Source organism: Puma concolor, unplaced genomic scaffold (genome assembly GCF_028749965.1).
Source record: "Puma concolor isolate L17-30 unplaced genomic scaffold, mPumCon1.1.hap2 unalloc_scaffold_86, whole genome shotgun sequence".
NCBI classification, from domain to species: domain Eukaryota; kingdom Metazoa; phylum Chordata; class Mammalia; order Carnivora; family Felidae; genus Puma; species Puma concolor.
Genome location: NW_028240298.1, coordinates 66,905 through 124,245, shown reverse-complemented (window position 1 = coordinate 124,245; position 57,341 = coordinate 66,905). Strand labels below are relative to the sequence as shown.

At 48.5% G+C, this 57,341-nt stretch overlaps 1 protein-coding gene across 1 annotated transcript; it reads left to right on the top strand.

The window, feature by feature from the left end:
- Positions 1-16,761: 16,761 nt before the first annotated feature.
- On the top strand, positions 16,762-56,981 carry LOC147570827 (complement C3-like). Its single transcript, XM_086696756.1, has 41 exons — positions 16,762-16,912; positions 17,304-17,496; positions 17,899-18,061; positions 18,158-18,228; positions 19,998-20,092; positions 20,173-20,255; positions 20,337-20,427; positions 20,703-20,805; positions 20,897-21,023; positions 22,061-22,176; positions 22,282-22,428; positions 22,828-23,037; positions 23,153-23,359; positions 23,690-23,848; positions 24,136-24,265; positions 24,542-24,613; positions 24,776-24,973; positions 34,581-34,689; positions 34,971-35,056; positions 39,917-40,059; positions 40,164-40,376; positions 42,433-42,499; positions 42,609-42,695; positions 43,453-43,656; positions 44,092-44,167; positions 44,455-44,614; positions 45,527-45,625; positions 47,780-47,936; positions 49,611-49,774; positions 50,854-51,012; positions 51,156-51,215; positions 51,332-51,422; positions 51,540-51,591; positions 52,897-52,984; positions 53,066-53,155; positions 55,181-55,286; positions 55,485-55,574; positions 55,751-55,834; positions 56,392-56,475; positions 56,567-56,702; positions 56,799-56,981. The coding sequence occupies exons 1-41, from the start codon at positions 16,836-16,838 to the stop codon at positions 56,938-56,940; spliced, it is 4,989 nt and encodes a 1,662-aa protein (XP_086552882.1). The 5' UTR covers positions 16,762-16,835; the 3' UTR covers positions 56,941-56,981.
- Positions 56,982-57,341: the final 360 nt, after the last annotated feature.

Sequence of the window (57,341 nt, the reverse complement as noted above, 5' to 3'; positions counted from 1 at the left end):
AGGTTACTAGCCAAAATTCAGTTGGGCAAACACATTCTGCAAGGGACCTTCAGTTCTAGAGCCTGGTTTAGGCCCATGAAAGCCTGGAAAAGCCCGGACACAGGGTACCTCAGTCCATTTGCCCTGTTTCTTACAGAAGAGTTCTGTATTAAACTTTAGTGTCCCATTAATGAGCCATTTTCCTCATCTCCTAAGGAGTATTGAGCCCAGTATTACAAAACAGATCAGGTTTTGTTTTGTTTTTAGATCTTGCAATCTGACTTGATTCCAGTGGTTAAAAGGCATCCCAAGGGGGAGTCCTTGGCGACTGAAGAAGATCTCATGTTTCCTCAGTCTTAAAGAGTATAATCCCTTTCCTCCAGTGCACTAGAACTTTTGTCATCCACATAAAAAATTAGGGCCTGATAGACTCAGTCTTCCTCTTAGACAGAAAACAGATGGCCTTCTAATTGAGTCCTTAGTACAAACAAAACAACAGAATTTGATAATTTTATGTTTGTCCTTATTCCTTGTGCAAGGAGCATCCTCCCAGTACCCTAACATTTGCCCCAACGGACTATCTGGGGGAATCTGTAGAGACCCCACCTCTTTCTAGGTGTCTCTTCCCTTACCCCTAGGGCTAGAATTTTTGTTTCCCATCCTTGACCAGGCTACTTTCTGCTCCTGAGTTTCCCTGGGGTGCTCAACCTCCCTTAATGGAGGTTTCTTGCACTCTCCAGAACCCACTTCATCTGTCTCTAGCTATTTCCTTGCAGGAGAACAGGACAACGGATCAAGTCTCCCCATTCGCTTCATGTCTAGGATACGTCTTAGTCACACATACTCAGGTTCTGAGGATTTCCCAATCCCCAAGGCAGTACTTAGAGTCCAATTTTCCTACCTTGGTCCTTGCACAAAGTTATCAGGTCTCCATGGTGCCTCTCTTTTACTCTTTCCCCAGCGTCACTTCTTCTGTCTCCAAAGGAAAAAGTCTGAAACTCAACAGATCCTGCAGGGGCCCTCCCATGGAAAGGCCACACAAACTGGAGTGGGATGTGTCTCCCATCTCATAGGACCTGGACCCCACAGGTCAAGATCAATCCCGGACGAGCCCCCAAATGTGAGCAATAAGTTCACTGATCCAATCGAGGAGGGACACAGAGACTTGGAGCACAGTGAAGCGAGGTTCTAATCAACGTTCTTGCAAGAGCAGGTGTCTGATAGGCACACTCGGGGCAGTTACAGCAGGCAATTTATCTCCTAGCATGCAAGTCCCTCCCCTGGTTCCTCACTGGCTAAGTACTACAGATGTTACAGTCTTATCCAGATGTCGCCTATGCCCATGTAAGGCAAAAGGTAGTCTGACTGGAACAAATAAACATTCTTTGAGGTGCCACAGAAACATCAGTTCTTTGGTGCATGCTCATTGCAACGCCCACCAAAATAAGCCCACAAAATGGAGAGGGAGAGAAGAACCAGGAAGTGAAGCGTCTAAGGGTTTGGGACTCCATTGTGTGTGTGGTGGGGGGAGGGGTGCGAACATATTTCCAATATGTTGTAAAGCTATTGTTAACGACACAGCACAGCTTTTATTTGGTACTTTTGAAAATGAATCATCTCCCTTGCTTCTCACACTCAAGAGGGTGTGTGGTGGGAGAGGGGGTGCCTCGGTTCCCCCCACCCAGAAATCATCCCCACTTCCTTCCCCTTCTCATCTTTCCCTCCAGCCAGGGTAACCAGACAAAACACCGGACACCCAGTTCAATTTGAATTGCAGATAAATGGCAAATATTTTGTTAGTGTTAAGTGCGGGAGGTCTGGAGGTAGGGTGGGCAGGACCAGGGCTCTGGGGCGGGGTCAGGCAGTTCTAGGGATGTATTTGATAGGCACCAGGGGGGCCGGAGCCTAGTCCCCCTCAACTCCTGAGTCAGCTCCTTGTTATCTGCCTCTAGAATGACCAATTCTGGGTTCCCAAAAGGCCTGTCCAAAATCAACAAAACAGCCAGTGGGTGGGAACTATTGTGATCATCCCAGCATCTGGGATGTCCTCCATTCCCGCCTGCTCCCACCCCCTCCACACACACATTCTTCACTCTGGCAGGCTCCCAAAGCACCAGTAGGGGGAGGAGGAGGGTGCCTGGGGTGCGTACCACACCCAGCTCCCTGAGCCTTTGAGCCCCCCTCTTCCCCCCAAGTATTGGGCAATCCTGTCCCCACCCTGGAGCCATTTCCCACTTGCAGCTGCACAATAATGACCGATCTGTTTTGCTAGCCTGGTTTCTTGCCTTTCTGGGTGTTGAGATCTAACACAGAGGTTGTGCTTACAGTTGATAAACCTGTATTCATGGGGGGTGGGGGAAGTTTCAGTCTCCATTGCCCCCCACATTCAGTAAATGTCATTCGAGCAACTGCTACATGTCAGGCCTTGAACCCGGTGCTGAGGACAGAACAGTGACCAAGAACTACCCAGGCTCAACCCTCAAGGGGATCAGTTGGGTGTGGAGGGCAGGCAGGGACAAGGATGAGTCACAAGACACTTCCATCACAGGGCCCTGACCCAGCCTGGGAAGCTGGGGGAAGGTGATCAGAGAAGCAGGGGAAGGACGGCAGGCCCAGGGGAGGGACAGCGTGTACAGAGGCTGGAGGTGAGGAAAACTTGCTGGTTGGTAGGCCCACAAGTAGTGGGCACTGAAGTGTCTAACTGTGGCTAACGCTGAACGCCACACCCTCTTCGAAGGCTTCCATTGACCCTGACTCCTATTAAGAAGCCTGTGAGACACAGAGAGGCTAAGTAACTTGCCCAATGTTACACAGCTGATGGGAGACTCAGGACTCAAAATGCCAGGAGTCTGGTTTCAGAGCTGCACTTTACCACTGAGTTTGATGATGTTGTGGATTGGTGGTGGGGGTTTGGAACTGATGGCCAAGAAAGTATTCTTGAAGACGTCTTTGGTACAAAAGAGATGATTATATTAAAGCATGGAGTCAGAAACCATGGGTAGAAAGGGCTGCACTGAGGTTGTGAATTGTGACTGATTATATACCTTCAGGTTGGAAAGGGGTTAGGGACAGTGTAAGTCTCTAAGGAATTTTGGATGCAAGGTTTCCAGGACCTTGAAGTGCTAGCTGCTGTTAGGAAACGTCATATATTACCGTTTCGTCAAACCTCAGTCATGAGACCCTTCAGATGTATGTCAGGGGCCATATGTTTGGAGTATAATTTCCAGCATATACTTCAGAGTTAAAGATAAAGAAGGTTTGCAAAGTAATGTTTAGGTGTTTAAGGAGATTCACAGGATCCTGGGGTGCAGGTGGGGGGGTCAAGATAAGGTTAAGCCAAGATTCTCTTTTGCCCCTAGCAAAGTGTCATAATGGAGCTCCTAGAGGGAGGTCACTCTGCCTGTTTCAAGGACTTGTCAATGTAAGCAATAAGGAAATTTCATTTTTCATTTCCCTTTGTTTCTCACATCACCATGACAAGCACCTAAATGCCTTTACATCTTGAAGAGGGTGATATTAGAGCTCTAGGAAAACGGAGTCTATAGTCTTCTGGAGATGAGGCTATGGATAAGATTGCCTTTTCCTTGCAGTTTACTAAGTCATCCATAAACTGAAGGGGACTCCTGTCCCGCATGACTATGAGGTCTACCAGTCAACCATTTGATTTTTTCCTTTCCTTTGTTCTTGGGCAGCCAGGAGTGTCCGAGGAATATCACACATATCCCACCTGGGGGGAGGGAGTGGAGTTAGCTTGTCCTTTGCCCTCAGCTTGCTTTATGCTCCCTCATCATATGCCCTTTGGACAATTTTTTTAATGTCTTTATTTTTATTTTTGAGAGAGAGAAAGAGACAAAGTGTGAGCAGGGGAGGGGCAGAGAGAGAGGGAGACACAGAATCCGAAGCAGGCTCCAGGCTCTGAGCTGTCAGCACAGAACCCGACGCGGGGCTCGAAGTCACGAACCACAAGATCATGACCTGAGCAGAAGTCAGATGCCCAACCGACTGAGCCACCCAGGCGCCCCACCCCCACCCCCCCGCCGAACAATTTTGACCCTTAAACCTTTAAGGTTGTTGAAAGTGGACGGTCTCATCTTCTATAGCTTCTTCCTGCTGAGTAGGGTGGAGAGACTTCCCTACCTATAGGTCAATATTGGTTAGTTAGGGAACATATAAGAGAGTTAAGGTGGAGGCAGCTGAATCTAAGGTGGACAACGCATATGAACCTTCTTGAGTAGAAAGGATCGTCTGTTGGCACGAAGTTATTGTAGTAATGGAGTCTTGGCACCAGGCAGAGACAGGGGAGAAAACAGCAAAACGTAATTAGAATAATAAGAAAGCAAAGTCCAAATGAATGTCTTTGGTAACTGACAAAAATCCTCCAGTCTAGATATTCAAACAACCATTAAGGAAAGACAGAGATTATTTAAGGCACCAATTAGAGTATTCATGTCAGTTAGAAACCCAGAAATGTTTTGGGGGTAATCTGGAATGTATACTCCGGATTTTATTTTTATGAGAGTCATTTAAGGCCGTAACTGGGTAACACGTGGTGTTTAGCCATCATATAGACTCTTTTATTTAGTAAACAATCAGATAATTAATAAGAGGTACTTTTTAAAACTTAAAAAAAAATTTTTATATTTATTTATTTTTGAGAGAGACAAAGTGTGAGCAGGGGAGGGGCAGAGAGAGAGACACACAGAATCTGAAGCAGGCTCCAGGCTCTGAGTTGTCAGCACAGAGCCTGATAAGGGGCTCGAACTCACAGTGAGATCACTTCCTGAGCTAAAGTCGGACGCTTAACCGACTGAGCCACCCAGGTGACCCTTAAAAAGGTATTTAATGTTTATTTTTTGAGAGAGAGACAGAGACAGAGTGTGAGTGGGGGAGGGGCAAAAAGAGAGACACACACTGAATTCAAAGCAGGCTCCAGGCTCTGAACTGTCAGCACAGAGCCCAACGCAGGGATGGAACCCATCAAACACGAGATCATGACCTGAACAAAAGTCAAACACTTAACTGGCTGAGCCACTCCAGTGCCCCAAGAGGTAGTCTTATAGAAACAAGAAAAATATAGGTTAATGGTTACAGCAAATTATAAACCCAGTGTCTACCATTGAGAAGATTATTAGATGTCAGTCTTGAGCCATCCTCTGATAGAGTAGGAACAGGCAGGAATCACACGGATTTTTCTGGTTTATAATTCAAATGTCTGTGGTTATCTTTTTGAATGCCCCATTATAAGAAGAAATTGTTAGTATAAATTGGAAAAAGGAGAATGTAAAAGAAAGACACAACTATTATTTTCATCTGAAGAGAAGTTTGAGGTCTTCTACAGGTTTATAGGAATAAGAAGGTACATTAGTTTGCTCATTGGTTTCCTGTGAACAATGAAAAGGATTGATTCTAGATATGAGCCCATGAAGAGTGCCCCTCTAATTTTACTGCAGGGTAGTATGTCATATGACCCGATATGGACCCCTTCCATTTTATAGTTAAATCCCCTGTTGTTTTGGACTTTTTATCCTTTAAATAAACCAGGTCACCTGGATTTATATGGGGTGGGTTTCTAGTAACTGTCAGATCAGGTTTAGGAAGGATATGGTTTGCATATTTAGAGATTTATGAATTAACCTGGACTCAAGGGAATAATTTAATAAAGTAGTATAGTCTTTATCTATTGATAGGTCTAGAGTGAGAAAAGGCTTTTTTATATACCATTGTTGGGGGAATCTATCCCATTTTCCAACTGTTTAAATAATCATATGCCATGGGGTCTTATTATTCCCAACAGAATAAGAAGCAAAAAGATTCTTCATACCTGTGCTATTGTGACAATTTTTCTGACGTTTACCTCAAGCTGTCTACTTTAGCCAAACAACATTTAACAACAATCAGAACTAGAATTTAACATCCATAAAGGTGCATTATTGAAACATAGTTTTTCTCTCTAAAAACCCTTATTTTCAGAGATAGCCAAATGAAGACTAGCTCCCTTGTAAAACAAGTCTAATTTTAATAAACCTGGGCTATTTACATAAGTTCAGCAAGAACAGCGATTGGTTATATATATCTTTTAAATTTGCTTTGCTGGAACTTTTTATGAGGAATCTCTAGATTGAACTTTTAGTAGCTTCTCCAGGCCAGAAGTCAAGCCAAATACTTGCCATCAGACATACCTGCAATGCCTGTAGAATTGGGTGAATTTCTATTCACAAGGTCCCCAAGATATCCTGAGGTTCCTGTACCTGCCAAGAAGTGACAGTCTTTACTTGCCTGGTAAGGCTGCTGGGAACTTAGTAAGCAAGGTATCGGGCCAACATTTCTAGGGGGCTTTATGACTCCATGTTTCATAAGGTCAATTTAGTTCCTTAAAGCTGTATACAGTCATATCAGAGTCTATGTATGTCAGTCTCAAATATGACATTCTAGTCAAAGCCTTGGTAAAATGACCAGTATTTCCAATGGTGTCTTGTCACAAAGAGAGCAGATTCTTATGGAACTTATGCAAATAACTGAAATTGCCATGAAAGAAAGAATACTCACTGAGAGTTTTTAATTTCAGAGGGTATCAGTAAATAGAAAAGTTAAATGCCCCAGTTTGTTTATAAATGAATACTTTATCACATTTCTGTATGTCATAGATATCTTGAAAGAAAGTTCCCTCACAGCCACTCTGGAAAACAGTGTGGAGGTTCCTCAGAAAATTAAAAATAGAACTACCCCATGACCCAGCAATAGCACTGCTAGGAATTTACCCAAGGGATACTGGAGTGTAATGCATAGGGGCACATGTACCCCAATGTTTATAGCAGCGCTTTCAACAATAGCCAAATGATGGAAAGAGCCTAAATGTCCATCGACTGATGAATGGATAAAGAAGATGTGGTTTATATATACAATGAAATACTACTTGGCAATAAGAAAGAATGAAATAATGCCATCTGCAGCAATGTAGATGGAACTGGAAGGTATTATGCTGAGTGAAATAAGTCAGTCAGAGAAGGACAGATATCATGTTTTCACTCATATGTGGATCTTGAGAAACTTAACAGAAGTCCATGAGGGAGGGGGAGGGGAAAAAATAGTTACAAACAGAGAGGGAGGGAGGCAAACCATGATAGATTCTTAAATACAGAGAACAAACTGAGGGTTGGGGGGGGCGGGGGAGAGGGGAAAATGGGTGATGGACATTGAGGAGGGCACTTGGGATGAGCACTGGGTGTTGTATGGAAACCAACTTGACAATAAATAATATTTTTTATTCCAACGTTTTTTTTTTTTGTTTTTTTTTTTTTTTGGGACAGAGAGAGACAGAGCATGAACGGGGGAGGGGCAGAGTGAGAGGGAGACACAGAATCGGAAACAGGCTCCAGGCTCCGAGCCATCAGCCCAGAGCCGGACGCGGGGCTCGAACTCACGGACCGCGAGATCGCGACCTGGCTGAAGTCGGACGCTTAACCGACTGCGCCACCCAGGCGCCCCTAAATAATATTTTTTAAAAAAGAAAGTTTCCTGGGGCGCCTGGGTGGCGCAGTCGGTTAAGCGTCCGACTTCAGCCAGGTCACGATCTCGCCGTCCGGGAGTTCGAGCCCAGCGTCGGGCTCTGGGCTGATGGCTCAGAGCCTGGAGCCTGTTTCCGATTCTGTGTCTCCCTCTCACTCTGCCCCTCCCCCGTTCATGCTCTGTCTCTCTCTGTCCCAAAAATAAATAAACGTTGAAAAAAAAAATTAAAAAAAAAATAAAAAAGAAAGTTCCCTTAATCTGGAAAAGCCAACATTAAAAAACCAGCAATACTTCAAAACAACAGTTACAAACCTATAACCATCTTCTTCAGTTCATTTAATCCCATATTACTAATTCTTGGTCAGTTTGAATTAGCTTTTTAGTTCTGGAAATTCTTACCTATTTTAGTATTAATCTTAAAGATGTCAAATACCTGTATTTTCCCTAAAACTCCTTTTTATAACTCTCATTGAAGAAGAAACACATTTTGTAAAAGCATCAGAACAATAACTATAAATGACAAAATCTCAGAAATGGACATTGTTAAAGATTTGTTGAGAGTTCATTACGACGCACTTGACAAAGAAATTGTGTTATTTCTGTGACAAATAACACTTCAACAATCAGAATATTAAGTCATGACCTTATTACCAAAACATATTAAAACTTTAGGAATTATATATGTATTTGACCAGTTATAGGATTTACCCAGTACAACTTAAGGTTTACCATTATTTGACAGTTCTTTCCAAGTAACTTAGTATACCAAATGAAAAGGCCTAAATGGTCAAAAAGACTTCATTTACAATTTAAATCTTGGAAAGTTTGTAAAAACCTTAGAAAGTTGTAAAGCACGTCCTAAATAGGATTACAGGTCATTATAAACCTTAAAACTTTAAATTATTTATTTAACCAAGGTGGCAATAAGAGATTCCAAAGGCACTTATGTAGCGTTCTCTAGTTGTTAGCAAAACTTAGCTCCTTTAACATGGAGAAGGCTTAACTTTATGTCATCAAAGATTTGATATGGACAAATCGTAACCTTTGGTTTTCCTGGTAGACAAAAGACAAAATAACCTTTGTTTACATTTTCTTATCAAGAGCAGACCAACAATCCAAGAAAACTTTGCCTTTTGAACAGAGAGAAAAACAGAATTTTAATTTTATACTAGCATACTTTTAAAATCCATTCATTTCAACCCTAGTCCACCCTGAACACACATAAAATTCTTTTCCAAAGGTTTCCCTTCACAAACCTTCTACATCTTTCCTTTTCATTCAGATTTTGTCCCAAGCCATCTCTCTCCAAACAACCAGTCTCATTTAGGACAAAATTACTTTCTTTTACCTCCAACAAAAATGTATTTGCATTCCCTATATCTTTCTCCCATATCTCCTACTTTTCTGCTTACAAAACTGCTTTCCTTATTTCCAACAGTTTTAACTACACTTATAGAATTTTAACTCTTAGAAACCAGTGAAAACTAAGTAGTAACCAACTGTGAACTGTCTGTTACATCAGAATTCCTTAGATGGCAAACTTACGAATCAGTTAAGCACAAAACATGTTTTCTAACAGACCCAAATATCCTTAGTTTTTCTGCAGTAAGTCAAAAGCACGAACCTATGTTCAGAATGTAATGCTTCAACATTGCAACCTATTTGGAAAAGGCCTAAATGTCCCATGAATTTAATCAAGCATATCATCAAGCAAAACCTTAAAGCTGTATGTTACCCTTAAAGCTACCTTAACAAATACCCATGAAAACTTTGAGCCAGACAAAATGAACTATCGCTTCAACTCACCTTTTTGCTGAAAAATTGCAACAGAGCTAACATGAGCTTATTTGACCTTTAGTAAACCTAAGTAGAAAAAATTTTATATTTAATGCTAACTCTAAAGACACGCCTATCTTAATTAAACCAAAAAACTTAAATTAGTTTAAGCAAATATGTTCCACTTGGGTCCACTTAAAAGACAATCTGTTCCCCATTTTCAGATTTTACCTGGGACACCAGTGGCGAAATCTGAAGTGGCGGGGGGGGGGGGGGCGCAAGTGGGTGCTCTTCACTCCTTGTTGTTCAGGGTGACAGGAGGAGCCAACAGTGCCTGGGAGCACCCAAGACGGGGTAGACACCAGTTAGGTAGGTCTCACTCAAGGTGGTGCAGAAACGGGGGGGGGGGGGGAGGGGAAAGCAGAAGAGGTGAGGTGCCAGAAGGCAGAGAAGGAACCTGAACCTTGTCAGTTTGGACAGAGGATCAGATGCCATGTGTATTTGTTTGTTTGTTTGTTTTCCACCAAAGTGGAAATATGGAGTTTATGTCAGGCCAGAGAAGACATGGAATTTCCCTGAAACAAAGAGAGTATCAGCTGCTGCTTGGGAATACTCCTTAAAGTCTCTGTCCTCAGGTAGACTAACCACAGTTGGTTTCAACTATGATAGCCATTAACCTGAAAAATAAATGAGGGAGAAGGCTTCGCATCTATTAGGAGGAGGAACAGAGAGAAAGAGTCATCGTCCCCTTTGTCAGGGATGGCCTGGGTTTCCTCCAGTGTCCTGGATTTATTTAGAGGAGGCCTATTTAGGCATCTACTATGTTAGGAGGGAGTTTATTGGGGAAAACACATTTGGGCAAACACGTTCTGAAAGAGGTCTTTTGGTCCAGGTCCTGATTTAGACCCATGAAGGCCTGGACCTAGGATACCTCTGTCCAATTGTCCTGTTTACCAAGGCCATGCAGTGTCACAGCAGATCAGTCCTTTTCTAAATTTTGCAATCCAAATTGTTTCCAGTGGGTTAAAAAGGCATCCCAAGGGAGGGTCCTTGGAGACTGAAGAGAAGCTCCCAGGTTCCTCCTAGAGAGAGATACAAGGTCCATTACCACGAAAATCCCCACCAATTCCAGCTTGGCATCCCACGCCCAAGATATGTCAGAGGTTCCAGAGGTGTCAAAGTGACCTGAGGTGTCCCTCCAATGAAACTGTTATGGGCAAGCTGCTAAGAGCCCCTGTAGGAGGGATGCTAGAGTCCCCCCAGTTCCCCCATTATATCCTAGTCTACAAATGGGTGCTGGCATATGGACCAAGTTTGCCTTGCTGAGAAGGCTGCAAAGAAAGCACCATTTTTAGCCCATGGAAAATACTGGAAATTTTTTACAAGGGGGCATTACCCAATTTTGTAATTTAGTTCGTAGAGGACATTGACTGAAAACAGTAAATTCTTCATGACCTAAGGGACATTCCAACATTTATAGTCTTTACAGCCAATTTCCTAGGAAACAGTCCCCAACTGGCTTTTAATTCCATCGTAGTGGTTTCAGCCAGCTCCCAGTGGAGGTCTCATGGCTAGAAGCGGCTAGACCAGAGATGTGGAGTGGATCACATTAGACCAATGAGGAGGAAACCTCACATGTGAGTCTTAAGTTTGGCACCCATCCTGGGGACTTAGGTGGCTGTCCTGTGCCCAGATAGACAACTTTGTATAAGGACAGGAATAAAGAGAGGACATCAAGTTTCTGAGTCTTATTAGCCAGAAGGAGGTTTCTCCTCTCCATAGAGTAGCCACAGGCTAGAGGATTGCAACCTGATCAATTGACGTCAAATTGTTCCAGTAACACCATACTTCTCGAAAAGCCCCTGAAATGAGAGAAAAGGAAGAAGAGAGAAAGTACTCATCAAGGTTACACCGGCTCAAAGTCCAGATGAAAAGACTTGAAGCCCCACAATGGGCACCAAATGATGGTATGTTGGAGTTGTGGTGGGGATTTGGAGCCAATGGCCAAGAAAGAATTCTTGAAGACGTCTTTGGTGCAAAAAGAAAATGTGATTTTACTGAAACACAGGGACAGGAACCGTGGACAGAAAGAGCTGCACTGGGATTGTGAGGAGTGACAGAATTATATACCTTCAGATTGGGAGGGGGTTAGGGACAGCATAAGTCTCTAAGGAATTTTGGAAGCCAAAATTGAGGGGCTAGCTGCTGTTAGGAAAATTCATTTATTACCATTTAGTAAAACATCAGTCAAGAGACCCTTCAGATGTATATTGAGGGCCAAATGCTTGGAATAAAATTACCTATATACTGGGGGTTTCAAGATAAAGGAGGTTTGCAAATTAATTTTTATGTGTTTAAGAAGACTTACAGGATCCTGGGGGTTCAGGATAAGGTTAAGCCAAGATACCCTTTTGCCCTTAGCAAAGTGTCACCATCAAGGCAGCTGAGCTCCTAGAGGGAGGTCACTCTGCCGGTTTCGAGGACTTACCAACGGACTGTAGGCAGTAAGGGAATTTATATTTCATTTCTCTTTGTTTCCCACATCACCATGGCAAGCATTTAATGCCCTTACATCTTGATGAGGGTGATATTAGGTCTCCAGGAAATGGAGTCTATAGGTTTCTAGAGATTAGGCTATGGATAAGATTGCCTTTTTCTTGCAGTTTACTAAATTATCTGTAAACTGAAGAAGACTCCTTTACTGCATGACTGTGATCTCTATCAGTCAACCTTTAGTTTCATTCCTTTGTTCTTGGGCAGCCAGGAGTGTCCGAGGAATGTCACACATATCCCACCTGGGATGGATGTAGGTGTTCTAGCTTGTACTTTGCCCTCCACTAGCCTTATGCTCCCTCATCATGTCCACTGCCCCTCTGCACCTTGCCTCCCTGTGACCAACTTCCAACATCCCCCAACTCCGGATGTTGGGTATGCAGTTTCACCTCTGTATCCTAACATGTCAAATGAGGTTCCCATGAGGCCACTGAGTATCACACATGTGATAATGGTGTGAGTGGCTCAGCACAGCCTAACCTTTCGTGGGCTGCCCTGAACCTTGAAGAGGGCACTGCACCTGTGCACCCACATGGGCAGCTCCAGAGATGTCATTGTCTCCCCTGTCCCAAACCCCCTTTCAGCCAGAGTGCCTACAGCCCCTTTTGGAGCTCAGCAGACAGTTCTCAGTGGGGGCCACACCCCACCCCACAGGCATGGGATGACAGGTAGAGAATCAGGCAGGGGTCAAGGCTTCCTGCAAACAGAAACAAGTATAATGGGGCCCAGATGAATAAATGGCCCAGCCAGACAAGGAAGTGAGGAGGCATTGCAGACTGAGCAAGTTATATGAGCACGCGGAGAAGCCCAGAATAGCCTGCCAGTCCCCCTGCAGGGCTGGCTGATGCCGAGAGGGGGGGGCAGGGAGGGTGGGGGAGCAGCTGGCAGAAGCCTCAAGACAACAGTTGGACTTCGTGCTAATGCCTGTGGGAGCCAAGAAGGTTACAGCAGGGAAGGACATGACCATCAAAGTCGGTGCTTTACTCCATGTGCGTGCAGGGGTGCGCAGAATCAAGGCTCCCAAAGAAGTCCCCGTCCTGATCCCCAGAACCTGCGAGGATGTCACATGAAGCGGCAAAGGGCACTTTGCAGATGTGACTGAGATGGGAGGTGATCCTGGATGACCCAGTGTCATCACCAGGGTCCTTATGAGAGGGAGGCATCAGGGTCCCAGTCAGACAAGGAGAGCCACGAGGAAACACGTATAAGGGATGTGCTGTGAGGTTCAGCTGGCCCCCTGAGCCAAGGGGTGCAATGGGCTCTAGAAGCCCAAAAGGGCAGGAAGTGGATTCCCAGTTCCCCCGGTTGGAGCCCCCCTAAGGAACACAGCCCTGCCCACACCTTGACTTCAGACTTCAGCCCTCCAGCCCTGCAAGATAATACATAGGTATTATTTTAAGCCACCAAGTGTGTGGTCATTTGTTACAACAGCAGTCAGAGACTCCTACAGCTTAGGAGCCTGAAGTCTGGACCCCGGCTGCCTGGGTTCAAATCCCAGCTCCTCCCACCTAGAGGATCTGGGCAAGTGTTCAAAGCCCTCAGTCTCTTGGTCTGCAAACCAGGGATGCAGAAGAAACAAGTTTCATGAAATAAAGTGCTGTGTCTGAGTCTCATGGAGACCAACTCACTAGCGTGCATTCACGTATTCCACACCATAATTTTGCAGGGTCACAAAGCTGTGTTTTTACACCAAGTCCCCCGTTGCTGTAGAGTAGATGAGCTGAAAGGAGTGATTCTGCAGCAGGGAGGCCACAGACCACAGGGGTGCAGACAACAGACAGATGGACTGGGACAGTGAGTGCAGGGGAGAGGGAGGACAATGGGGGACGGCTTGGAGGATGGGCAGGGCTGTCAACGAAACAAAGTGAGGAAGAGAAGCAGGTGTTGGAAATAATAAACATACAGTCCACGTGCAGTGGGGTCTCACCACGTGCGGGGCACCAGGATGAGCCTCTGCCTGCCCCATGCCACTGGCTTGTCACCCAATGCTCAGAGGGACATTCATGGCTGTGAATGTCCAGCCTGCCCCTGCACCCTCCAGGGTGGGGGTCTCTGACGCTCAGGCCCCTCCTGAGCTTGAGTCAGGGGTGCGGGGGAGCGGGGGAAGCAGCCATGGGGCAGATCAGATCCAGCCGGGCCAAGTTTACCTTCCAGTTAATGAGTAATGAGTAGGGGGAGAAGGGGAGGCCTGGGCTGCATGGTGGGGGAGGTGCCCTGGCCGTGGGTCCTGGGGGGAAAATCTCAGAAAGCAGTGTAGCAAGGACCCCATCCTGGAAGTGGGGGGCCAGGAGGGAGGGGCAGTCCCCGCTGTTCCCAGGCCTGGCACCGACTCAAGGGTGAGGGTGGGGGGTGCAGCAGGGAAATCACTGCACTCAAGGGGGTGGGGGGGAGAGGGGTGCCCGGGCTCCCCCCGCCCAGAAATCCTCCCCCTTCCTTCCCCTTCCTCTCCTTCCTCCAGCTGGGGTGCCAGACGAAACTCAGGACACCAGTTCAACTGGAATCGGGGACACACAGCCAATACTGTGTTGGGGTTAAGTGCCTTCCAGAGACCCCACTTGGCCTCAACCCAGGCAGCCTGGCCCTCCGGCTGTCCAACCTGGAATGTTGGGCAGGGCACGCCAGCTAACGGGAATCCCATCCGCCAGGCCTCCTCCTCTCTCTCCCCTGCTGGCTTATCTTGCCTGCCATCCCTCTCCCACACTTCCGGGCACAAATGCACATTCCCCAGGATGAAGCTTCCAAGAATCCCCTCCTTCTCCCAGGCCCACCTCTGCTTCTGCCTTCACCCCTCTGGTCACTTCCTGGAGGTCGGGGCAAGGACCTTCCGCAGACCTCCACCACCATAGGCGTGAACCTTCCCTCCAAGCCCAGCGCTCTGAAGCATCTCAGCACCTTTGTCGAAACAGCAGGAACTATCATCAATCCCACTGTTCAGATGGATTAACTGAGGCTCTGAGAAAGCCAGAACCAAGCCTTGCTGGGAGGCACAGGCCAGCAGGAATGCCTTCCCAAGACCGTCAAAGCAGAAACCCTGACTGTTTAGGGCTATAATGCAACCAGGAAATGGGGTGGGGGAGGGAAATGGGAGTAATTGAGGTTTGGGGGATCCTAGGAGGTACCCCAACCTCTGTTTCAGAAGTTGAATCTCAGTTCTGGACAGTAAGCAGGTGCTTGCACCCTCCCTCTCCCAAAGAAGGGGTGACGCAATCAAGCAGACAGGGTCCAGGTTTGTTCTGTGTCTGCACACCTCCCCCAACTCCAGGCATGCAGCCTGGGCCAGGAAAGGCACATGGATTACAGGAAATCAGAGCTGGGTTCCCCATTAACCCCTTCCTTGGGACTTTGGAAACCAGGCCTTCAGAGATCAGGATCCCCCACCCACATACCTGTTGCCTCCCGTGCCCTGGACTTCACACACCCCTTCCCCCAGATGCACAACCTTGCTGGGAATCCAACAGGCACACATCAAATGACACCGAGGCAAAAACGCAAAGCTTCGCCAACATGCTGTCGTGGTGAGACAGTGGGGAAATCCAGCAATTTCCTGCAAGGCCAGCAAGGATGTAAATCAATACAATCATGGAGGGAAATACAGCCACATCTTGCAGGATTATTAATGCAAGTAGCTCTTGGTCCAGGGTCATGTCCTTTCATGGCAATGACAACTGTGACGTGAGTGCTATTACAACCTCATCTGACGGGGGAAACTGAGGCTCAGCGTGGCTATTAATCAAGCGCCAAAGTATACCTCTAAGTGTCAGAGCTGGAAAGCGATGCAGGTCAAGACCACTCACTGTATCCAGGGAAGTCTGTCCACGCGGAAGAGGCTGGTCGCTTTCACACAATGTAAAAGGAGGCAGTTGCCTCTAACACCAAGGAAGCTCTCTGGGCACTGATATTAAACGATCTCTGAGGGATACTGTTTACGAAGAAGGCAAGGCGTAACCCAGGGAGACCAGGAAGAATAGCAGGCAGAGAAGACTGGGAATTTGTTTTTAAAACTTGCCAGCATTCAAAATGCATATCTCTGGAAGGAAACAAGGGATTTGGTTTCACTGTGGCATCTGAGACCTGAATGGTTGGGAACGGGAACAGGAGGCAAATTGCCTTTTCCCTGTACATCTACGTGGACCCTTTAGGTGTTGAACCATATGAAGATATTAGCTATTCATAAAGAATTAAATACAGATGGAATAATAATAATTTTAATAATATTAACGATAATATTATAACATTAAGACAGAAAAAAAAGCTAGCAATGGGAAATTGCCTCACTGATGAGGAAAGTTTTTCTTTTTAACCATTATAGTCTCTCAGGCATCCTGACAAGGGTACATGAAGGGAGCTCCAGGTTCCACTTATATTAAAATATATGCTCACTGAGAGAGTGAACTTCTACACATACAGCAAAGCCCAGCTGAAATGTCCCCTCCTCTGAGAATTTTTACCTGACCTTCTACAAAGCAGGGTTCTTCTCCACTGGGAAGACACACCATGGGGCCGGGAGTGTCTGTGCTGGACCTCATCCCTCAGTCTGACCCCAGCATAGAAGAGGGACTCCAGCCACCAGCATAGAGATAGACCCATACGAAGGCATTGGTTAACAAACGCATGGCCAAAAGAAGACAGGGCGCCAGGCCCAGATACCTGGGGTGGGGAGCTCTCTGGCCCTCAGTGTTCCTCCACCACTAAGTAGGTGCAACAGGGAAAGGACCCTGTTTGCCAACTGACCTTGACCCTGAGGGAGACCTTGGCAGGGGGAAGGTGTGTCCATGTTGCTGGAGGACATGCCCTTGGGTTAGTTACCCCAGGACACACTGGCCCCAGGGATTGAAAAACTTAGGAAACGGTATTGAGCAATCTGGGGCAGCTCCAGGAAGGGGGAAGCCACGGGAGCTGCGGGCTGGGCTGAGGTTGCAGGGGGAGGCGGGAGCCAGATAAAAGGCAGCCTCCAGCAGCCTCTGCTCATTCCCTCCCAGTCCGCTTCCTCCGTCCCTCTGTCCCTCCAGCGTCCCTGCACCATGGGGCCTGCCTCGGGCCCCAGCCTGCTGCTGCTGCTGCTGCTTCCCATCCTGCCCCTGGCACCGGGGGACCCCATGTGAGTGGTCATGACCCTTCTCCAAACCGGGCTACTTGTGAGGTGGGGGTGGGGTTCAGGTCCTAGTAGAGTCCATGGCGCACGTGGGTGTCTGTGGAGGCAGGGGTCAGCGGGTTGGGATGTGAATGGACTTGGGCTGCCTGGGAGCTCATGATTTCATGAGCTGGGGGTTCATGGCACTCGGGTTACAATGGGAGGCGGATGTTTCTAGAAGCAGGGGTCTGCGGGTTTGGGTGCCTGTGGTGTGTTCAGTGATTCTGTGGCTGCAGAATCACTTGGAGGCCTCGAGATCTGACTTCACAGGATTTGGGGGCTTCGTGATATGTCGGTGAGGGTTGGAACCGTGGTCCCTAGAACGGCAGCTCCATCCCGTGTTCCACCTGACCTGCAGGTTCTCCATGATCACCCCCAACATCCTGCGGCTGGGAAACGAGGAGAAGGTGCTGCTTGAGGCCCATGACTATGGAGGGAACCTTGCAGTCACAGTCAACGTCTACGATTTCCCAGCGAAGAAGCAAAGGATGTTCAGCGAGACCATTGCTCTGATCAGGGAGACCGACCACATGGGCACAGTCAACATCAATGTGTGTGCACCTGCTGGAGCCCCTCCCACCTGTCTGAGTCTCCGCCCTGTTTTGAGCAGTTCCCACTTTGGAGCCCCTCCCCTCTCTGAGAATTCTCCTTCAATTAGCTTCTTCTATCCTGAGCCCTTAGCTTTGATCCCCTCTCCTAAGTGACGTCCTCTGAGCCCCTTGTCTGATTCCCCCTACTCATCCCCCTTTCTGATCCCTACCCATCTTAGACCCTTGCTCCCCACCCCCACTACCCCTCCGCTCCCAACCTGGGCACACCAGGGAGACCCGGAGTGGTGGACAGGTGCTATTGGCAGGAAGGGCAGACAGGTGTGGACCCCTCTGAAAGCCTGGAGCTGAATGCGGGCAAGGGGCCGGGAGGCAGCATCTCAATGATTCTCTGGCTATGCCTAGATCCCAGCCAACCAGGAATTAATATCCGGGAAGGAGAAAAAATTCGTGACTATCCAGGCGGACTTTGGGAGCACCGTAGTGGAGAAGGTGGTGCTGGTCAGCTTTCAGAGCGGGTACATCTTCATCCAGACGGACAAGCCCATCTACACCCCAGGCTCCACGGGTAAGGGGCTGGGCAGCAGCTGAGGACCCAGGGGCCAGATTGTGGGGAGGGGCGTGGCCTCACTTACCACCTCCTTTCTTTCCCACCATCTTCCAGTCCTCTATCGGATCTTCACGGTCAACAATGACCTACTGCCTGTGGGCCGGGCCGTTGTCATCAGCATCCAGGTACCAGCCAGCTGGGGACCAAGACACACCCCAGGCAAGACTCAGGGAGAGAGAAAGAGATTGAGACAGAGAAAGAGACTCTGGAAAGGGCAAGACTGCAGAGGCTGAAAGGCAAAGAAATGTGTAGAGCCTTGAACACAGAAAGAGTCCTGGACACAGGGCAGAGATCCGGGGATACCAGGCACAGTGATGCTTCTGCCCGTGGATTCCGGCTCCAGACAAATCTCTGGGGACCGTGTCACTCGGGACAGGTCACTTCACCCTCCTGGGCCTTGGTTTTCTCAGCTGAAGATTGAGATGACAGATAAAAACTCTCTGTAGCCCAATCCGCCTCCTGCTGCCAGGGGGCAGCCTCGAGCATCCAACTCCTGTCCCACCCTCCTCCACCCAGAGCCCTCCAGGAGCTCCCACCTCCTTGGGGTAAAAGCCTAAGTCCTCCCAGCACTCCCCAAGGCCCTGCAAGACTTGCCCTGTCCCCTACCTGTCCTCCTCTCCTCCTCTCCTCCCCCTCTTCCCCTCACTCACTCTGCTCCAGCCACATGGGCCTTATTGCTGTCCCTCCAACTGCCATAAAGAGCCAGCCCTAGGACCTTTGCACAGGCTGTTCCCCCACTACTCACAAAACGCTCTCCCTCCAAATACCCACATAGCTTGCCCCATCACGTCATTCAAGTCTCTGCTCAAATGTCACCGATGGCACAATTTTACAGAGAAGCCTGAGGACCTGTAAAATTGCAGACACCCTCTCCCAACTCATACACCCACGCACACCCACGCACACACACACACACACACACACACACACACTCCACTGGTCTCCCTTCCTGTCATCTCCTTTAGGCACCCTATAAATTGAATGTATTCATTTGCTAATTGCCCATTCCCTAGACCTCCAAAGAACCTAAATTCCAGACAGGATGGGTGCTTGGCATACAGTAATTTCATTACAATTTACTGGGCTAAGGCAGGAAAGGGGTGGGGGGGAGGGGGAATGGAAGGAGGAAGTGAAGGACAGAGGGAAGAGGTAGGTCGTTCTCAGAGGATCATCATGAGTACTTCTTGCAATCATGCAAAGTTAACAGGGACCAGGTCCTGACAGCCACAAGCTGACTGTGGGGATCGGTGGGATTTGTGGGGAACGGAGAACACACACCTCTAACGGTAGAGCCTCTGCCCAGTTCCAGTCAAATGTCGCCATGTGCCAACAGGAACCCGTATCCACGGTTATCCCAATTTCCAAGAGAAGCCAGAAAGCCAGATTTTTACATGATGTCTCCTGGTGTTTAGTTATTTGCAACGAATGACATACTGTGTGTTAGGTTGAACCACACGACTTTGTATTCTTGTAGGTCAAAGAGTCGAAGGTAGGCAATGCTGTGTGACTTAGCGCCCATAGGATGCTTACCACAGGGTCCCGCACAAAGTAGGTGATAAATGCTAGTTACTATCAGTGTTCAGACAGCCTCCGACGAGAGTGAGCTCCAGCTTACATGAATCATGTGCCAAGCCAGTGAGGGAGGGGCTATGTTCCTCTCCTTTTTCTAGCTGGGCACATTGAGCACAGAGACATCAAGTAATTTGCCCAAGGTGACACAGCGCGTAAGTGGGAGAGTGGGCATTTGAACCCAGGCTGACTGACTCAAGTCCATGTTCATAACCACTGCCCCAGTAGTCATGACACACAGAGAGTGTCCAGACACAGAGAGGAGGAAGAGAGCCTAGGGGCTAAGCCAGGTCTCTGAAGAGACACGCCCTCCCTGTCTCCACAGACCCCCGACAATATTCTCATCAAGAAGGACTCCCTATCTTCTCAGAACCAGGTTGGCATCTTGTCCCTGTCTTGGAACATCCCGGAGCTGGTCAAGTATGTCAGGCCCTCCTAGAGGGGGTTCCCTATGCCAAGGGAGGGCGTCTGGCTGGCTCACTCACTTGCCTTCCCCACAGTACAGGGCAGTGGAAGATAGAAGCCCACTATGAAGATGCCCCACAGCAGGTATTCTCTGCTGAGTTCGAGGTGAAGGAGTACGGTAAGAGGAGGAAGGAGTCAGGGTGGGGGCCCCAAGTGCCAGGCCAGTGCTGACAGCCTACTGGTGCCGTCTCGACCCCAGTGCTGCCCAGTTTTGAGGTCCAAGTGGAGCCTACAGAGAAATTCTACTACATTGATGACCCACAGGGCCTGGAGGTCACCATCACGGCCAGGTGAGGGGCTAGGAATGGGGCCAGGCGGGAGGGGAGGGGAGGGGGGCCAGGTGAGGGCTAGATGACAGGCCAGGTTGGCAGCTAGGGGTGGAGCCAGGTAGGGGCCGGGTAAGGGAACCCGGGTGCAGTGTGGTCAGGTGTGGGACCAGGTGGGTGCTGAGTGAAGAACCAGATACTGGCCAGGTAAGCACCAGGCGCGGGACCAGGGGTCCGTGGAAGTTTGCAGGCAGCCTCACCCTTCAGGAGAGGAGCATTGAGACCATCTTGCCTCTCAGGTTCTTGTATGGGAAGAATGTGGATGGAATAGCCTTCGTCATCTTTGGGGTCCAGGATGGTGAACAGAGGATTTCGCTGCCCCAGTCCCTCACCCGTGTTCAGGTGCTCTGCCCCTCTGAGCCTCCTCCACTTTGGACTTCCCCCTCCCTCACCTGCGCCCCTCCCCCTCTCTGAGCCTTCCTTCCTCCCCCAGATCGATGATGGCAGTGGGGAGGCCAGGCTGGAACGAAAGGTCCTGCTGAGCGGGGTGGAACCCTCCGGAGCAGATGCCCTGGTGGGGAAGTCGTTGTACGTGTCTGTCACCGTTATCCTGCACTCAGGTGAGGCCTGGTCTGAGGAAAGGGACCCAAATGAGGGGGGAGGCCCAGTGTGAGGGCAGAGGCCCAGAATGGATGTGGAATGCAGTGTGACAGGGGAGAACCAGTCTGAGGGCAAAGGCCAAGTGTAAGAGAGGATATCCAGAGGAAAGTGATACCCAGTGAGACAAAGGAGGCCCATTCTGAGGGTGGGGGGAGCCCCAGAATGAAAGTGGGATCCAGTCTGATAGAGGTGGCCCATTTTGAGTGGGGGAGGTCCAGAATGAAAGTGAGATCCAGTCTGTAGAGGAGGCCCAGTCTGAGGGGGGAGGCCCAGTATGATTGTGGGATCCAGTCTGATAGCAGAGGCCCAATCTGATGGGGGGAGGCCAGAATGAAGGTGGGATCCAGTCTGATAGAGAAGCCCAGTCTGATGGGGGAGGCCAGTATGAAGGTGGTATCCAGTCTGATAGTGAAGCCTAGTCTGATGGGGGAGGCCAGTATGAAGGTGGGATGCAGTCAGACAGAGGAGGCCCAGTGAGGGGGCAACCCAGAATAAAGGTGGGATCCAGTCTGATACAGGAGGCCCAATCTGAGGTGGGGAGGCCCAGAATGAATGTGGGATCCAGTCTGATAGAGGTGGCCCATTCTGAGGCAGGGAGGTCCAGAATGAAAGTGAGGTCCAGTCTGTAGAGGAGGCCCAGTCTGAGGGGGAGGCCAGAATGAAGGTGGGATCCAGTCTGATAGAGGAGGCCCAGTCTGAGGGGGGAGGCCCACTATGAAGGTGGGATCCAGTCTGTAGACGAGGCCCAGTCTGATGGGGGAGACCCAGTATGAAAGTGGGATCCAATCTGATAGAGGAGGCCCAGTCTGAGAGGGGAGGCCCAGTATGAAGGTGGGAAGCTGTCTGACAGAGGAGACCCAGTCTGATGGGGGAGGAACAGAATGAAGGTTCCAGCCAGTCTGATGGAGAAGGCCCAGTCTGAGGGAGGCCCAGTGTAAGGTGTGGTCCAACCTGGAGGGGTGGCCCAGGAACCTGCCCTCACAGCTGGCCCCCTCAGGCAGCGACATGGTGGAGGCGGAGCGTAGCGGGATCCCCATCGTGACCTCCCCCTACCAGATCCACTTCACCAAGACGTCCAAGTTCTTCAAACCAGGCATGCCCTTTGACCTCATGGTGAGACCCGGGGTGGGGCTGCCTCCCCCACCCTTCCCCTGAGCATCAGCCACGCCTCTGGGTCGACCTGAACGCCCTCCACCTGCCCCTGCGCTGCACCCGCAGGTGTTTGTGACGAACCCCGACGGCTCCCCAGCACGCAACGTCCCCGTGGTGACCCAGTACTCCAAATCACGCTCCTTCACCCAGGAAGACGGCATGGCCAAGCTGATCATCAACACACACAAAACCTTTAGGTCCCTGCCCATCACCGTGAGTCCTCACCCTCCTCTAGCCCCACTTCTGGGAAATAGGGGACTGTATTTGCAGGGAGGAACTCTGTCCTCTGCCACGGTCATCCTGCCACGTGAGGAGTGGGGTCCTTTTATTGTATCAGGGCATCCTGCCATTCACATAGAGGGTTTTCATCTGCATAGAGGGGATCTTATCTGCACCAGCAGTCTGGCCATCTGCATAGGTATATTATAAGGATCCGGTGATTACATTTGACCCACCTGGATAATCCAAAACAGACTCCCCATCCTCAGACCCTTAACTTAATCTCATTTGTAAAGTCCCTCTGGCCAGGGAAGGTACCGTATTCCCAGGTCCCAGGGATTAGGATGTGGACATCTTTGGGGGGCCAGAATTCATCCCCCTTTCCTCACCCAGGTAAGCACTAGGAAGGATGGTATCCCAGAGTCACGACAGACCAACAGGACTATGAACGCCCAACCCTACAGCACCATGAGTAATAACTACCTGCACATCTCTGTGCCTCGCGTGGAGCTCAAGCCAGGGGAAGATCTCAACGTCAACTTCCACCTGCGAATTGACCCCACCACCACCCAGGAGAACAACATCCGCTACTTCACCTACCTGGTCCGTGCCCTCCTAGGATCCCAGACCCCTCCTCCTTACTTCTGCAGCACCCCCAGTCCAGGGCCACCCCCCTCCACCTTGCTGATTCTTCCTTATGCCAACCTGTCTCCCCCAGATCATGAACAAAGGGAAGCTGTTGAAGGCGGAGCGTCAGACGCGGGAGCCCGGCCAGGACATGTACGCGATGCCCCTGACCATCACTGAGGACTTCATTCCTTCCTTCCGCCTGGTGGCTTATTACACCTTCATTAACAACAATGGCCAGAGGGAGGTGGTGGCCGATTCCGTGTGGGTGGATGTCAAGGACTCCTGTGTGGGCAAGGTAAGCTTCCGGAGCCTTCCTCTGCACCCATCTTGGCACTCCCCGCCTGGCCAGTGCTCGCTCCGTCTCTGCCTCTCTCCAGCCTTCTGGGTGGGTTCCCCAACCGAGACCCATCTTCTCCTTTTCCAGCTCCTTCTCTCCCCACCTCTGTTTCAGCCTCAGTATCTCCCTCCCTGCTGGCCTTTCCACCTTCAGTCTGTCTGTCTCCACCGTTGCCCCTTCCTGACCAGCACAGCACGGACACTGCCCTGGGCTGACTGCTGATGGAGACCCAGCCTGGCAGGGCTGACCCCTCACTCCTACCTCTGTGCACACCCCCCCCCCCAACAGCTGGTGGTGAAAGGTAGCAGGAAGGAAGAGAGGGTTTACCTACCTGGCCAGCAGATGACCCTCAAGATCGAGGGGGACCACGGGGCCCGAGTGGGGCTCGTGGTGGTGGACAAGGGCGTGTTCGTGCTGAACAAGAAGAATAAGTTAACTCAAAGCAAGGTGCGCCCCGTACCGCTGGGGTGTGGCGGAAGCAAAGGGGTGGCTTGGGGCTGAGGCGCGGGTGGCGCTCAGAAGGGAACCGGAAGTGGGGTTAGGCGTGGGCGGGACGGAGGCTGGGAGGGACACAGACGTGGCGCGGAAGTGAAGGCCGTGGGTGGGAGCGTAGATGGAGGAGTCCGCGCTGGGGGTGGTTGGCGGGGGCTGTGCACGCAGCTCTGAGAGGGGTCTGGGACCAGAACGCAGGGGCGGTCGGACATGTCAGCCTGGTGACCCCTGCCCTCCCGCAGATCTGGAACGTGGTAGAGAAGGCTGACATCGGCTGCACTCCAGGCAGCGGGAAGGACTATGCCGGCGTCTTCACGGACGCAGGGCTGGCCTTCCAGACCAACACAAACCTGCAGACCCTGGATAGGACAGGTGAGGGCCCGGGAGGTGTGGGGCCTGCACCCCAGATGCTGAGAGCAGGTGGAGGGCACTGTTCTGAGGTCCTCAGATGCTGAGAACAGGTGGGGGCCCTGGGTTAAAGTCCTGCCCCAGCCCCCACCTAGTGAATCACTGCCTACTGAGCCTCAGTTTCCTCATCTGTCAAATGGGAACAACAACTCATGGCTCCCTCACGGCTACTAAGAGGAGTACATTGGGGACCCTCAGTTGACGCTTAACCCATCTTGTTCGCGTGTGCCCTCCCCTCAGATCCCGAGTGCCCCAAACCAGCTACCCGGCGCCGCCGCTCGGTGATGCTCACAGAGAAGAGGATGGACAAAGGTGGGGCCCCCCACCCTTCCTCCAAACCCTGCCCATCTGGGATCCAGCCCAGGAGGGAGCAGGGCAGGGCCGGGCCCTGGGGACGTCCTACCCTTGGTCCGCCCGAGCTCCTCCTGCTTTGAGGTCCCAGCTGAGGCCCTGACCGGTGTCGTGTCCACGCAGCGGGTCAGTACCCAAAGGAGCTGCGCAAGTGCTGTGAACATGGCATGCGGGAGAACCCCATGAAGTTCTCGTGCGAGCGCAGGGCCCGGTTCATCCAGCACGAGGCCTCGTGCGTGAAGGCCTTCCTGGACTGTTGCAACTACATCACCCAGCTGAGGCTCAACCACACCCGTAGTGCCCACCTGGGATTGGCCCGGAGTGAGTCCACTTGCCTGTGGGCTGGCCAGAGTGGGGAGGCTGGGTCAGAGGGGGAGGGCCTGGTTTGATGGAGGAAGGGCTGGCCTAAACTAGGAGGCTGGCCAGAGTAAGGAGGCTGGGTTAGAGGGGGGAGGGCCTGGTTTGAGGGCGGAGGCCAACCAGAGTGGGGAGGCTTGGTCAGAGGGTGGAGGGCCTGTTCTGAGGGTGGAGAGGCTGGTCTAAGGGGCAGGCTCTGTGAGAGTGGGGAGGGCCTGGTTTGAGGGAGGAGGCCAGCCAGAGTGGAGTGGCTGGATCAGAAGGGGGAGGGTGTGGTGTGAGGGGAGAGGCTGGCCAGACTGGGGAGGTTTGGTCAGAGGGGGGAGGGCCTGGTCTGAGGGGGTAGGACCTGTCTGAGCGGGAAGGCCCAGTAGGGGGGGAATACCTTCAGCCAGAGTTGGGAGGCTCAGTGAGAGAGGGGAGACCTGGTCTGATGGGGAAGGTTGTGGTCTGAGGGAGGAGGCCCAGCTAGAGTGGGGATGCTCCGTTAAGGAGGGGAGGCCTGGTCTGATGGAGGAGGGCCTGGTGGGAGAGGATAGGACCTGTCTGGGTGGGGAGACCCTGTCAGAGGGAGGAGACCCAGCCAGAGGGGGGGGGGGCTTGCTAGAGGAGGGAGGACCAGTCTGATGGGGGAGGGCTTGGTCTGAGGGGGTAGGACCTGTCTGGGGAAGGAGGACCTATGTGAGAAGGGAAGGGGCCAGTCTGGGAGGAAGGATGCCTCTGTCTGAGCGGAGAGGAGAGCCTGTCTGAAGGGGAGGGCCTATCTGAGGGGAGAGGGTCCACCTGTCTGAGAGGGGCATGTGTACCCTTCTGTGGAGGAAGGAGGGACTGTCTGAGGGGGGAAGTTGTTTCTGTCTGAGATGAGTTTTTAGCCTGCCTTTACCAAAGAAAACTCATTTACGTTGCTTTCCAAAGAGGTGCCTAACTCAATGCCTAACAACATCTGTTAATTTGTTTTCATTCATTCATTCCCTCCCTCCCTCATTCATTCATTCACTAATTCATTCATTCATTCATTCATTCATTCATTCATTCAGTTCTGGATAAGACAAAACATGTGCACACTTGAAACTTTACATCTCGGGCCAAATAAATCTTTTTTTTTTTTAATATATGAAATTTATTGTCAAATTGGTTTCCATACAACACCCAGTGCTCATCCCAAAAGGTGCCCTCCTCAATACCCATCACCCACCCTCTCCTCCCTCCCACCCCCCATCAACCCTTAGTTTGTTCTCAGTTCTCAACAGTCTCTTATGCTTTGGCTCTCTCCCACTCTAACTTCTTTTTTTTTTTTTTGTTCCCCTCCCCCATGGGTTTCTGTTAAGTTTCTCAGGATCCACATAAGAGTGAAACCATATGGTATCTGTCTTTCTCTGTATGGCTTATTTCACTTATCATCACACTCTCCAGTTCCATCCACGTTGCTACAAAAGGCCATATTTCGTTCTTTCTCATTGCCACGTAGTATTCCATTGTGTACATAAACCACAATTTCTTTATCCATTCATCAGTTGATGGACATTTAGGCTCTTTCCATAATTTGGCTATTGTTAAGAGTGCTGCTATAAACATTGGGGTACAAGTGCCCCTATGCATCAGCACTCCTGTATCCCTTGGGTAAATTCCTAGCAGTGCTATTGCTGGGTCATAGGGTAGGTCTATTTTTAATTTTCTGAGGAAACTCCACACTGCTTTCCAGAGCGGCTGCACCAGTTTGCATTCCCACCAACAGTGCAAGAGGGTTCCCGTTTCTCCACATCCTCTCCAGCATCCTGATTTGTTCATTTTGGCCACTCTGACTGGCGTGAGGTGATATCTGAGTGTGGTTTTGATTTGTGTTTCCCTGATAAGGAGCGACGTTGAGCATCTTTTCATGTGCCTGTTGGCCATCCGGATGTCTTCTTTAGAGAAGTGTCTATTCATGTTTTCTGTCGGGCCAAATAAATCTTAAGCCAAGAGAAATTTCTCTTCCAAGAAGCCCATTGAAAGCAGAACCAGAGTGGTCCCCACCACAAGGCGGCCCTGACAGAACTGGTGGGAATCCTACCTGCCATTTGCTCAGAGCCTTTGAGCCCAGTGAGGCCTGATGTCTGCTTTTTAAAAATGCTTTTTGATGTGTCTTATGCAGAGAAAGGCCTTTCTGCTAGGATGGGTGCAGTGGAAACCAAGCACACAGAGAGCCCCCGCACCACGGGCAGCATGGCCCCTGTCGTGAGGGTCCCCCTGGCAGATTCCCTCTCGGCCCGCCCTGTCCAGATTGCTCTTTTAAACCCCTGTGGGCAGAGTGGTGCTTGCTGCACTGACCCTTCTCACTGGCCCTTTGAACACTTCTTTTGCACATCCCATCGTTTTCATGGGGGACCAGAAACTGTGTCGTCCAAATTGGGCTCTGAGAACAAGGGCCAGTGTGAGCGGCTCTTGAAACCGAGGGAAGTTACCTTATCGACCACAGGATGAAAAGTCACGAAACAGAACCCCTTTGCTTAAAAACTAAGGAAGATGGGGAAATGCCATAAGCGGCAGTCTGCCCGATCCAAGCAAACATAATCATTTTTTTTTAAATCTTTAGACTCAAGCAGAAAAAGGAGAAATGGGCATAAAAACCTTTTATCCCTCTGAATCATTTGAGGCCACACCATTGAGGCCCCTAATTAGCTCCGTGTGGAATTTCTAGAAGCAAAGATATTCTCCCACAAAACCACAGCACAGGCATCAGAATTAGGACGTTGATGTTGACTTGTTACCACCACCAAAACCTCCAGCCCCGTTCAGGCTGGCCAGTGGTTTCCCTTTGGTTTGGTCTGGATCCTTTATAGGAAAAGGATCTGTGCAGGAACAGACGTCGTGTTTACTGGTGGGGTCTCCTTAGTGTCCTTGGATCTGCTCAACCCCTGGCAGCACAGCCGTCTTGAGTGACTTTCACGTCCGGCTATTTGGGGGGCTGTCCCACGGTTTGGGTTGGCTCCATGCTTCCTCGTAATGACATCCAGGTTTTGCATTTGGGGGCAGCACTGTCACAGGAGAGACACTATGGATTCTCAGTGCATCATGTCGGGAGCCCAAAGACATCGATTTGTCCCATTGTTGGTGCTGTGAGTCTTGATCACGTGATTAAGGCGCTGTCTGCTGGGTCTCTCCGCTGTAAAGTTCCTCCTTAGTCCTGGATAGTCCATTTCTAAACCTCTTTCTGCTATCAGATCAGGGCAAAATTAAAGCCAAGGGAAAATTTCCCCCAAATCAATTTTTATGTAGCCTGTATGACAGTAGGTATGGATCCTTATATGGTAACACATACCTTTCGTGCACACCTATATTTTTATTTTTTAGTTTTTTACCTTTTGGCTTAGAAATATGCAGTCACCTCTTAAAGGCAGACATTGCCAAAGGGGACACATATTTTTGTATTATTTTAGCTGGAAGGCTAGCACGCCCTCCACCACCACCCCCCAAAAAAAGACAAAAAGATTCCCTACACACATGAGCAAAGAGCTGTATCTTCAGTCTGTGCAAATTATTCTAATCTAGGCTTGCTGCCTTCTGCTCCAGCGACCTACAGACTTTCTTTCTCAAAGAGGAAAACTAGACAAAAGTATCCAATGGGATATGGCTTACACATGCTCAGATGTTTTCTCCCCCAGCCTTATGTAATTTCTTTTTTTTTTTTTTCCTATTGTCAAGTTAGCTAATATACAGTGTAATCTTGGCTTCAGGAATAGATTCCCATGATTCATCACTTACATACAACCCCTCGTTGTCATCCCCAAAGTGCCTTCCTCAATGCCCATCACCCATTTCCTCCCCCCTCCTAGCCCTGCCCCCATAAATCCCCAGTCTGTTCTCTGTATTTAAGAGTCTATTATGGTTTGCCTCCCTCTCTGTTTCTATCTTAATTTCCTTCCTTTCCCCTTTGGTCTTGTGTTAAGTTTCTCAAATTCCACATATGAATGAAGTCATATGTTATATGTCTTTCTCTGACTGACTTATTTCGCTTAGCATAATACCTTCCAGTTCCATCCACATTGTTGCAAATGGCAAGATTTCATTCTTTTTCATTGACGAGTAGTATTCGATTGTATGTATGTGTGTGTGTGTTTGGGCTCTTTCCATAATTTGGCTATTGTTGAAAGAGCTGCTATAAACATTGGGGTACAAGCGCCCCTATGAATCAGCACTCTTTATCCTTTAGATAAATTCCTAGTAGTGCTATTACTGGGTCGTACTGTAATTCTATTTCTAATTTTTTGAGGAATCTCCACACTGTTTTCCAGAGTTTGCATCCCAACCAACACTGCAAGAGGGTTCCCCTTTCTTCACATCCTCTACATCTGTTGTTTCCTAAGTTGTTAATGTTAACCACTCTGACCCATGTGAGGTGGTATCTCAATGTGGTTTTGATTTGTATTTCCCTGATGATGAGCGATGTTGAGCACCTTTCCATGTGTCTGTTTGCCATCTGTATGTCTTCTTTGGAAAAGTGTCTATTTATGTCTTCTGCCCATTTCTTCACTGGATTACTTGTTTTTTGGGTGTTGAGTTTGGTAAGTTCTTTATAGATTTCAGATACTAACCCATTATTTGATATGTCATTTGCAAATATCTTCTCCCAGTCCGTCAGTTGCCTTTTAGTTTTATCGATTGTTTCCTATGCTATGCAGGGGCTTTTTATCCTGATGAGGTCCCAAACAGTTCATTTTTCCTTTATTTCCCTTGCCTTCGGAGACATGTTAAGTAAGAAGTTCCTGCAGGTGAAGACAAAGAGGTTGTTGCCTGTTTTCTCCTGTAGGATCTTTATGGTTTCCTGTCTCATATTTAGGTCTTTCATCCATTTTCAACTTATTTTTGTGTATGGTGTAAGAAACTGGTCCAGGTTCATTCTTCTGCATGTTGCAGTCCAGTTCTCCCAGCACCATTTGCTAAAGAGACTGTCTTTTTTCCATTGGATACTCTTTCCTGCTTTGTTGAAGATTAGTTGGTCATACATTTGTGGGTCCATTTCTGGGTTCTCTGTTCTATTCCACTGGTCTATGTGTCTGCTTTTGTGCCAATACCATACTGTCTTGATGATTACAACTTTGTAATATAGGCTAAAATCCGTGATGGTGATGCCTCTGCCGTTGGTTTTCTTTTTTATTTATTTTTTTTATTTTTTTTAACGTTTATTTATTTTTGAGACAGAGAGAGACAGAGCATGAACGGGGGAGGGTCAGAGAGAGAGGGAGACACAGAATCTGAAACAGGCTCCAGGCTCTGAGGTGTCAGCACAGAGACCGACGTGGGGCTCAAACTCACGGACCACGAGATCATGACCTGAGCTGAAGTCAAAAGCTTAACCGAACTGAGCCACCCAGGTGCCCCTGGTTTTCTTTTTCAACATTACTTTGGCTATTCAGAATCTTTTGTGGTTTCATAAAAAATTTAGGATTGTTTGTTCTAGCTCTGTGAAGAATGCTGGTGCTATTTTCATTGGGATTGCATTGAATGTGTACATTGCTTTGGGTAGTATCAACCTTTTAACAATATTTGTTCTTCAAATCCTTGAGCATGGAATGTTTTTCCATTTCTTTGTGTCTTCAATTTCATTCATTAGCTTTGTATAGGTTTCAGCGTACAGATCTTTCACCTATTTGGTTGGGCTTTCTAGGTATTTTATGGTTCTTGGTGCAATTGTAAATGGTATTTATTCCTTGATATCTCTTTCTGTTGCTCCCTTATTGGTGTAGAGAAATGTAACCTATTTTGGTACATTTATTTTGTATCCTGCGACCTTACTGAATTCATGGATCAGTTCTAGCAGTTTTTGGTGGAGTCTTTTGGAGTATCATGTCATCTGTGAAGAGTGAAAGTCTGGCTTCTTCTTTGCCAATTTGGATGAGTTTTATTTCATTTTGTTGTCTGATTGCTGAGTCTACAACACCCAACACCACATTTAACAACAGTGGTGAGAGTGCACACCCCTGTCATGTTCATGATCTGAGGGGGAAAGCTCTGTTTTTCCCCATTGAGGATGATATTAGCTGTGGGCCTTTCATATGGCTTTGATGATAAGGTATGTTCCTTCTACCCCAATGATCTTGAGAGTTTTTATTAAGAATGGATGCTGTACTTTGTTAGATGCTTTTTTCTACATTTATTGACAGGATCATATGGTTCTTATATTTTCTTCTATTAATGTGGTGTATCACATTGATTGATTTGCCAATATTGACCCAGCACTGTAGCCCAGGAATGAATCCCAATTGATCATGGTGAAGGATTCCTTTAATATACTGTTGAATTCAATTTGCTAGTATCTCAATTTGTTGAGAATATTTGCATCCATGTTCATCAGGGATATTGCCCTGTAATTCTCCTTTATAGTGGGGTGTTTGTTTGGTTTGGCAATCAAGGTAATGTTGGCTTCATAGAATGAGTCTGGAAGCTTTCCTTCCATTTCCGTTTTTGGAACAGCCTCAGAAGAGTAGGTATGAACTCTTGCTTTAAATGTCCTGTAGAATTACCCTGGAAAACTATCTGGCCCAGGACTCCTATTTGTTGGTAGATTTTTCAAAACCAATTCAATTCCTTCACTGGTTGTGGGTCCATTCAAATTTTCTATTTATTCCATTTTCAGTTTGGGTAGTGTGTGGGTGTCTAGGAATTTGTCCATTTCTACAAAATTTTCCAGTTTGTTGGCATATCATTTTTCATTGTATTCTTGAATAATTGTTTGTATTTCTGTGGCGCTGGTTGTGATCTCTCCTCTTTCATTCATGATTTTATCTGTTGGGGTCCTCTCGCTTTTATTTTTAAGAACCCTGGCTAAGAGGTTATCAATTTTATTTATTCTTTCACAAAACCAACTCTTAGATTCATTGATCTGTTCTGTTTTGTTTTTGGTTTTTTTTGGATTCTATATTGTTTACTTCTGCTCTTATCTTTATTATTTCTCTCCTGCTGCTGGCCTTGGGCTTTCTTTGCTGCTGCCTTTCTAGTTCCTTTAGATGTGAGGTTAGGTTATGTATGTGGGACCTTTCTTGCTTCTTGAGATTGGTGTGAATTGCAATGTGTTGTCCTCTTAGAACTGCCTTTGCTGCATCCCAAAGGGTTTGGACTGTCATGTTTTCATTTTCATCTGCTTCCATACATTTTTTAATTTTTTCTTTAATATCCCAGTTTACCCCTTTATGTTTTAGTAGGATGTTCTTTAATGTCAATGCATTTGGGGGCTTTCCAGATTTTTTATTGTGGTTGATTTCAAGTTTCACAGTGTTGTGATCCAAAAATGTGCATGGTATGATTATAATCCTTTTGTACTTGTTGAGAGCTGTTTTGTGACCTAGTATGTAATCTATTTTCAAGAATGTTCCATGTGCCTTCAAGAAGAATGTGTATTCTTCTGCTTTTGAATGAAAAGTTCTGAATATATGTTAAGTCCATCTGGTCCAATGTGTCATTCAGAGCCATTGTTTCCTTATTGATTTTCTGCCTAGATGATCTTTCCATTGCTGCAGGTGGAGTATTAAAGTCCCCTCCAGAACAACAGTATTATCTACATGTTTATTTATGTTTGTGATTAATTGATTTATAGGTCTGGGTGTTTCATGTTGGGGGCATAAATATTTACAATTTAGCTCTTCTTGATGATGGACCCCTCGTTTATGATATAATGGCCTACTTCATCTCTTGTTACAGTCTTTGTTTTAAAATATAGTTTGTCTGATACAAGTATGGCTACTCCAGCTTTCTTTTGATGTCCCATAGCATGACAGATGGTTCTCCGTCACCTCACTTTCAATCTACAGGTGTCCTTAGGTCTAAAATGAGTCTCTTGTAAGCAACATATAGATGGATCGTGTTTCTTTATCCATTCTGATACCCTATGTCTTTTGATTGAGGCATTCAGTCCGTTTACATTCACAGTGATTATTGAAGGAGATGGATTTAGTGTCATTGGGTTATCTACAGGTTTCGCACTTATGGTGATGTCTTAGTCCCTTGTAGTCTTTGCTGCTTTCCACTCACAGAGTCCCGCTTAGGCTCTCCTGCAGGGCTGGCTTAGTGGTCACAAACTCCTTCAGTTTTTGTTTGGGAAAGCCTTTATCTCTCCTTTTATTCTTAATGACAGCCTTGCCAGATAAAGGATTCTTGGCTGCATATTTTTCCTATTCAGCACATTGAATATTTCCTGCCACTCCCTTCTGGCCTGCCAAGTTTCAGTGGACAGGTCTGCTACTACCTTTCTGTGTCTACCCTTGTAGGTTAAGACCTATTTTTTCCCTAGCTGCTTTCAGAATTCTCTTTATCTTTGTATTTTTCCACTTTCACTATGATATGTCATGGTATTGGCCTGTTTATGTTGATTTTGAAGGGAGTTCTTGTACCTCTTGCACTTGAATGCCTGTTTCCTTCCCCAGATGAAGGAAGTTCTCAGCTATAATTTGTTCAAATAAACCTTCTGACCCTTTCTCTCTCTTCTTCTTCTGGAGCACCTATGATACAGATTTATTTCATTTCAAGGAATCACTTAGGTCTCTAATTCTCCCCTCATGGTCTAAAATTTCCTTGCCCTCCTGTTTTTAGTTTCATCATTTTCCATAATTTTATCTTCTATTTCACTTATTCTCTCCTCTGCTTCTTCCATCCTTGCTGTCACTGCAGCTGGGTTATTTTGCATCTCATTTACAACATTTCTTTTTTTTTTATTTTTTTTTTCAACATTTATTTATTTTTGGGACAGAGAGAGACAGAGCATGAACGGGGGAGGGGCAGAGAGAGAGGGAGACACAGAATCGGAAACAGGCTCCAGGCTCTGAGCCATCAGCCCAGAGCCTGACGCGGGGCTCGAACTCCCGGACCGCGAGATCGTGACCTGGCTGAAGTCGGACGCTTAACCGACTGCGCCACCCAGGCGCCCCTTTTTACAACATTTCTTAATCCACCTTGATTATTTCATAGGTCTTTGATCTCTTCAGCAAAAGATTCTTTGCTGTCTTCTATACTTTTTTCAAGCCCAGCTATCAGTCTTATGACAGTTTTTCTAAATTATTGTTCAGATATATTGTTTAGATCTGTTTTGAGAAGTTCTCTGGCTGTCATTTCATCCTGGAATATCTTTTGAGGAGAATTCTTCCATTTCATCATTTTGGCTAGGTTTCTGATTTTTACACATTTTAATAGCTTGTTATGCATCCTGCACCTGTGAGTCCTACTATATTAAGAATAGGTCATACACTGCCCAGGTCCTGGGACTTCCAGAAGTGTTTGTGGAGTGTGATCATGCACTCTATTGCATATTTGGCTGTTCTATCCCACTGCTCATGGTGGTGATGGTTTGGACCTTCCACCAGGTGTGTTTTCCTTTGTTCATTGAAGGAACCCTGGAAAAAGGAAAGGTGAGGGGAGCCTGATTCCCATACAAAGAAAAATGAAAGGGGCATAAAAAAAGGTCGGGAAGAAAATCAAATAAACTATAAAGTTTATTAACTATAAAGTTAATCCAGAGATGTGTAGAGATAAATATCTCTGGGGACAGTGGAGAAATGGGTGTGTTCTAAACCCATAATGCCCTCTCCTCACCCGTGCCTCCTAGGTGACTTGGATGAGGATATAATCCCGGAAGAAGTTATCATTTCCCGAAGCCAGTTCCCTGAGAGCTGGCTATGGCGCATGGAGGATCTCAATGAACCTGCGAAAGATGGGTAAGGCTGAGACACCCCCCACCTTAACCCAACCCCCAGGCCAGCTCCTATGGCAGCCCAGACTGGATCACTTCATTTGTATGTACCCTATGCACCTCTTTTCTGGAATCACTGTGCAACTCCACAACCCAGCCTAGAAAGAAGATCAAGAGTCAGGCTCCCTCCATGTGCCCAGCCCCCACCCATCCCTCCAACATGCCCCTTGGGACCCTTCCACACCAGCTTCCCCCGTACCTCTGACACCTGCCTCTTTTTAATATCCCCACTTCTCCTCCATCCAGAATCTCCACAAAGACCATGAATATATTTTTGAAAGACTCCATCACCACCTGGGAGATTCTGGCCGTGAGCTTGTCAGACAAGAAAGGTGAGTGAAGTTGGTGCCCCCATGCTCAGTGGGCAGAGATCCCAGGGACACTGGGCATTTTCTCATCCCATCCAGAGAGATCCCCTGTTTCTTGGTGTCTGACACTCTGCTCCCAGGTGACTAGAGGAGTGTCAGATCCTATTCTGTGGGAACATAGTGCTTTTTGTAAATAAATTTTCTTTTGAGAAAAGTTTTAGGTTCACAGCAAAATTGAGGGGAAGATACAAAGAGTTCCCACATACCTCCATTCCACCTACCCCTTACATACAATCTCCCCCATGTTGACATGCACAGTCTCTAGAATAATTTGCAGCAAAAAACACCCTTAAGGGGTGATGTTGACATGTTGACAAGGATAATGGGTAAAGTGATTAAGAAAATGTAAAAGAGGAAGCAGGATGAAATGCATGATTGGAACACAGACAGATTGTGAATCTTGGGTAAAAGGTATCCCAGGGGGTGGGGGATCCACCACAGGGAGCTGGCAAGCCCTGGTCTAATGTGATGATCTCAGGCAGGCCTGAGAGCAGGATGAGGAGAGAGAGGCAATAACTTTAAGACCAGATGAGCAATATTTTCATGTGATGATTTTGAAAAAATCAATGTGAATCCAAAAAAAAAAAAAAGTCAATGATGAACAAATATCTCCATTGTAAATAGAAGCCACCACCACTCCGAACCATATTGGAGTTTGAGGCAAGAGGGCAAATGTGTGCCCCCTGCCCCCTGTACTTGATTTAGGTACATTTTGTGGGGGGTTTTAATATTTATTTATTTATTTATTTATTTATTTATTTATTTTTGAGAGACAGAGAGAGCATGAGTGGGGGAGGGGCAGAGAGAGGGAGACAGAGAATCCAAAGCAGGCTCCAGGCACTAAGCTGTCAGCACAGAGCCCAACGCAGGGCTCGAACCCACAAACCTGTGAGGTCATGACCTGAGCCAAAGTCAGAGGCTTAAGTGACTGGGCCAATGAGGCGCCCCATGATTTAGGTACATTGTAAAGGTTAATTTTTTCCCTGAGCATTAAAGTAGTTGAAAAAAATATTGAAGCATTAAAAAGGACATGTGAAGACTCAGGACAGGAGGCATGAATATCTCTTTCATGCGAAACCAATGTGTTTAATAATTTTGTTTTGTTACCATTTATAATACATTACACATTATTATCACTTCCCTTTCCTGGCTTCAAGATGTTCAAAACCTGCGTCTTTGCTTCTCTTTTTTAACTGAGGGAACTGAAACGGGCAGTTTCTCCTGACCGAGGGAGGGTGGTGCATGCATTCATGGGGCACATACTTTTCCTTTCGTCTGGAGCTCCAGTAACAGCTCAGCACACTTCTGGTCGGTGGCCCCCGCCCGCGTTTCAGATCAGAGCATCTTCCTATCTCCTCGTTGTCCCTGTTCGCATATGGAGGGCCTGCGTGAGGTTTCCTTGAAATAAGAAAGGTTCTTGCAGCTTGAAAAGAGAAACTTGAAAGGCACAGTTTAGATCCCTGCTTCTGAAAGCCTGCTCCCCGAACCACTAGCAATCTGGCAAAGGTGCTTTCCCTGGGGGTTTGTAGAAATTCAGAATCTTGGACCCCACTCCTGACCTGCTGAATCAGAACCTGCATTTAACATGACCCACGGGGCGGGGAATGGGGGGTTGTGTGTGTCTGGAGGTTGGGGAAGGCCTGTCCTGCACCAGGGTCTCTGCACGTCATCACTGATGTTGTTCAGGGCTGGGTGGTTCTCTGTGGAAGGTTCTCTGTGCAATAACGGATGTTGAGCAGCATTCGCGGCCTCTACCTACAAGACTTCAGGAGCACCCCCACCCCCGTTGTAACATGTCCCCAAAATATCCCCAGAAGTTGCCCAATGCCCCCTGGGAGTGATGGGGTCAGCATCTTAAGGGGCCCTATGGTTTTTCTATTCTGCTCTCTGTACCCTTGTGACATCTTCTCAATACTGTTGTCTTACCAGGTACGATTATATTTTTAAGCTTATTTATTTATTTTGAGAGAGAGAGAGGCAGTATGTTTGAGGGAGGGGAAGATAGAGGCAGAGAGAGAGAATCCCAAGCAGGCTGTGCACTGTCGGCTGTACAGGGCCCAATGCAGGGCTCGAACTCATGAACCATGAGATCATGACCTTGAGCTGAGAACAAGAGTCAGATGTGTAACTGACTGAACCACTCGGGTGCCCTGGTTGATATTTTTTTAATTAATGGGTTTTCTTAATTTTTTTTAATATTTATTTGTTTTTGAGACAGAGACAGAGACAGAGTGCGAGCGGGGGTGGCGAGGGGCAGAGAGAAGGAGACACAGAACCTGAAGCAGGCTCCAGGCTCTAAGCTGTCAGCACAGAGCCCGACATGGGGCTCAAACCCACAAACTGTGAGATCGTGACCTGAGCCGAAGTTGGACGCCCAACCGACTGAGCCACCCAGGGGCCCCTAATTAATGGGTTTTCTTAAACAATTTAGGTCTACAGAAACAACTGAGAATTACCACTCACTCCTCAATTCCCCCCCCAATTCCCATCTCTACCCCTTTTTTGCATTAGGTGGTACCTTTGCCACAATCCCTGGGACAACACTGATACATTATCATCAACTGCAGTCAAAAGCTAGGGTTCCCTTTCAGTGATGTACCTTCCATGGGTTTGGACCAACATGCGGTGACATGTAGCTGTCCTTCCAGGGTCACGGAGAGTAGGCGTTTCTCTGCCTCAAACATAACACGGATGGTGTGTCAGAAGTCACTCTGTGTGTGGTTCTCTCTCTCTCCTTCCAGCTTGTTCAAGGGAAAAGCGAAGTCTGGTGCAAGGATGTCCTCATCTCCTCTGTAGGTCTTGACTGAGTTGGATTAGCAAGGAGAGAGCAGGTCTGCTTTCTGCAGGCACAATGTGAGCTGGCCAGTATTTAACAAAACAAAACTGTTTTGTTTCCCTGGAGGTAGCCTCCTGTTTGTGGTGCAAAAGCTGGTTTTTCACCCACCAGAGTAAATTAAATCTGGCTTTAAGAATGTGAAAACATGGGGCGCCTGGGTGGCGCAGTCGGTTAAGCGTCCGACTTCAGCCAGGTCACGATCTCGCGCTCCGTGAGTTCGAGCCCCGCGTCGGGCTCTGGGCTGATGGCTCAGAGCCTGGAGCCTGTTTCCGATTCTGTGTCTCCCTCTCTCTCCGCCCCTCCCCCGTTCATGCTCTGTCTCTCTCTGTCCCCAAAATAAATAAAACGTTGAAAAAGAACGTGAAAACAGGGGCTGCTGGCTGGCTCAGTTGGAAAAGCCTGTGACTCCTCATCTTGGGATTGTGAGTTCGAGCCCCACATTGGGTGTAGAGATGGCCAAAGATAAATAAACTTTTTTAAAAATGTAAAAATGAATGGTAGATAAGAAATGGTAACTACCTCCCATGACTATAACAGACCCCTGCAAGAATGAGAAATAATGACCGTAGGTTAGGAAATAAGGATTTTCAAGGCTCAAGGTTCAAGCCTCTATTTTTTTCCATTGCTGAAAAATAAGGTATATATACATATACATATATATATGTATACTAAATTTTTATGTATTTCTTTTCCTTAACTGTCTTTTTTAAGTGTTTATTTTGGGGTGGGGGGAGAGGAAGAGCACGCGGGCAGAGAGAGAGAAGGAGAATCCCTAGCAGTCTCCACACCATCAGCTCAGAACCTGACACCAGACTCTAACTCAGGCACCCGGAAATCATGACCCGAGCAAAAATCAAGAGTCAGATGCTTAACCGACTGAGCCACCCAGGTGCCCCAAATTTTAATACACCTTTGGTGCAACATTATTTTTATTTATTTTTTTAGTGTAACATTTTTAATATGATAATGCTTTTGCAAATTCTGTTTGCATCAACCCTTTTCTTGAATATAGCCTAGTAGCTGTTGAATCACAAATTAACCATCGCTTTTGCAGTCATTTTTACTCCTGTAGATCAGCACTGTCCACCAGAAATACGATGCAAGCTGCATGTCATTTTAAATTTTCTGGGAGCCCCATAAAAAAAGAGGAGGTGACATCCATTTTATCATACATTTTCTGTAACCAAATATCTCCACAATGTTATTCTTGCAACTTGTGGTAAATACGTTGAAAAAATATGCTGAAAAATATGTTGAAAAAAACCCACCATCACTCTAATGATAATGTTATAATAATCATCTATTGATATTTAAGAATAACCTATTAATATCTCGAAATTGTGAAAGATGCATTTTGCTTTTGTTTGTACTAAGCCTTTGAAATCTAGTACATATTTATGTCTGCAGAGCATCTCAAGGAGGGTGCTCACCTTTTTATTTTTAAGATTTTATTTTTATTCATAAGTCATCTCTACACTCCACATGAGCTTGAACTCATGGCCCCAGATCAAGAATCACACCCACCACTGACTGAGCCAGTCAGTGGAAAGGCGCCCCTAGCCTTTCATTGGAAATACTTTGATCTGTATTGTAGGATTTGCAAAATGTACAGCTGAAAAGGTAGGTTGGCGTATGCAAATTGTTCCAAACATGTGTTAAAAAGTTTTCTGAGCTAGCCACATTCCAAGTGCCCAGGGACCAGAGAGAGCTCAGGCTACCATTTTGGAGGGCCCAGGTATGGACCCTTCGGGTGTGCTCGAGCCCTTCCCCCTGCACACCTACCTATGAGTAAAACTACAAGAAGAAAATGGAAACCGTACATGACAGTGACTCCCAGCTGCCACCACTATCGCTAATGTGTCACCTGTGCAATTGTTTAGCCCCTGGGCTTGCACAAACACAGGCTGAGCCTGACACAGCTCCCGCAGTGAGGGGTAAGCACTGAGAGCCTGTCCACCTCCTTCCCTTGACACTCCACTCCTGGGCAGGGATCTGCGTGGCTGACCCCTATGAGGTCACGGTGATGCAAGACTTCTTCATCGACCTGCGGCTACCCTACTCCGTCGTGCGCAACGAGCAAGTGGAGATCCGAGCCGTGCTCTACAATTACCAGGATGTTGGGGAGCTCAAGGTGGGTTCCCGGGGGGGTGGGGGCAGAGGTATGATGGAGAGCTTGGATGGTTGGGGGAGGTGGCTGTGGCACCTGCCCCCTGACTGATACTCTCTCCCTGGCAGGCGAGGGTGACCCTGCTCTACAACCCAGCCTTCTGCAGCCTGGCCACCGCAAGGAAACCATATCAGCAGATTCTGGAAATCCCAGCCAAGTCCTCAATAGCCGTGCCTTTTCTCCTCGTGCCTCTGAAGGTCGGTCTACATGAGGTGGAGGTCAAGGCTGCGGTCTACAATCGTTTCCTCATGGATGGTGTCAAGAAACCCTTGAAGGTTGTGGTGAGTCCTTGGGGGCACCTGCAGTCCCTTGTCCTTTGGGAGAGGCTCCTGTCTCACCATGCTGTCAACCCAGGTTGCAGACACTGACTCTGAGACACCAAGAGTGTCCAGTGTCCAGCTTAGGATGCTTGGGAGTCCTACAAGTTTGGAACCAAGGCCAGGATTAGGGTGAGTAAGTGCAAAACACTTACATTTTCACTCTTTCCTAGTGATGAACATTCTCAAATATAATAGGAGATCAAGTCTTCAATAAAAATAAAGCCTGATATCATCTTTCCTTAATATTTTCAAGCAAAATGTGAGATCATAAGAGCAACAGTGTTTTAATGCAATATTGTAAGGAATCAAAATTAATGCCAAAAAATCCATGATACACAAAAGATCAAAATTTTAAATAGAGACAGTGCCAAGTCAAACCACAATAGGAGCCTGAAGCTAAAGGACAAATGAAGGCACCCATCTACGTGTCTTTATTAATGGTTGAAATTGTTTAGTGGTTAATTTTCCCCCATAATGTTAAAGTCATTGAAATAACAATGAAACATTAAAAAGCAAATGATTTAGTGTGGAGGTTCCTCAAAAAATTAAAAATAGACCTACCCTATGACCCAGCAATAGCACTGCTAGGAATTTACGCAAGGGATACAGGAGTGCTGATACATAGGGACACTTGTACCCCAATGTTTATAGCAGCACTCTCAACAATAGCCAAATTATGGAAAGAGCCTAAATGTCCATCAACTGATGAATGGATAAAGAAATTGTGGTTTATATACACAATGGAGTACTACATGGCAATGAGAAAGAACGAAATATGGCCCTTTGTAGCAACGTGGATGGAACTGGAGAGTGTGATGCCAAGTGAAATAAGCCATACAGAGAAAGACAGATACCATATGGTTTCACTCTTATGTGGATCCTGAGAAACTTAACAGAAACCCATGGGGGAGGGGTAGGAAAAAAAAAAAAAAAGAGGTTAGAATGGGAGAGAGCCAAAGCATAAGAAACTCTTAAAAACTGAGAACAAACTGAGGGTTGATGGGGGGTGGGAGGGAGGAGAGGGTGGGTGATGGGTATTGAGGAGGGCACCTTTTGGGATGAGCACTGGGTGTTGTATGGAAACCAATTTGACAATAAATTTCATATATTGAAACAAAAAAAAAAAAAACAAAAAGGATAACAGAACTAACTCAAAAAAAAAAAAAAGAAAAAGAAAATGATTTAAAACTGACAGTGTTATTTACAGTGAAATATCTTATTTATACCCAAACTAGAACTTATTATAATATTTCTTTCCTTAATGGAAACAAACTCTTTTTTTTTTTTTTCAGATTTTATTTTTAAGTAATCCCCACGCCCTATGTGGGACTCGAACTTACAACCCCAAGGTCAAGAATCCCATCCTCTTCCATCCAGGCAGACAGGCGCCCCCAGGAGCACAATCTTAATTATCCCTTTTATCAGGGGTCCCAGTGTGGCTCAGTGTGGCAACATGGGAAGAAACCCAAGAGGGCGCTGGAGCCTGCACAAGGCTCCCCAGAGCCAGTGTGTCCACAACTCCCAACTCTGCACCCTCTGATGCTGGTAGCTTGAAATCTACCGTGGCAGGGATATTCGCAGGATGGAAACTGCCAGTGCCACAAATCAGGATCTTTTCTTCCTGGAGAGATGGCTATCAAATGTTTACCAGCATGCCATGGAGGAGACTGGGTCTCCAAAGGAAAATGTGTGCATTAGTACCAGCTTCAAGGAGAATGTGTGATGGAAGGGCACAAACAGCAGCAGTCCAGCATGGAAGGAGAGCTTCACTTGGGACATTGATAATAAGATAGCCCCTAGTTTAACTGAGCGCTTACTAAGTGCCACGCATTGTACTCAGTACTTTATGCACATTCTTTTCTTTTAAGGACATTTGAGAGGCAGTGGGGGTAAACTGACTCCCAGTCACAGAACTAGGATGGGTGATGCCATCGTGCCCATGCCCTGCTGATCAGCTGTGTCTGTTCTTTCATTCACCTGACTTCCCCCTCCCCCATCCCATCCCAACACTGTTCAGCCTGAAGGGATCAGAGTCAACAAAACTGTAGCCGTTCACACACTGGATCCAGAAAACCGGGGCCAAAGTGAGTCAACCACAGCAGAAGGGTTGAGACCTGGGGGTGTGGGGTAGGGGGTGAGGCAGGGCCTTGTGGGAGAGGGTGACGCCACGGGTCCCTCCCATTCCACTGGCAGACGGAGTGCAGCGAGAGGAGGTCCACGCCATAGACCTCAGTGACCAGGTACCAGACACAGATTCAGAGACCAGGATCCTCCTGCAAGGTGAGCTGCCACTGACCCTCGCCCAGGAAGGCACAGCTCTGGAGAAGGGGGCCTAATTTCTCCTAATTCTGTGTGTATATGCTACTGTGCATCCCCTGCCTCCACTACAGCTAGAACAGCAGGCCACCTCCCTGATCTGTTTTATACAGGGTTCCAGGCAGTATTTAGTTCAGCAAATAGCCTTTGATGATAGAGAAGCTTAAATGAGCAACAGTATAGTTCAAGAGCAGGAAATTCTGGAACTAATTGCCTGAGTTGGACGACTGGAGCCAGAAGGGAAAAGAAGTTCCTGGGAAAGCACCTTGTAACCTGTAAGCTGTAAGGTTTTGGGGAGAGACCCTTGGTTTTCTCATCTGTGATGGGGTGAATAATAGTACCTATATCAAAGGCTTGTTGAGAGGATTAAATGAGATACTGTATGATGTTTCTCTAGAACAGCGCCTGGCAACAGCATGAAGCATGATCTAAGTATTGGTGACGATTGCTCTGGAATTAATTTGCCACTTGTAACAAGAGGCTCAGGGAGCAGATTTCTGTGAAGCATAAGACCCCCTTCCCTACAAATGTAGACGCCCTCCCCACTCCCCTACCCCCGCCTCCTACCTCCTACCATCACGTCCCCTCAGCCCCCAACTGCCCCTGACCTCTTTGGCACTGGCTGCCTGGAGCCTGGGATCGCTGGGGACAGCCCTGACCCTTCTCACCCCACCCCATGGTGGGTGAGTTGCTTGAGCCCTGTCCTCCCGCCCGGTTGCAGGGACCCCGGTGGCTCAGTTGACTGAGGATGCCATCGACGCGGAGCGACTGAAAAACCTCATTGTGATCCCCTCGGGCTGTGGGGAGCAGAACATGAAAAGCATGACGCCCACGGTCATTGCCGTCCATTACCTGGACCAAACGGACCAGTGGGACAAGTTGGGACCCACAAAGCGAAAGGAAGCCTTGCAGCTCATCGAAACCGGTGGGTCTGCCTGGGAGACCCTCTCTGCTCCAGCCACCTCCAGAGCAGGGTCCTCCCTGAGACCCAGGCCCCTTTCCAGGCCACGCCCTTCCCCTAAGCTCCTCCCCTTTCAGGATCCCTTCTTTTCAAAGACCTCCCTTGACCTTTGCCCTCTCTGAGACCCTGGGCCCCTCTGAGCCCTCTAGAACTCCCTCTCTCCCTGAGGCCCCCTTGCCCTGAACCCCCTTGAGATCCTTCGCCTCTCTGAACCCCTCTCCTCTGAGAACTCCTTCCCCTTTTAGAAGCCCCTTCCGCTCTTCTAGCAGACTTCCCTGCTCAGCCCTGAGCCCCCTCATTCCTCCCTGAACCCCTGTCTCGCCCCTCAGAGAATCCTTGTCCCCTGAGCCCCTCCACTCAGCCCCTGCTCCTCTGGAGACACTTCTGGCTTCCCTGCAGGGTACTCCCAGCAGCTGGCCTACAGACAGGACAATTCGGCCTATGCGGCCTACCTGGACAGGAAGCCCAGCACCTGGTGAGCGGTTCTGGCACCCCACTGAGCAGGCCCGCCTGGGGCGTTCCAGCCAGGTGTCGCCCGAACACCCTGTGCTATGGACCTTCAGCCCACAGAGATGCGGTGCCCACCTTGAGCTGCCACGTGGCCTGTGGACATCAAGCGCCCCCTGTGGCTAGGCTGGCGCCTGACTTGGGTGGGGAGGCTGGGCCAGCCTGTAGGCCCCGCCCCTCTCTGCTCATTGGTTTCCTGGAATGGCAGTCTCTGGATCCCGGAGGCGATTGGCTGAGGCTTTGTACCGCCCACAGGCTGACAGCCTACGTGGTCAAGGTCTTCTCTCTGGCTTCAAACCTCATTGCCATTCAGGCCGATGTCATCTGCGGGGCGGTCAAATGGCTGATCCTTCACAGGCAGAATCCCGACGGGGTCTTCCGGGAAGACGCGCCCGTAATGTCCCAAGCTATGACTGTAAGAAGCATGGGTTTCGGGCAAGCTGGGGGAGGGACGACTGGAGTCACAGGATAGACAGGAGAAAGGCTACCCCTTCAGCTGAGAGTGTCACTTTCCCAGTGCGAAGACCAGAGACCTTCAGAGGCTAGTGCCACACCGAAGTCCCTCCCCCTTCACTCTGAAAATATAGAACCCGTCCCAGCTGTGGTTCTCCAAATGTGGTCCCCAGGCCAGCAGCTGCATAATCACCTTCAAACTTGTTAGAAAAGTATGATCTCAATATAGACTTGAGATGCAGGAATCAGAAACTTCAGGAGTAGGGCCTAGGAATCACAGTTGCTACAACCCCCCCTCCCCCTGCCATGAGGTGCTGATGCATGCATAAGGTGGAGAATCACTGCCTTAGCCTGACATTTCAGATTTCCAATCTCACACCATCCCCCTACCCCCATCACATGCCATCTGTACTGCAAAGAGCTTTGCTCTATCCAGCCATGGGGCCTTTGCACATGCTGTTCTCACTGTCTGGCATGCCAACCCTGGTCATCCCACAGGGAAATCTTTCCTGATCTCCACAACTGAGTCACACTGCCACTGTCCATTCTCAATGCCACATCCACTTCTCCTCCTGCACAGCACTCATCAATTTGTAATGATATGTCTACTGGTGAGCCAATTGGTTCATGTCTGTCTCCCCTACTAGATGGGGAGCACTGTGGGGGTTGGGGCTGGCGTCTAGTTCTTGCCCACCATCTTATCCACAGCACCAGCAACAATTGCTGAATCAATGAATACTGAAAAGTGTGGCCCACCTAGGGAGATACTGATGAGAGACTCAACCCTGCCTTGACCTGCTGACCCTACAAGAGGTTTGGTCAGCATGGGGGACACAGTGGTCATACTATCCTTGTTTCTTGCTTCCCATTCTAGGGTGGCTACCAAGAGAATGAGGAGAAGGATGTGTCCCTCACAGCCTTTGTTCTCATTGCATTGGAAGAGGCTAAAGATATTTGCAAGCAAAGGGTCAATGTAAGTGTCTGCCACCGTCTCCTTCTCGCCTCCCTACCCATGGCACATCCACCTTGGAGGGTGAGGTGTTGCATTAGGGTGATTCCCGGTCCTCCCAGTGCAATAGCAGCCACCACAGCAGCCATAATGCCCATAAAACCATAATAATTCCCAGCATTTTTTGAGCATTTAACTAAGATGCTCATCTAAGTGCTGCACATGCTAAGTCCTGTAATCCTTCTAAGAGTCCGAGACGTAGGCTACTCTTCTTATCCCCAGGTTACAGAGGAGAAAACTAAGACAGAAAGAGATCAAAGAATGGGTCCTTTCTGCCTGCTTTACCCTGTCCAGAGAGTGTCAGTCAATTTCAACAAAAGCCCCCTCAGCCTGCTTTCCCCATCACTGCTACATGATCAGTGCAGCATACCTTGCTGCTTCCCTGAAGAAAAGGCACAACCCAGACCCAAGAACACATCAAGGCTACTCTCTTAGTTCAGGAGATCTTTTAGGAAATTTTCCAAGGGGCCCATGACCCCAAAAAGGAAGTGATCACAAATATTGGCTCACGGCTGTCTCTTTCCTCTGGTTTTGGTTCTGAAGCAGAGAAGCTTAGAAAGGTGGACTCCCGAGAGTCTCTGCAATTACTCCCTCTGCTTTGTCCTGGGGTTTGAGAGTGGTTTGTTTGACCTTAGCTTGCCAAGGTGGAGATCCCAGGATTTTACCTCAGGCAGCTGCCCCTCCCTTCATCGGACTCAAGATAGAGGGGACAGGGCTGTTGACTTGAGGGGCTCAGAGGGACCCAGGCCGTTCTGGGCCCAATAATTCCTCTCTCCCTGCCACCCAGCCTGGCCGGCAGAACTTGGCTGCCTTCCTTGGGGAAATAGCCAGACCAAACCTAGAGCTTTCAGATTCCCATAGGGGAAATTCTGATTGGCCCACCCGGGGTCAGGTGGTCATACCTGGACCAATCAGCTGAGGCCAGGAAGTAGGTCTTACTGAGCAAATATGGCTGCTTCCACTGTGGCCGAGTGAATGAAAGACCGAAGTTTCTGCAAAAGTCAAGAGTAGATAGAGGACAGGCAGCTGGCGGGGAAAGGATTAGTTTCTGCTGCAAGGCACCAACATTTTCTTCTACAAAATGGCAACACTATGCCTGAGTATAGCATAGGCTGTAGACCCAGATTACTGGGATGCAGATGAAGAGTGTGCTGGGATCAGTCTGTGAAAGCCAACCGTTAAACTTCCAGGACTTACACAAGCCAGTTGTTAAACACAATCATTCTTTTCAAGCAAATTATGTAAACTGACTTTAGACTAAACACTAAGCATTAAAAGCAAAGGTAAGAAACACCCAAAACTCATCACTTCCTGATTGTTTTATTACTTTCCCTCATTATCTATGACAAATCTATCCATCTCGAGGTTATGTACCTATTAGGTGGAAATGCTATCTACTTCTGTGCTACTGCCCCCCTCCCCCCAACTCTGCATTCACTGACTCCACATAGTTTGAAATTGGCCACGGTAATATTTACACCAAGAAAGTTCGCGAACGCTGCACATCATGTCTTCCTCCTTCCATCATCTCTCTGGGTCTCAATCTTGTCATTTGTGCAGTAGAGATGATGATGAAAATAATGCCAACCCCATAGGATCCTGAAGTTCAGCGATTGCCTGTGTGACTGCCATATAGTAAGTGTTAGCTGTGAAGCTGATGATTAGAGAAGAGGTTTCCCAGTGGGGTGCTGAAGCTGGGTCATGCTAGGTCATGAGTGTCTATCTGCGACACATATTCTCCCCTTTATGTTCAGGGCCATTACGTTCGTAGCTTGAAATTGCCCACAGTGGGAGCATTTACACCACAGTAATTGGCAGGCGATAAAACAGACTCCTGGCCCCCATACACACTCTGGAGAGCTGGTGCTTAAACTGTTACCAAAACACCACTGGGTATATAAACTGTCCCAGGCACATCAGAGGTACTCAGCAACGAGGCAGTTCATGGATACTAAAATATCTGGAAAACCCAAAAAAGAAAAAAAAAAGATTCTAAACAAATATGTCCCAAGGACAGAATCCTTCCTCATACCCAAGAATTGGCATTTGTGTGATGCTTACCAGCTCTCTGTGGTTGCAATGTCCAACTTACCAGAGAACCAATCCTCTTTCTCACAGAACCTGGAAAAGAACATCAATAAGGCAGGAGATTATATTGAATTCCACTATAGGAACCTGCGGAGGCCATATTCTGTGGCTATTGCAGGCTATGCCCTGGCCCAATTAGGCAGGCTGAAGGAAGATCTCCTCGAAAAATTTCTGAGCACAGCCAAAGGTGAGTGGCAGCCTGGTGAAGTACAAAGGAATGTATGGCCAGGGTTTGGGGGTGGTCATCTTGAGCTGGCATGTGTGGCTCTAAGCTATGCTACGATGGGCAGCTTCAGGTTGACCTGGAGTGGATGGTGCTAAGCCCTGCTGGCTGAATGGGTCTGAGGTGTCAGAATCCTCACCGTAAGCTACACAAGAAGGTAGCATCATTCATTCAACAGCTATGTTTGGAGCACTTGCTATGACACAGGAACAAGGACGTGGGCTCCGACATCAGACAGACCCGAATTCAAATTCCCCTCTGCCACATTCTCACTGTGAGACTCTGTAAAAGTCACTGACCCTCCCTGGACCTCATCTGAAGAAGATACTTACATCATAGGTGGTTGACAAGATTGAAGGAGTAATGCAGGTAGAAGGTCTAGCATACAGTGAGAGCTCTATTCCGATGTTGTTGTCGTCATTATCTCAAGGGTAATTAGGATTAGATAAGATAATGCCATAGGGAATTTAGCACAGTGCCCAGCACATAGTGAGCACTTAATCATTGGCTCAGGTAATATACTGCATCAGGTTTGCACTCACTGATGTAACATATGTCAGTACATATACTGAGGTGGTTTAGCACAATGGAAGCTTGTTGTTGGTGGACAGCTCTCTTCCAGACAGTCGTGTGGAGATCTGGGCCTCTATCTTTTCATGACTTTGCCACCACGGGGTGCTTGGGATCCACTCCATCTAAGCATAAGGGGAAATGGTCAGGTGGATTGTTTAAGGGAGGTAGACCAGGCATGGAAGGGGCCCCTAACATTGCCAGTGTCCATTCCATCATCCAGAGTTCAGTATGTGGCTGCACCTGCCTGCAAAGACATATGGGAGATGCATTGCAACTGTGTGCCCAGGAGGAGGGAGCAGTGTTTTGTTTTGTTTTTTTTTAATGTTCATTTATTTTGAAAGAGAGGGCATGAGCAGGGGAGAGGCAGAGACAGTGGGAGACAGAGAGTGCAAAGCTGGCTCTGTGCTGACAGCAGACATCCTGATGTGGGTCTTGAACTCCTGAACCGTGAGATCATGACCTGAACCAAAGTTGGAAGCTCCACCGACTGAGCCACCCAGGTGTCCCTGAGGAGGGAATGCTTTTTAATGATGATCTCTGCCACAAGTGCTTTCGTGGGCACTTGGGACATCGCAGTGAATACAGCACAGCCCCTGCCAACATGGTTCACACTCCAGTTGAGGAAACAAATGAGTAAATAGATTGCTATAGAGCATCACAGTGTTAGGACAGGACAGCACATGATGTTTTAAGAGACAGAGGGAGGGCCTCACAAACTCTTGGGGTGCCATTGAAGCTGAATTGTGCAGGATGGGATTAACCAGGAATACATAGAGGGTACAGAATGTGAAAAGGCCCAGAAAGTAAGAATGACCATGGAAAGTTTAGGGAATCTCCTATAGATCAGTGGGGCTGCAGTTGAGAATTGAAATGGAAGAGTGAATGTTAATGAAAGAAGAGAGTGAGGCAGGAGCCAGCAGATTGAGGGCCTTGGATGTCAGTCAGGACACCTGAACACCAAGAAGTCTATTGTGAGTCTTTTTCTGAGTTTTCTTGAGCCATCTCAGGCTGGACTGTGCAGTGAGCATGGGGAACGGGATGGGGGGGTGGTGCATCTCTTTGCAGAGAAGACAAGTTGGGAGGAGCCTGGCAAGCGCCTCTACAACGTGGAGGCCACATCCTATGCCCTCTTGGCCCTGCTGGTGCTCAAAGACTTTGACTCTGTACGTCCCATCGCCAGCTGGCTCAATGAGCAGAGATACTACGGAGGGGGCTACGGCTCCACCCAGGCAAGTGACCCCATATCCCCCAGGCACCTGCATGCCTACCTCCTCTGGCTTCCCACTGGTCTCCCAGAGAACATGTTAACCAAGAGGGGCAGTCCTTCTGTCCCACAAGCTACAGTGGCTGTAATGGAATTGAGAGGTCAGGATTTTTTAGTTGTGAACCCAGTGGTGGAGTCCAGACTACATTCTGGATGCCCAAGCTGTGTTCTGAGCCTCCTGATATCTAGACCAGGATCTCAGTTCCACCAGCTCCCAGTGTTAGTTCATCTTACTGTGGGTTCTAGATCATGTTCTTGGACATCATCTAGGACATCATATAAGCCTCTCTGACCCAGGAGAGTGGGTTCTAGGACATGGTTTCAATAGCCTCAGTCTCCAGTTGACCCCTTTCTTCCTGGAAAGCTGCCAGTCTCTGTCCATTTGAAATCTAGAGCATATGATCAGTATCCCCAAGATCCAAATTCATTCCTTTTTTTTTTAATTTTTTTATTTTAACGTTTATTTACTTTTGAGACAGAGAGAGACAGAGCATGAGCAGGGGAGGGGCAGAGAGAGAGGGCGACACAGAATCCAAAACAGGCTCCAGGCTCTGAGCTGCCAGCATGGAGCCCAACGCGGGGCTCAAACCCACGGACCATGAGATCATGACCTGAGCCAGAGTTGGACGCTTAACCGAATGAGCGACCCAGGCGCCCCTCCAACTTCATTCCTTTTACACAAATGGGTTCTAAACACATTCTCAGTGGCTCCGAACCTTTGTCCTAGACTCTGCCCTGGATGGGTTGTGCCATATTTTCAATGGTGCTACAGTTTCAGTCCTATACCTACAATTTCTGGTGGATTCTAGACCTGTTCTCAGTGTGTCCAAACTCTTGTCTAAGCCACTGTCCCTTGGAGAATCAAGAACAAGTCCTCAGTGTCTAACAACCCCTAATCTTATCCTCACCTTCTCTGGGGCAGGGGGTCCTAAGCTATAGTCCCAGTAGCCCCCTCCCTCTGATCTGAGTCTCTTCCTTCCCCAGTGGGTTCTAACCACTTTCTCAGTCTCCTGGCTCACCTTCATTCTTTCTCATGGGCTCTAGGCCACCTTCATGGTGTTCCAGGCCTTGGCCCAATTCCAGAAGGATGTCCCTGACCACAAGGACCTGAACCTGGAAGTATCCATTGAACTGCCCAGCCGCAGCTCTGCCATCAGGCACACCATCCTCTGGGAATCTGCTAGCCTCCAGCGGTCAGCAGAGGTACAACTGCCTCGCCAAACGCTTGCCGTCCCCCTCCACAACAACCAGTGTTTGCCACAGGCGAGAAATAGAGCATATGACAGTAGCAACCAGGGGAAGGCTTGGTTCCCAAATCCTCTCTCTTCTCTCCCTGCTCCCTGCAGACCAAGAAAAATGAGGATTTCGTAGTAACAGCTAAAGGGAAGGGACAAGGCACCTTGTCGGTAAGGAACAGGAACACATACCAGCTTGGCCCGCCTTCTCTCAGCCCCTCTGGCCCCAAGGGACCCTCTTCTCAACTCAAGTGGGCTGACACTGCATTGCCCTGTGATCTCACCAGGTGGTGACAATGTACCATGCCAAGCTCAAAAGCAACCACACCTGCAAGAACTTTGACCTCAAGATTAATGTACGACGAGCTCCTGAAGATGGTAAAAGAGTTAAGACCCTACCTGTTACCCTTCCCCCGCCCTCATTCTAATGTCTGCCTCCTTCCTGAGTTGGGACCCAGGGACACCCCCCTCCCACTTTTCTGTCTGTGTTTCTAGTCAAGAGGCCGCAGGAAGCCCTGGACACCATGATCCTTGACATCTGTACCAGGTAAGTGATGGGTCACTGGGGGTCATCTTGGCCATTCCTCTGTCTATAGCAAGACTTCTCCTTTCCATGACCTAATCCTTTCTAAGAGCATATTGTGCATCTGGTATTGTCTGAAGTACCTGCCAGGAGGTGGGTACCCCAGGCAGTCCTCACCTTGCATTGGCAGTCCAACACGAGCGATGGCCCCATAACCTGAAATTATTCAAGCAGTGTCAACAAATCAGTGGGGGAAGTTGCCATTGTTGCATGACCTTTAAAGCGTTTTATCACAGCTTCAGAACTCTCAAACTGCCAGTTAGGAAGGTACAGAGAAATGGAAATTACAGTAACATGAGAATTTGTTTAGCATGCTGTAAACTACAACATTAGAACATGGAGATAACAAGCAATTCTTGTTCTCCTTTGTAAAACACTTACCAAAAGTGCTGTGGGTCTTCCTTCTGTTGTGTCACCTGGGGTAGGGATTGACCAGGCATCTTTCCTATGACATAGTGAACTGTCACGCTCCCTTCTAACTTAGGTCACCTTCCAACTCTAATCTTTTGAGCGGCCGATGTCACAAGACAGCTGGTCGGTCCCTCCAATGGCAGCAAGGGTGATATTCGCACAGTCTGCTGTTCCTTCTCTAACTCCGTTTCTGTGCTTTCAAATTTTACCTCCAGTGTCTTCATTTCTCTGCTGCCTTTCATCTTGGCTGGCAGATCCCTCTGCCAGTTGACCAGTTTTGTGAGACGTCATGCGGTTTATCCCTGGGAGATAAGGAAGTACCACAACCACAGGCCTTGCTGTCTGTGCATGAACTGCTCAGTGACCCATCACAGACAGACTTCGAAAGGAATGACGTGATTGGTCACTGACCGTGATGCGTGTCTGTGATTTGCACAATGATTGGTGGACTCGAGATCCAGAGACAAGATTTGTATTCGTACTTTATGCAATTACGACTACTGTACCCTGGTGCTGGGGGCCTGGCGTTATTGAGCTAGGCCATGGTAACATTTTCTCGTCTGCATTTTCTGGACGAATTGAGGCATGGAGAGGTCAAGTGACTCATCAAATGTCATATGGAGCTGGGATTTGAACCCGTGCAAAGGGGCTCCAGAGCCTGAGCTTTTAGTCACCTTGACCATGACACTGCCTTTCCTTTATTCCATTTGGGGAGTGTTTCCCACAATCTAATATCCTTCTGTGCTGCTGTGTGGGAACCAGTAACCCCAGTCTCTGACCAGACCCCCTTGTACAGACACTGTGCCCCAGGGCTGACCCTACCCTGGGACCCAAGTGCCCTCTCCCTGCCCTATTCAGGTACCTGGGAGACCAGGATGCTACCATGTCGATCCTGGATATATCCATGATGACTGGCTTTTCTCCTGACACTGGTGACCTTGACCTGGTATGAAGGGCTTGGGCTTGGGGGCTGGCATCAGTGGACAAAGGCTTGAGGGCAGTTTTCACAAGTCTTACCCTTCCGCAGCTGAGCAACGGCGTTGACAGATACATCTCTAAGTATGAGCTTAACAAGGCCTTCTCCAATAAGAACACCCTCATCATCTACCTGGACAAGGTAAGGCTTCCGATGGGGATCTGACCTCCAAAAGACTGGCCTGCATCTGGGTCACATGAGGCCCAAGCAGGGGCCCAAGCACAGACTGCTGCTGCTAGGTGGTGGAGGGAAGGGGCATAAAAAGAAGGTGGACAACCCAGGTCCTCTCATCTTTTCTAAGCAGCTTACCTTCTGACCAGTCTCATTCCAACCTCATTTTACACTTGCTTCCTCCAACTTCTCATCGTAGTCCTAAACAACTTTTGAAGGGAGCCACTTGGGTTTAAAAAATAAATTGCTCAGTGCTAAAAAGCATTCCCCTTGCTCCGCTCCCCCTGGGTTTTCTCTCTCCGTGTTTGCTCTCCATCTGACTTTCTGTCACTGCCTTCCTATCTAACATTGACTTGAACTTCCTCCTCTCCCCTACTTACATCTTCCCGTTTCCCTATCTTCACATGCACCCTGCTAACTTCCAAAATTCCCAAAGTCCCCTCACCCCATATTAGTCAGCATAAGTAACACTAGCTGCTGTAATAAGCCTCTCAAGAATATGAGGGTCCCAACACAAGAGTCTTGTGCCTCCCACTCAGGTAAAGTCCAGTTGTGAGGCTAAGGGAAGGGTTTTCTGCTCCACACACTAAGTCAGGGATCTGCTCACATTCCTTCTTGGGGCTCTGCAATCCCTAGGATCTTAGAGTCCTCTGCTGGACCCCTCCTCCCTGGAAGAAAAGAGGATTGTGCATGAGCTAGTGGTTGACGTTTTCTTGTACTGGAGTTTTTGTGCACTTAAATTTTTATAGGATTCCAAACTTACAGGGAAATTGCACAGCAGTAAAACACAGTTCCATATACACTGTATGCAAATTCACTAACTGTTAGCCTGTTCCTCCAAATACACCTGTCACATATACGTACCTATGCATATCTATTTCTGTTTCTGTCTCTCTCTCTGTCTTTATTTTTTCAGCTTGAATGAGAGGTCACTGACATATAAAATTGTGTAAGTTTAAGGTGCATAACATAATGATTTGATGTATGTGTATATTGGGAAATGATCACCACCATAAGTTTACTTAACACATCTATTACTTCACATAGTTTTAATGCGTGTGTGTGTGTGTGTGTGTGTGTGTGTGTGTGTGTGATGAGAACTTTTAAGATCTACCCTCTCAATAAGTTTTTCTTTTCAGTTTTCTAATGTTTATTTATTTTGAGAGAGACAGAGAGAGAACACAAGCAGGGGAAGGGCAGAGAGAAGTAAAGACAGAATCCCAAGAAGGCTCTGTGCTGTCAGAGCAGAGCCCAATGTGGGGCTCAAAGTCAAACCCATGAGATCATGACCTGACCTGAGATAAAGAGTCGGATATTTAACCGACTATGCCCTCCTGGTGCCATCCCATAACAACTTTTAAATATAGCATTCAGTACCATTAACCATGGATGTTTTCATGGGCAGAGACAGCAGTCCGGTGGCCAGAACGGATCAATCACATGGCCACACTGAACTAGGAAAGGAAGCTGGCAGGGATAATGTAGCTTCAAGCCTTGGATAAGTGGAAAATGGCTGTGTTGAAGTGCTTCTCAGTCTTTTGGTGGAGACTCCTGCTCCCTCACTTTCTCCACCACTGTCTCAACCCCCAGGACCCTATGCTGGGCTCCATTCCGTGTGGCCCCACTGACCAGCCTCCTCCTTCCCCCCAGATCTCACACGACCTGTCGCCCCACTGACCAGCCTCCTCCTTCCCCCCAGATCTTACATGACCTCTCGCCCCACTGACCAGCCTCCTCCTCCCCCCCAGATCTCACACGACCTGTCGCCCCACTGACCAGCCTCCTCCTCCCCCCCAGATCTCACACGACCTGTCGCCCCACTGACCAGCCTCCTCCTCGCCCCCCAGATCTCACATGACCTCTCGCCCCACTGACCAGCCTCCTCCTCCCCCCCAGATCTCACACGACCTGTCGCCCCACTGACCAGCCTCCTCCTCGCCCCCCAGATCTCACATGACCTGTCGCCCCACTGACCAGCCTCCTTCTTCCCCCCAGATCTCACATGACCAGGAGGACTGTCTGACCTTCAAGGTGCACCAGTACTTCAACGTGGGGCTTATCCAGCCTGGGTCGGTCAAGGTGTATTCCTATTACAACCTGGGTGAGCAGCCCACCTAGGGTCTGGGGGGCTGGGAGGCCTGAGGGTCCAAGGGATCCGTGCGAGGTGGGGGCCTGAGGGTCCCAGGGTTGGGGACCTGGCCTCTCCAGGTCTGAGGGACTGGAGTTGGGAATCCAAGCCCCTGGGTCTCTGGGCTGGAGGCCCTAGCCCTCTGACACCTCCCTGCCACTCTGCCCACAGATGAGAATTGCATCCGGTTTTACCACCCAGACAAAGAAGATGGGTTGCTGAGCAAGCTCTGTCACAAAGACATGTGCCGCTGTGCTGAGGGTGGGTGCAGAGAAGCATGGAAGGGTGGACACACACCCCTGGATCCTCCTTCCATGGGGGTGGCCCAAGGGGGCTCTGAAAGCCCACACCCAGTGGACACCCACACGGACCCAGGGGCGGGGGGCCCTGGACAACGCGTGTAATACAACCATGTCCCCCACTCATCCATCACACAGAGAACTGCTTCATGCACCCGATGGATGAAAAGATCACCCTGGATGAGCGTCTGGACAAGGCCTGTGAACCAGGAGTAGACTACGGTGAGTGGGCACGTGCATGTGGGTGCCTGGGTGCGCGACACTGTGTGGCCATGGCTGTGTGTGTGACTGGCTGTGAGTGCCCCTGGCTGCATATGGCTATACGTCAGCCTGTGGTTGCAGCCGATGTGTGTGTGGGTGTAAATGTGTTATGAGGGGCCATGAGTGCATGGGGAGCCACGCTAATGAGTCGGCCGGGTGTGCAGCCAGTGTGAGAGCGGATATGGTCGTCTGCCCGTTGTGTGTGTGACATTGTAGTCGTGCCAAGCCATGGAGATGAGAGACAGTGCTTGTGGGGGATAGTGGATGGGAGGTTATGCATAGGACTCCACTATGGTGAGTGTAATTGTGCACATGGCCGTGTGTGGCTGTGTGACGTGGTGGTTGTGGGAAGACATGTGGCAGGTGTGTTACTGGGGGGCAGGGACTGTTGCACGTGTGGCTGTGACCCTGCATGTGTCTCCTTGGGGACGCCATATGCCCAGGTGCACCTGCAGCTGAGGGTCCCCACAGCCCCCCTTGCCCGTGACCCCACCGTCCTTCCCCTCCTCCCCCATCAGTGTACAAGACCAGGCTTCTCAAGAAGGAGCTGTCAGAAGACTTTGATGATTACGTAATGGTCGTCGAGCAGATCATCAAATCAGGTCAGCCCTGCAGTCTGTGCTCTGTCTTTCCACTTCCTTCTTGCTGGTTCCCTGCCCTCCCCCACTCAGCGTCCCTGTCCGTCCCTTCCAGGCTCTGATGAGGTGCAGGTTGGACAGGAGCGCAGGTTCATCAGCCACATCAAGTGCAGAGAAGCCCTGAAGCTGCAGGAGGGGAAACACTACCTCATGTGGGGCATGTCCGCCGACCTGTGGGGAGAGAAACCCAAGTGAGTGTCAGCCCTGTGCATGCCCCACACCCCGCAGTGGGTCGCCCCTTCCCATGCTTTCCCTGCCCTGATCCTGACCTGCCGTCCTCCCCGCAGCATCAGCTACATCATCGGGAAGGACACCTGGCTGGAAGGGTGGCCAGAGGCTGATGAATGCCAGGATGAGGAGAATGAGAAGCTGTGTCAAGACCTGGCCAACTTCACTGAGAACATGGTTGTCTTTGGCTGTCCCAACTGACCCCTGCCCACAGTCCCCACAATAAAGCTTCTCTGAGAGTTCATGTGTCTCCCAAAGTCGGAAGGTCTCGGAGAGGGAGGAAGAGGCAGCTGTGATCCCCTGCTTCCTCCCCTGCAACTCCTTCCTCCCTGTGGATCACCTGCACGTTTGCTTCCTCCCCCGGGGAGCCCGTGCCCACATGCACCTGCACTGCACCTGCACGTAGTCTGAAGTGAGCCTGCGTTTGCGCCAAGTGCTCACCTACTTGCTTTCTTTCCACCTGCATCGTGACCTGTGTGTCCTCTGCCTCCTCCTCTGGGTCCTCACCAGTATCTTCACCTACATCCTTCTCTCATCCACTGTGTGGGTACCAGTATCCTCACCTGCTTTACCCCAGCCCTCACGAGCATCTTATGCACGAG

Bases quoted from the DNA above. Each gene is read 5' to 3' on its own strand.
- LOC147570827 (XM_086696756.1), top strand. From the start codon at position 16,836: ATGGGGCCTGCCTCGGGCCCCAGCCTGCTGCTGCTGCTGCTGCTTCCC. The intron at 34,690-34,970 runs GTAAGGCTGAGA...TCCTCCATCCAG, and splicing joins AATGAACCTGCGAAAGATGG to AATCTCCACAAAGACCATGA. The intron at 56,476-56,566 runs GTCAGCCCTGCA...CGTCCCTTCCAG, and splicing joins CGAGCAGATCATCAAATCAG to GCTCTGATGAGGTGCAGGTT.